Source organism: Excalfactoria chinensis, chromosome 5 (genome assembly GCF_039878825.1).
Source record: "Excalfactoria chinensis isolate bCotChi1 chromosome 5, bCotChi1.hap2, whole genome shotgun sequence".
In the NCBI taxonomy this organism is placed as follows: domain Eukaryota; kingdom Metazoa; phylum Chordata; class Aves; order Galliformes; family Phasianidae; genus Excalfactoria; species Excalfactoria chinensis.
The window spans coordinates 160,680-231,122 of NC_092829.1; the positions used below are offsets into that span (position 1 = coordinate 160,680).

A 70,443-nucleotide genomic window follows, 5' to 3' on the forward strand; every position below is an offset into this window, starting at 1 on the left:
TTCTTATTTTGTGACAGACGTACTCCCCATAGGCTGCCCCATGGCAGCCGTGAGTAGAAAATAGTTCCAAATAGGCTTTAAAATGTGCTTTCTGCCTGACTATGTGGGAGTGAATCTTCCATTGGAAACACTGCCACAGCTAAACTCAGTAATTCAAGAGTGTTCAGAAATTGCATAGTGTCTTCTTTATTAGATTTATCTCATAGCTCTTCCTTCCTCCTCTGTAGGGTCCTTTATTCAGAATTTGCTCAAATATTTTTCTTCAGAAGATTTAATATCTCAAAGTGCAAATATCCAAACTTTGTATCATTTTGTAATTTCATACTCCATGGTTCTTTCATATGCATATCACTCATTTGCTATCCCTTTGAAGAATGCAGCTTGAGTAATGGAAGTGAAAGAAAACCCATTCAGTGTTGATTTTAATTGAACAAGCTTGGAAGCTATGGGGATCCATGCCAGATTCCAGCTCCCTCTCTACTGAAGAATTATTACAAGACTTCTTTTGCCCGTGTGCCTCTGCTTTTTATTTTATTTATTTTTTTTTCCCATTGGCAAGTTCCTGACAATATTAGTTACCCCACATCTTTCCATTTCTACGTGTTTGAGATGTTTCTGCCTATGTCACTCTATCTAACTCCTTTTCCTGCCCAGTGAAATATTCCTTCTCTGGTCAGAAAATCATCAGACAGAATTAGACCTTGCCAGTACCTGTGAGTAAAATTTTGGAGTAACAACTGATTTGCTCTGATGCAACTTTGTCATTGAAGTGTGGTTACGCCAGCGATGAAATTCTGTCAGCTTTAAACTGTGACCACAAAGACTGTAAACTGAGTGATCTGAGTGATTTTTTTTAAATTATTTTTTACTTTTTAAACTTGTGTGCATAAATGGTTCTTCATCCTCCCACTCATCAGCTAATTGAGAGCCTTAAGCTGACTGGGTGGGTATAATAGATAGGACATGCAGGAGGAAGATGAAGCAAGTAGTTCAAATTACTCTTCTCCACTTAAGTCTTGGCCTAAGGTAAACACTTGAATCAACAACCGGGAGACAAGCAAACCGTTTTCAGTTCATGCTGCAAACCAGCCCTTCGCCTGGCTGCTTCAGAAGCAGCAAGCATGCTCAGGCAATTCATGCAGGCTGATGATGCTGACTTTGCTACTTTCTATAGAGATGTCACCTCCACAAGGAAGATATAAGTCACAAAAGGAAGAATGTGAATAAGAAAGCATTAAAAAAATAAAAGCAATCGAGCAAACAACAACACAGAAAGAGTGCAAGTGTTAAGGGAGCACATTAGTAACTGCCAAGGGCACACCTAAGTATTGCCAGAAGAAGGGAAAAGGAGATGGGCAAGGGAGCACATCCTTAACTCAGATGCTTGGTTTTATTTCATGAGCACAGAGGTGGCTGCAGTGCTGTGGGACAGAGGCGCTTCACTACAGCTGGGTGCAGACCGTCCCATCCTGTGCACTCCTCACCCAGCAGCTCTGCCTGCCTGAATGCAGTGGGAGTGCACTGACCCCGTTGTGAGCAGGCTGGAAAGTCAGCCAGCGCTGATGGAGGCACTTTGAGTGGTGCTCTGTGTTCCTCCCCATCCTCCCTGTCCCCCATGCAGCCTGGTGCTGGGGACACGCTGCTGTGCCAACAGGCCTTTTGCTGGTAGTGGTCTTCTGGGTGGCATTTGTAAAATAAAAAGTGCTGAGATATAAACCACCATTTTGAAAGTCAGGTGCCAATTGGTAGAAATCTTCATTCTATCACAGACGTGATTTAAAAATCAACTAAGAGGTATCAGTGCTTTGTTTTACTTCTTTCTCAGAAAGCAAGGCTGTTAAGATTGACCAGTGTAATACTGTGATCATAAACATAAATCTAAGCTGAAAAGATTTGTAAAAGATTAAAACAAAACAAAACAAAACAAAAAACCTGCAAACAAACAAACCCACAAAGAATCCCAAGGTGCACATCAGCAACCAAGCACCTATTTCACCTGGCTTAGCTTCAGCCAGGTGTCATGGTTTTGTGGTGTTGCTGTCAATATTCCACAAACAAAACCATGACACCAGGGAACCAAGCTGACCTGAGGACCAGACTGCTTCACCATCACCCAGCGGTGAAGCACATCCAGGGGCAATAAATGAGTCCGTGCTGCTGCTCATGAACACGTGTACTGTGGGCTTAACTGCAACGCCAGTCCACTTTACATAGCGTTAGAGCCATTAAAGTAAGGAAGAGGCTTATCCAACAAGCCCTTCCGTGGGCCAGGCTCACGCACAGCTCTCGCGGAGCCATCGCGGGTGATGGATCGGGTGAGCCCCGCCCGGGAGGCTCTCACCGCTGGGAACCGGGAGGAGCAGCCTGCGCGGTTCTTGTGCAATGCAACAGCTCCCCCATCTTACAGACTGCAGAACTGAAACTAAAATGATTGAAACCGTGGGAAACCAACACGGAGGAACCTGACGTACCGCGCTGCTGCCTCCGGAGAGAGCGTTCCCTGAGCCCGATAACCGATAACCGCAGTGCTCCCGTTCCCCGGGCGCCCAGGGGAGGACCCACTCCGTGCAGCGCTGCACCGACATTTCCGTCACTGCGGCACTGAGCTTCTTGTAAAAGTGAGTAAGCACCGCCGTTCCCAAACACTTCTGGATTAGCCACAACAGTTTACCATAAAAAGAAGCATTTGCTCCCTCTTGCTTAAAAGTTCCACCAGGGATGCTAAACCTTGCAGCCACCCATCCATTGCTGTTACTACCACCCTGCACTGCTGCTGGTCTCCTTTAGGGTGTGTACACAGCACATTGCACTGGCACTCAGAGGCGGTTTGGTTTGTTTTTGATTTTAAGCATTTTGCTCAATCCAGACTGTCTCCCTAATTTGTCACTTCCCCAGGCTTGCACACAACACCTTAGGAAAATATTTCTCCTGCCTTTCCCCAAGAAAAGCGCCTGCGTGCCCAGCTGCTTGGCAGCACTTCTAACTGATGGCACCTTCTCCAGCTGCAAGGCCAGCAAGGGGTTATGCTATGAAGCAGTTGAGACAAGCAGCCACTGTGCCTAGGGCTGAATGGGGCACATGGTTCTGGGGTGCAGGAAGCACTTGGGCAGCGTGACAGGTACAGCACCCAGCTGCAGCCTTCCATCTTTATTTCAGCCAAAAAAGACCAAAGTGATGTCCGTGAGCCAGTAATGTGCCCTCACAGCCCAGAAAACCAACTGTACCCTGGGCTGCACAAAAAACAGTGTGGTCAGAGATTGAGGGAGGTGATCCCACCCCTCTGCTCTGCTCTGTGAGACCTCACCTGGAGCACTGCTCCATATGTGGAGTCCTCAGTTCAGGGGAGACACAGACCTGATGGTGTGCATCCAGAGGAAAATGGTTAAATGATTTCAAACTGAAAGATGGGATATTTAAATTGGATATAAGGAAGTTTTTACAGTAATGGTGGTGTCGGCACTGCACAGTTTGCCCAAAGAGGAGGTGGTCCCCCATCCCTGCAGGCCCTCAAGGACAGGAAATGGGTTCCGAGCTCCTGACAGAGCTGTGGGTGTCTCTGTGCATTGCAGGGGAGGTGGATGGGATGGCTTTCAGTGGTTCCTTTCAACATAAGCCACTCAGTGATTCTATGAAATAATTATTGAATGATACCTACAAAGGGAGAATATAGGCTAACAAGTGGTCTTCTACCAGAAAGAAGGCATTTATCCTATTCCTGAAGGCTGCAGTAAGACAAAGCTCCCTCAAAGGCTCATGGGGAAGGGTGGGAGTGGAGGTACAGTGGCTGAGCTGTGGCACAGTGGGTGCTCCCCATGGCCACCTGCCTCTCAGCATCAACAGACTCTCTGGAAAAGAGCATTTTTCCCTGGGGATGTAACCAAAGCAGAAGGGGCATTTCAGGCCCATGCCCAGCATGAATTTTGAGCTGGCAGTAGCCCTTGCACAGCCCTGAGAGCAGAGGGTGCAGGACGTTCCTGAAGCTGTCTGTGAGGAGGCAGCTGCTGGGAGGTGCTGTCACAGTACCTGCTCAGAGGGTGATTTTGACCCAGTCCTGGTGTTTGTGTTGGATGGTAGCAAAGCAGCGCAGCCTCCAGTATGAGCCTGACTCGGAGCAAGCTTCTCCTGTCACCAAGAAAGTCATATCCAAACATTTGCTTCCTTTCCTAGCACCAGCACACAGCCGGCACCGCTGCTGTGCCAGCCCTGCTGCTCCTGGGCCAGAACGGAGTGCCAAGGCAGCAAATGCTGGGAATGAGAGGCCTGAGGAGGCTGCCTCGTGTGGCAGAGGTCAGCCAAGACTGCAGATGCATTACCACAGAGCGCCTTCCTGTCTGTCTGCTCCCTCCAGGGAGCACACTGCTAATGCTGAGCAGGGCCAAGCGTGGGACTGAGGAACACCAAACACACTCCCTCTAGTTCTAAAAGACAGCAGTGATAGAACTGAAAATTAGGGATGCACAAGAAAACCCCGGCAAAGACAACTTTCTTACATGGCTTTTCTCTTAGGGGAGCAGAGGAATCAGTCGCTCCCTTCCCTCAGCACTTGGGCTTCTCTGCCCTTGTAACAGCCTGATCCTGATCCAAGGAGCAGAAGCTGGGACTTGAAAATGGATAGAGGAGAGCTGCCCTGAGTGCCAATTCTCAGTTCCCAGCCCTAGGTAGCAGTTGCTGATAGGGCAGAGGTGGCCACTGCTCTGGGAAGGGCAATCTTTGACGGTCCACAGGCACAAGCTGCGGTGGTGATCTCAAAACAATGCTCCTTTTCCCCCTTGGAGGTTGCAAGAACTGTGTCCTGAGGCTGCACAGAGATGGGCCTGGGAGCAAAGTTGCATTCCCCTTCCTTGCTCACACCGACCCCAGGCGCTGGATCCCAGGGCAAGAAGGTCTCCAGGAGGAAGGCGTGAGGTGCAGTGCTGCAGCTCTTTTCTTCTGGGGCGGCGCTCCCCCCACGTGCGCACCCAGCACAACGCCTAGCACAAGGTATCCAAAAGCATTGCATCCACCCTGGCATGCCCAGCACAATGATGGGCTCTACCCGCATGCTCCACAGTAACCCTGGCCCCACGCTCCTCCAGCTGCAGGCAGCACGAGAGTGGGGATAGCCCCAGCCAAGCAGCAGCCCCTGCTGTCCCCACGGGAGGGTGGCCGAGGGGCCAGGGTTCATGGCCAGTGGTGCGGGGCCTCTTTCCAGGCACAGGGTTGCATGTTGGCAAGGTACAGCGGCTCCTCTCCTGGCAGGCAGCGTTTGTCGCGGTGTTCTGCTCACCGTGCTGTAACATCGCTGTCATTTTCTGAGAAAACTGGACAAAGGTTTCAAAATGTCAGAGACGCACGGTTAGGATTCCTGGAGACCGGTAACAACCTCTAAAACCCTGACGTCTCCGGAATTTATTGACCCCAGAGACAACGCAACCTCTCGTTTCCGTGTCGGGCTCATCTCCTCCACCCAACCGTGTGTCGGGGCCGGGGCCGGGCCGGCAGGAGACCGTTCCGCTCCGCGCAGCTCCGCGCTCGGCTTCCAACGCCGCCTCGAATCCGCGCGTCGCTCCTCCCGGCGCCGCAGCCGTTTCTGCCGGTGCCCTCAGTGGAAAAGCCGCTCGAAACCCGAAAGCGCTCCTGAGCGGTTGCAGCACTCCTCTCCTCTCCTCTCCTCTCCGCTCCGCTCCGCTCCTCGCGCACCCGCAGCCCGCACACCTCCCGCAGAGCTCCGCCCGACGGGGCCCGGGGTCCCGCGTCCCTCCCGCAGCCCCACCCGAGCCGCGGGGCAGCCGGGCAGCGCGTCGGTCCGGGCTCCCGCTCGGCGCTGCCCCGCCCGGCAGCGCGGGTGCCCGGCCCGCGGCACGTCTGCGCGCGGTCGGGCGGCTGCGGCTCAGCCGTGCGTGCGGCGGGGCGGGGAGCGCCCGGCTCCCGCGGCCCGCCCCGGCGCGGCGGCGCGGCGCGGGGGAGGCGACGGCCGCCTCCGTGCTGCAGCGCGCGGCGCCGCTGGCGGGGGCCGGGGCCGGGCGGCAGCGCGCGGTGCGGAGGATGGGCGCAGCGAAGGGCCGGGCCGCCGGCGCCGAGCACCCCGCCCTGCCCCACCGCATCGCGCGGCGCCGCGGCTGCTCCGCCTGAGCGCGCCCGGCGCGGAGCGGCGCGGAGCCGCATGGCCCTGCCGCCCGCCGCCCCTGCGCGCCGCGCGGCCGCCGCGCCGTAGCTGCCCCCGGGGAGGCTCCGCGCCCCCCCACTCCCCCCCCCACCCCCAGCTCCGGCGTTCCGCAGCGAAGCGCGCAGAGAGAGCGCTCGGCGACGATCCACCTGGCTCGGCTCCACCGCGAGGTCGGCGGGCGCGGAGCGGAGCGGCGCGGGCTGCCCGCGGCGGGGCGATGCGAGCGGGCTCGGAGGGCTGCGCCGCTGCGTGCCCCGCGCCCGCGCCGTCCCCCCGCCTCCCGCCCGCCCGGCGCGGTGTGTGCGTGTGTGCATGTGCGCTGCCGCTGCCCGCGCCGGAGCCGGAGCCGAGCCGCCGCGCTCCATGGGGCCGTCCGTGCGGGCTGCCCTTCCCTCCCCGGCCGCCGGCAGCCGCCACCGCGGAGCCGGTCTAGGATGCGGCTGCTGAGCGATGGCACAGGGCAGAGAGGCGGCCAGCCTGCCTGCTGCGAGACTCTGAAGCCCCGCCGGAGCCCGGCCGCGGCCGCCGCTGCAGGGGAAGCGCTCCGGACGCCGTCTTTCCCCGAGAGGCACCAGGTAATCGCGGAGCTGGCGGCCGTTGCCCGGCTCCCGCCGCATTGCAGCCACCGTTACTTATTCATGGGGGAAGGGGCGCGGGAGGGCGCCAGCGGCGGGGTCCCGCCCGGCTCCGTGCGGGGCTCGCACCGCGCCGGGACGGGGTGGCCGCCGGCAGCCTGGGACTCCCCTCCCGGGAGGGCGGCGGCCGCGGGGCTGCGCGGGGCGAGGGCGGGGTGGGCGCCACGAGTCGGGCCGGGCCGGACCGGACCGGGCCGCGCTCCCATCGCTGCCCGCGGGACGGCGCCGGCGGCCGCCCGCGGCTGGGGGTGCTGCAGGGCCGCGGATGCCGCGGCAGCCGCCGCCCCCTCCGCGCCGCGGCGCGGTGCTGCCGCCGCCTGGGGAGCGCCGGCACCGCCGGGCCGGGCCGGGGGCTGCGCGGTGCCGCCCGAGCCCTCCGCTGCCGGGGTCGCGGCCGTGCCCGCAGTCCTCCCGGGCGCTCGCTCGGGGGCATGGCAAGGCTCCTCCGGCTGCGGGCGGTTCCTGAGCTCCTCCGGAGGGAAAGGTCTGGGTGTAGAGAGATGCGGCTCCCCGGCTCCCTCCTCCCGCCTGCCCTCACCGCGGGAGGCTCTCGTCAGCCGCGCCGTCCTGCTGCCCTCGCCCGGCACACGCCTCTCTCATTGCACCTCCATCCTGGGAGGCTGTCGCTTGTCCCCAGGATCCCAGGATTTGTGTTAAGTGCTGTCCCTTCCCCTCCCCTCCTTTTTGTGTGTAGTGAGCGCTCCTCGTCTGCGGGAAAGCAAATGTAGGACACAATCAACCTTTTTTTTTTTTCTGATGGAAGGTTCCCGTTAGGGGAGACAGCACGGCAGTTGTTGAGGAGCCTGCCGAAACCTTGCAGCCATGTTGATGGCAGGAACAAACAAACCTCCCGACTGCAGGGATCAGCTGCAGCTGAGGAGGGGACCGTGGCTACACGGAGGGGCAGTTCAGTGCTGCCACACCTGGGGAGCACTGGCAGAGGTGGGCGAGAAGCTGTCACAGAGCCCTTTCTGGTGTTGCTGCTTGCTGGGCGCTGGCTTGGCATCAGCATAGCATCTGCAGATCACGGCCACTGCCCTCTGTCATTTTCTTCTGTGATACAGGGCAGCAGTATTTCCTCTCCTGTGCTGTTGTCTTCTCTCTCTAGCCTGGTCTGTCATGTCTCCAGGGCAGGCAGTTTTGTCTGCACTGAGCAACTGGAACAGGAGGGTGTGTTGGCCTTAGCTGCTGGTGTGAACATCATCTGACCAACCCCCAAGCCAAGGAGGGGAAATCTGGGAGCCTCTAGTTGGGGCTGCCCCTGCATGGTCTCTGGCTGACTCCTACAGAGCTTGACAGCCCAGGATACCTATGCCTTGCTCGTCATGTTGCTGGTTACTGATCTTTCCCATCCACGTTTACATGTCCCCAGAGTAAGGTGGTGTCTGCTCATTCCTTCTGAGAATCCTTGTCTGAATGCTGCATGTCCAGCCCTTTTCAAGTGAAGGTCGACAGACAACAAAGCAGTGGGATGGATGGATCCTCCCTGGGTTGTTAGAGCCTTTTGGTGATAGCTGTGTGTCAGAGGGTTTCTACTTCCTTGGGAGGGCTGGGCTGGTTCTGGCAGCACCCATCCTAGCTGCAGCCATTGGCAGGAACACAGTGCCCAGGGCTGTTGGGGTAGTGTGTGCCTCGTGGTGTCATAGGGCCTCTGCCTGGTTCCATCAGCTTGGAGTCATCCCCTGGAGCTGTGGGCTGTGTGCGGGTCTCCCCTTGTTGTCACCCACTGCTGTGTTTTACTGCTGGACTCTGTCCTGGTGGGGTGGAGCCGCTGTGCTCCAAAACGTGGAGCAGCGATTCCTCTCTGTTGGTCTGAGAGTCAGGTTCAATTTTGCAGGAAGAAGCATACCAGAAACTGAATGCTCTTGGTGCCCAAACACCTTTCTGATCTACATTTCTAAATATAAACTGTTCTCAAGGGATTATGCATTTGTTTAAATGCATAATAAATGCATTTTAATGCATTAAGACTGTATCAAAATGCACACCCAGGCTTGCCAGCTAGGCCTCCAGTCACAAACCTTACTAAGAAGCTTCCCATGGTATATTAGCTTGCATTTCTTCTTTCAGAAAGAGCAGTTACCAGTTTTCTCATGGCAGTGCAGTCAGTGGAAATAAACCCTGGCTGTTTGAAGCATCTCGCATGAGTTTGAAGCTGAGCTGGTCTACCAGTTTTGTGGCTTACTAAAACCTACACAAGTCCAGGAATGGACTCCTCGCACTCACCAATCTTATCTTTTGTTTATGCTCAAGGAGGTGCAGCATTATTCAGATGGTTTCTTGGGTGCTGTCTTTGAATTTTTTGTACAAATGTTTTTCCTGAAGAGAAGAGACTTCTATTTGGCTGCATCATTATGAACGTTGGTAGATGCTGACCATAAGGTAACGAAAGAAGGATAAGGTGTTGTCCAACCCAAGAATGGGACTGATGAGGTATGTGGGGCAAAAGAGGCAGGAACCCAAAAAGAAATGTATCAGAACAGCACAGAAATAGGGAAACGGAGCTTCTCCAGGCCAGTCTGTGAGCTGCTCCCCATGCAGGTGCCTTAGGGTACATTATTTTCCAAAAGGTTCAGAAGATGGGATGGTGTTCCCACTGGCGTGGTCTTGGCAAGCAAAGGTGCCTGCAAGCAGTGGGGAGATGGAGCATCCGAAGGTATCTGGAGAGCTTGTCGGTCTGATGGGGCACATGGGGATATGTCAAATGCTGAAAAGCTAATGGCTTTCCATTGTTGATCAATATTTCCTATGCTTTCAGATGTGGTAACGGGTTTAGTTTATTAGAACAATCTTTGAATATTCTCTAAGCAAGCAACCCATCCAGAAAATCATGCTAATAGCTTTGTTATTAACAGGCCTGGCAGAATTTGAGCCAAGTAGAAAAGGCTTGTCTAAGTGCTATTGCAGTGTTTGGGGCCAGGCAAATTCCATGCATTAGGAAAGATTTGTACTCCTTTGACCAGACATCACCGACTGTTGTCTATTTATATGCATCTAAATATATCCTCTGCAGACTTCAGACTCTTTGATAGTAGTAAAATTACTTTTTGATATTATGCTATTAAAATGTGCTTGCTGACACTATGCTAAGAGATATGTGTGTGTGTTTAAAATAAAAATTGTTCTTAAAGTTGTTACCTGAAATGCTTTGGAAGTAAAAGCATGTTGTTGGTGCAGATGGAGAGCAAAAAGAAATATGGTTGAACCGAAGCAGTACTGGAGACATAAGGCCAAATCCAAACAACTACAGGCTTTTGTTGCTTAAAAGTGAGCCATTCTCTCCGTAAATATATATAAAATAATTGTTTACTTTGCGATGCAATGGGAAGATTTGCTTCTGATTAGCCAGATATACCTTCTGGTACTCTGAAGTTTGAGACATCATTTTGGAAACAAACTCTGGGAGAAGCCCCTTTTTGTCTGTTGCAGGTGTGCAGCAGGCCCAGGCAGCCAGCCAGTGTTCTTCGGTGGTGCTCCTACTGGGGCCACCCCTCATCCACAGCAGCGCTAATGTGGGTATCCACCTGTACTTGGCAGCAGGGGAGCTGACAGAGAGGAGCATGAGATTCTCCTGACCAGGTTAACTGACCTGTCAGCTCCTGAGGTCTGGATGAATGGGAGCTGTGCTGTATGCTGCCCCAAAGGGACGCACCAGGAAGTAATTGCAGGTAGAGGGGCAGATCTCACTGCATGCTGTGGTGCAATAGTAATTGCTGCCCAGGTAGTGTTTTGGAACTGGCAGTACAGACCCAGGGGTAAAAGATGATACCCTAGTTTCAGGCTTTCATAAATGTTCCCAGTTAACCCTGCTGCAAAAGTTGTTGCATTGGTGATTCTGTGTCGGACTGACCCTCAGACTATGATGGAATGGTAATAATAGTAATTTTCTGTGGCATCTCTTGCTTATGGTTCTTGAGGAAGCAAGAAAACCTGTAGAGGAATTGAGAGCAATTGGTATCTGTAGGATGTTGAGGTGGGCCACAGAGAAGTTAAATGTATGGTTCTCAGAAAAGGTCTCAAGTCTGGTATTTGGTCCCCTGATGCTCAGGCACAGGTACTGTGCCATCTTCAGCCCCTTGAATCATAGAATGGTATGGGTTGGAAAGGCTCTTAGTCATCATCTAGTTCTAATGCTTACATCTTTCTCTAGACCAGGTTACCCAAAGTCCCATCCAGCCTGGCCTTAAATGGCTTCAGGGATGGGGCATCCATAGCTTCTCTGGACAGCCTGTGCAGTGGCCTTACTACAATGATAGGTGGACAATCTGAGATCCAGACTATGTTAGTCAGAGGAGTCCAGTGCCCTGCCATGAACTGGGGGCATGGATTTCAGTGACAGCTGTCCTACCTGCCAAATCATCCTGTCATTTAGAAGGGTGTAAGGAGGTCTGTGACGCCTAAAGGGAGTAAGACCTAGGGGAAGGTCTGTGTCTGAGTGCACATCGATGTAGCGCCTGGTGCAGAGGAGGGTGGCAGTGCTGGCCGCAGGGCTCCATTCCCCTGTGCCTGCCTTGCTGGCTGCCTGCTGACTGTGGCTTGGGGCTGGTGCTGTTATGCTGGCCTAAGCCAGTGTAGCAGCTCTCATGTTCTTGTGGTTTAAATCACTCTACAGATAATGTTTGTCCTGAGCAGGCTGAATAATGCAAAAGGTGATTTGTCAAATGGCTAATTCAGTGGCTAATGGGAAACCTCAGTGGAGGCCTCTTTAATTGCATAGCAGGGACTGGCAAACTGAGTGCTTGTAGCTGGTTCCTGGTGCTGCAAAACCTGTGTCTCATGCCTTATTTTTGAGGTTGCTCTTCCTGCTGAGTTTCTCAACAAGAACTCTTATAAGGTCATTTCGATGAGAACACACGATTAGCTAACTTTAAAGTTGAATGCCTTTTTTTTCCCTTGAAGTTTTGTTGTTGTTGTTCAAGTTTTTCTGTCAATATCATGTTGGATTGTTGTTTTTGTTACGTTTTGTTTTGGTTTATTATAGAGACAGATAAAACTCTTTTCATTGCCAAAGCATTGTTACGTTGCCAGGTATCTGGTATTCCAGAGTTTATCTTTATAATTCCTCATTCTGCGTAGTCTTTGTGCTGTCTGAGGGACATGGAGAGGCCAGGGGTCTGAGCTGGATGGGAGAAGCCGTGGCAGAATGTGTGACAGCTCAGTACCTGCTGCAGGAAGAAGGCCTATCACCAACAGTATAGCACTAAGGAGTAGACATACAAGTACCCAACACTGTGTTAGGAAAAGTCGGATAGATAGGAAACCCAGAAAGGTGTCAGGGCTACTAGTCCAAGATTCAGACATGGGATTTCTTTAACAACACGAAAAGTAAAGCAGAGATTTTCTGCTATGCGTGGGTGAGACGTGAATTGAGTTTCTTCCAGGCTTTAGCCAGGGTTGTGAGCTTACCAACTGCGTGAAGTCTTCACCCCAGCAAGGGAAAATACGTCCAGTCGGAGCACCGCCCGTGCTGCAGGAAGCTCCCTTGTTTTCGAGTCGCCGCGGTCGGGCCGCGGAGCTCCGGTGCGGGCCGCTGTTCGTGGTGCTGAAAGGCAGCGGAGCTGCGGAGACGCGGCGGGCCGCCCTCCTCCGGGCTGCGGAGAGCGGGTGAGGGCAGTGCCCACTGAAATTCTGTTCTGGTGTTGGTGGCCAAAGCACAGCTGTGCGATGTCCCTGCAGGCTCGGGTCAGGTGGGGCTGGGGACGTTGTGCGTGTGGATCCTTTCCTCACAATGCGTCTTGGGGGCTGCAGCGTTCAGATCCAATGGGTTATGGGGAGGTTTATATGCACAACCCAGTGCTGTGCTGCAACTCCATGACTCATCATTGTGATTTGGCTCTGTGCATGCCCTGTTAGAGTGGGCCCAGAGAAAGCCACGAGGATGTTTAGAGGTCTGGAGCACCTCTTTATGAAGACAGTTGACGGAGCTGGGGGTGTTCAGCCTGGAGAAGAGAAGGCCCTGGGGAGACCTCACTGTGGCTTTCCAGTATTTAAAGGTGGCTTACAAGCAAGTTAGAGAGGGACTCTATTAGGAGCTGTAGTGATAGGACAAGAGATAGCAGTTTTAAAATGTTTAAACCGACTAGATTTGGGTTAGATATTAAGGGGACATTATTTGCTCTGTGATTCTGCTCCTCTCAACCTGAGCTATTGTGTGATTCTGTGATTCTACTTATGGGAGAAACTTTGGGAAGGGAGTAGACTCACAGTCATGGAAAGGGCTCTTTGGGCTGCTCATCATTTGGTGCCCTGGCTGTAACAGTGATGGTTTGGGCTGCTTCAAACAAATGTCACCAAGCATGTGGCAATGGTTGCACTCTGGCAACCTGTTCTGAGGGTACAGTCTCCTTTCCAGTCAATCCTTATTCTCTTGCATGGAGCCCTCACTCTGACTCCCAGTCAATATCACTGATGCCTCACTTATGCTTCCTCATCTCTGTATCACTATGGCTGCAAGCAGCAAGAAACCCTCCTGTTATGGTCTAGTGGAAGTACACATGCAGATATGGTTATTCCTCTGAAGTGTGAGTTTGATTGTCCCAAAGAGGTTTGTGTGCTATCTATAGAAGATGTTTCAGCTCATCATTCATTGAAAGTAATGTCATGCACGTATGTGGCAACAGGTAGCTACTGTGCCCCTGCTGCTGCCCTTCCTGCAGTGAGCAGCCATCAGTAGCTCATTGTACACAGCTGTTCAGTCCAGCTCCCACAACTGTTTTTCCAATTAAAAGTTTCAGAGCAATGCTTCTGTCTTAATCTGATGTCAGAATGGAGTCTTCTATTATTTTATATTATTACTTTATTGTTGTTATTTTTCAGAAATCTTTAGCATTCTAGTTTGCAATTCTCATATTCCAGCTCCAAAAAAAACAGAATACTTCCGCTGGAACTAAGTTAGATTATGCTGATGTCAGAGCTGAGCATGGTTTCTTGTTCTGTTGCACCCTTCACTGAGGTCCACTGCCTCAGCAGCATCATCCATCTTCCAGACTGCTGTTCGTGCTTAATACAATTGGGGTAGTTAGGACTGTGCACAGGGCTGGAGAAAGCAAATGCCTAGGGAGCTGTCTGGCTCTAGGCCCCACTGGCTGCTCTTGGCCTTGTTACTACAGGGACATAAGGTCATGCTTAACTGTACTGGAGGTGCAACATTCCCTGCATGACAGTGTTTTTGTGGCAAGAAGCCTGGTGCTCTGCTGGAGTGCAGTGTGGAGCTGGCATCTCTGCCCTGGGCAGCAGCACACAGAGTTTCCTGAACCTGTTCTGCATGGAGAATCTCCTAGAAACAGTAGAAGAGTTGTGCATGCTGTGAAATATTGGTATTTAAAAATAAATCACAGTGCCATGCAGTGTGGGGTGATTTACAGTAATACACATCTCTGCAGGGGATGCCACCTTAAGAGGAGTTTTCATTTCTTCAAATGGTGGTCTTATTAAATGAGTGTTGGCCATTAGCGTAGAATCTGGAGGAGCAATAACTTATTCCTGGCGCTGTGTGGGTACAGTTACAGTGAGGGATGTGTGCAAGACAAACATGTTCCACCTGCCCTGGTGGCACTGGTGTGACTGGGGCCCTTCACCATGGCTGTGCTCGCTCTGGTCTCAGGTCCCAGGACCATGAGTGCAAGGGAAGAAAGGGGCAGTACTGTCTGCTTGCTGCCAGCTTTTCTGGGGCACCAGAGACCTCTCCTGTGGATGTCAGAGGGTGGATACTGGGATCACCTGAAGAACTCATCCCTGTCCCACTGTCAATGTGGGGCTTAGAGCCCTCCTCTCATCACAGCACCACCCAGGGCACCACCATGAGTGCAGGCCTTGTGCCACAAGGCATTTGTCCTTGTGACCCCATGCAGGGGCTTTGCTTGCTCAGCCATAGGTAAACAAGCAGAGTGCACTACAGTTTGCTTTTGTGTTCCAACTGTCTGACCTACAGATACTTTGATGCAGTTGTTGAAATGGGAGGTTGATTCCCTCTGGGCTCACATTTCTGTTGTATTCATTACTGCCCATTACTGCCCTGGGTCAGACACTTTTCCTGACTTGTTTTATTTAAGAAGCAGTCTTCAAGCAAATACCTTCTGTGTGTAGAAGCAACCCCCATGTCCTTCCTTGATTATAGAAGGGAAACATGATATATACCATAGAAAAAGGCAGAGTAGTCCAAGATGTGTAGTCATAGCTGACTGCTTGATACAAATGACAGTTGTATGAATTTCTATGGGAAGTTAGGAAAAGAGTTTCTAAATGAATGTTCCTTGGGTAGCCTTGTGAAATACATAAAAATGAGTAAAAGACAAACTGCTTAGGAAAATGTTCTTTGATTACTTACATTGATGAACCATGTGATTGTCGTTAGCTCTGTTTCAGTACCACAGCTTTGCACCATTCACATCCGTCATGCTGTTGTCTTCCATGGGAGGACACAGGCAGCTGAGCTCGACATGCTTAATTTAGCCTAAGAAACATTCAAGAAGCCTGTGTACAGACGGTGCGACTGTATTTGGTGTGCACTGGAAAGTTAAAATAATGACAAGAAAGAAATGACAGTAATTAGGAGTAAAATTCTGACTGGCAGAAAGAGCGATTCTTGGAATGCAGACACCTTCACTGCTGACTGAGATTCAGGCTGCAGATGAAATCAGATACCCAGATTGTTCCCCGATGGTCAGTAATGCTTTCCTGATTTATACTGAGAACGTGGAGGGAACTGAGGAGAGTGAAGGGCACAGGCATTACAGTTACTGCATAAATCAGAAGAATCGGGCTCTGAGGGTACGCTGTGTTTCTCCTTTGCTGCTGGACACAGAATCCAACCCAAACTGTCTCTGTTGGACAGCAGTACATTCTGTGTTGGGCTGCATCCATGCAGCTCAAAGGCCTTGTCAGCCCATGGGAACACAGCCTGCTGCTGTGGACTGCTTTCTCTTCAGCTCCTGTTGTGACCATCAGTGCAGGGATTGCAAGTAGTGTTGGATATGAAGGTGTGAAAGTAGAGTTTTTGCATTGGAGAGCTGATTCTGACCTTAGAACTGTATGAGCAGGGCACCATGAAGGAGGCTGCCCAGTGTGCTTTGAGTGTAGTCTCCCCGTGACAAGACATTGCTGCCTTGCAAAGCATGCTCAGTCTCCCTGACTCATTTTGGTTTGTGTTTACACTGTTAAGTGGTAGGGGCAACAGGAGGGCATTTCACAGGTGGCACAATGGGTGGGTAGGGATGTAATGTCCACGCTGGGTGCTTCTGGGAGATTGTGTTGGGCTAATGTTGGTAGGGCTTGATGGACAGGACTGAAGCAGGGACTGGAGCACACTGAGCGTGGCTGAGTGTGCTGCTCCTCTGCCATTCCCGGGAGCAGCTCTGGGTGCCCATGGTGGAGCAGTCCTGCAACAGGGGGTTTCTCTGGGTGGAGATAGGCTCTGCCAGAGCTGGGGGCTGCCAGAGCTGGGTGCTGTGGTGCAGGTGTGGGCTTGCTCATGTGCAGACTTAGCCCAGGCTGGGAGATGCTGTGACACTTCTTATCTCTGTAGCTCAGAAACGAAGTGCTCAGGGCATCCTGATGGATTTGTGACACTCCCTGTGGGACTTGGTGCTCATAAACCAATTAAAGGATTACATTGTTATAATGTGGAGAGTACTCTTTGTTTATTAAGTAATGGAGGTATAATTCAATTAGTGAAAGGCTGACCTGCTGATGTCAAGATGTGGATGCCAGCCAGGTCAGAGCCTTGAGCTCTGCTTTCCAGCTCAGCGACAGTCTGCCTTCCGGCTTCTGGACCAAAATGACAAAAGCTGAGGGGAATAACTGTGCCTTGCGAAAGCCTGTTGGGGGAGAGCTGGGGCAGGTGCCGCTGCAGGATGCTGCTGTGCCCTCACCATTGGGTGAGCACAGAAGGAGCTCCAGCCTGGCCCCAAGCATTTTTATCCCCTTTGCCTGCAGCTGCTCGCTCAGTGCCCTCACAGGTCAGCGCAGAGTCAGTGGGGTACATCTGACAGCACAGGAGAATCATCTTTGAGGACTGAGGAATGGCATGTAAGCCATCCCTATGTTCTGTGGCACTTACTTTCTCAGCTGCACTTTTCATGGGGTTTGCAGGGCTGCCGGTTACTCTCCACCAGAAGGAAGACTGCAGCCTGCTGGGTGTCAGAGCAGATGGCCTTGTAGCACAGGAGGCACACAGGGTGAAATAAATGGGACCCTGGCAGTGAGCCATTCCCCCGCCAGGCTAAGAACTGCAAAAGGTGCTCACTGCTAAGCCAGGATCTGCACTGCTGCCAGGACACCAAAGTCCAGCACAGGGATTTCTGCAGCTGGGAACAGTGTGTGCCTCTGTCCAGGTGCTTTGTGATGTACTATACCATAAAATCCTGCAGGAAAAAGAAAAAAGAAAAAAAAAAAAAAAAACGGCACAGGGAAAAAGCATGCACTTTTTTGGGTGAAAGGAGAGATGAATGCTGATTTTCCAGCTGCTGCAAGGCCTTTATGTGGTAACCATAGCAACCAGGCTTCAAAGACAAAGGGTTAGGGTACAGGTTTCCCAACTTTTTCATCAGCAGAGACAGAGTCCTTCCAATGTTGTCATTTCAACACCATCCTTCCAACACTGTCTTTTCCAACCTGAGCAATTCTATGATTCTGTGACTCCATTCTATGATCCTTCCAATGCCATCATTCCAATGCTGTCCTTCCAATGCCGTCCTCACTATGCCATCCTTCCAGCGCCGTTCTTCCAATGCTGTTCCCATGCGATGAGGCTGCAGGAGCTGTGAGGGCCTATGCAGCCTCAAACCACTGGGGGCTTCCTGTTCAGCCCCTACTCAGCAGCCTGGTGTTCCTGCTGTATCCACATGCTCTTGCAGTGGTTGAAATGCTGCACACCTTCCTCGGCACCACTGTTCTTACAGAAGCTCCAGCAGCTTCTACAATCCTTTCCAAAACTGTAAGATTGAGCCTGTTTGCTTGGAAGGCAGAAGTGGAAGCTTGGGCTCTGTGGTCAGTCACAGCTTAGCAGCTCTTCCCTGATGCTTAGTGTGAGTTGTCACAGGCTGGCAGTGCTCAGCTCTCTGGACACTTTTTATTTCATTGTCATGCTGCAATGTCTTATTTTCTACTTACCTGTGCCCTGTTGCTTCCCTTTAAAACTTGCAGTTAGTTAAGGCTGTAACTTGGGCATGACATTCATTCCCATAAAGTACTTTGTACGCTAATATGGTACAATCACGTTGCAGTGAGATGATATCTAAATACTTCTAAATGTCACTCGGTGTTGATGCATGGATGCTGTTTCATCAGGAAATTAATTTCAAATAGAACACCTCTGGGCATCCTGGAATAATGGTCTCTGCAGTGCTCCCTATTACCAGCCGGCACTTGCATGGGAAAGATAATGACATATGAATGAGTTAATGGCAGTTGGAGGGGCTGAGGAGAAGGAGGATACCTTTTACACATTAATGAAGGGGAAGAAAACAATGGAAGGAAAATCAGTTCCTCCGCAAATGAGGACAGGAATGGAAACTGCAACCTTCCTACAGAACAACATGATTTGAAGTCGCCTTTATCATCTTCGTAGTGTTGGCTTCGTCTGCAGAGTCAGAGCAGAAGCTCCCACCAGACCCAGCTGTGGAGCTGCATGTGCCTGGTGTCCCTGGGCACTCTGTGCCTCGTCCTGCTCTGTGCAGTTTTTCACCATGTCCTGTGGGCTGGGGCTGTCTGCATGGGTACATTCTGCCGTGGAACAACAGAGGCTTGGACAACTGTCTGTGACCCTGTGGTATGATCTGTCTGCAGGCTGATAGCAGGGAGGAGCAGCGCTGGTGCTGCTGGCCTATAACAGGCAGGGTGGAGGAGCATGCAGGCAGAGCAGTGCTGTCCGCAGGCAGTGAGCACATCTTGTGGGTGCTCAGTGTGCAGCCCAGCATGTGCGCAGTGCTGCCATTCTCAACTGAAGCTGTGGTCAGGTCATGTCTGCTGGTAGGTTCTGCTCAAGTGTTGATGCTCATTTTCCATGCAGTGTCAATTTTTCAGATTATATCAGTGGATTCTGCCTGTTATCACCGAGGAGGGAGCTGATGGCTGAGCCCTTCTGCCTCCGCTATTTCATTAGATTCGGCTGCAGAGGGACACCAGGCTTCCAAATGGAATTGCTTTGCTTTGCAAAAGGTCTTTTCCAATATATTTCCAGCTGTGCCATGGTGGGTGCATGTGCTGAGAGTGTCAGATGTCGGAAGGAAATTGCACATAAAGACAGCTCTTTACACTGAAAAGATGCAATAAGGATGGTCAGATCTCATTCAGAGATTGAGTAGAAGGCTGACGTGGTATCATGAGGAGATATTGCTCAGTGCTTTTGGGATTTGTTTGTTTGTTTGTTGTGCATATGTAAATGAGAGTTAAACTGATTGCAAATAGCAAAGCAGCTCATTTCCTAAATTTAAATGGGTAGAATAGAGTGAAGCATTGCTCTGTTCCTTCCTGGTGCTGTTGGCTGTCTCATGCTGTGGCTCCACTGCCCATCTCTATGTGAAATGCATTTCCCATACATTGTCATCTTCAGCTGATATCTGTCAGATAGGGCTGTGTGCTGCCGTGTACTGATCCCCATATCTTTAGCACATCACTGAGCTCCCCTGGCCACTGCTGTGCCATGGAGAGGGTGCATTCAGTCATGCCGTCCTGGTGTGGCTGCTTCTCACAAGCACTGCCATCAGCGCTCAGCTGAGGCCTGGATCCCAGAGAAGGCTACAGTGAGGATAGAGTCTGCAGAGGGGATCACAGTGGGGGCAGTGGTTGCACCACAGGATCCCAGGGATTTGCTGCCTTTGGATTAAAAAGAGTAATTTCTTGCCGTAAGGGCATCTTCTCCTGAGAACAGCAGGTTCCATTCCTTTACCTGGGTGATGTCCTTCCAGGTGCTGTCTCTGCTGTTTCTGACCATATTGTTTGTGGTTGCTACTTTCCCAGAAGCTTCCCCATGGTACTAGCTTGGCTGGGCAGTGCTGCTCCCCCGCCAGAACTGTCATTGCTGAGCAGGTCCTAGTGCTAAGGTATGTGGCATTGTTGGGAGGTGCTGGGTCCTGGTGGCTGCTTGTGGTGGCACCTGAGAGAGCCTGTTGTGCTGCAGCTGGTAGTTACATATCCCCATGAAGTCCCCACATCTCCAGTTGCTGTGGCCTCACAACCCTTGCAGTGCTGCTCTGGCATTGACACAGAGTGCGTGGAGTTGCCACAGTGCAGAGGAGCTGTGGTTTACAGCAGCTGTGGTGCATCAGATCCGTGTGCAGCTACAGTGCAGCAGAGCTGTGCTGCAGGAGAGCTGTGGTGCAGCAGAGCCATGGTGCAGAGCAGCCATGATGCAGTGGAACTGTGGTGCAGAGCAGGCATGGTGCAGCAGGGCTGTGATGCAGAACAGGCATGGTGCAGCGGAGCTGTGGTGTGGAGCAGACGGTGCAGCAGAGTCATGGTACAGAGCAGTTATGCCTGGCTGCTAGATGTGGGAGTGAGAGAGACCGGGGGTGGCTTCCCCTGCTGCTGCACACCAGTGCCGGTCAGCTCCCTGGGAGGTGGCATTTAAAAGCAGCACCCACATTCTGTCTGACGAGAAGAAAATCCAGGAAGTTTCTGTGCACAGAGACTCAATCACTCACAGTACAGTGGAGTGGCAGAGTCAGAGGGATGGAACCCTCTAACAGATGTGCAGTGCTGAGCTGTGGCTGGGCTGTGTCCATAGTTTGGAGACTTGAAGTCTCAAACTACTATGCTGATATAGAGCAGCAGAGGAGCACTCACACACTGGAGTCCCACCATAGCAAGTGTTGCACACAGAAGTGCTGCTCCGCAGAGCTTGCAGTCAGACACATGCAGTTGGCACATAATTAATGTCCAGATGGGAGCAGCCCTGAAGCAGCACCCAGACCTGCAGAGTACTTTGGAGTCTGTGGCAGATATAGACAACAGATATAGGTTGGTCCAGCCAGGAAAGAGCTCATCTTCCTCCCACGCTGCAGCACCCAGCCAGTAGCTGGGCAGCAGTGCAGCTGCATTGCTTACCATTAAAAGTGTCTGGTGTGCAAAATGTGCAATCCTGGCTGGACAGCCTAACTGCAATACATAGAAGGCATATATCTTTCCAAAGACATAAAAGCCCTGTTTCTGGGAGAACTGTAGCAACATACTCACAGAATCAGTACTTCTGAGTGGCAAAATAAGTTGGAAATGATTTCCAGCCATGGGAGCACTGAAGTGCAGCCATGGCCTAATGTGCCCCAGTACTGGAACTCTAAAATACTCCATTTTTCTCCATCTTTCTCCCTCTTATTTTGTAATTATAAAATGAAACAAGAAGACTAGAAAGAAGAACAAAAAGAAATGGAAAAGTGAGAACTTTGATAGCAAGACTGGAAATTAAAACAAGAAAGTTTTGGATTCTTTAAAATAAGACTTTTTATTACAAGAAAGTCAATTAGCTTCAGTTCTTTGCAGGAAAAAATTCAGTGTATGAGAAAATATTTGCATATCTTGGATCCTTCAGTGCAGTGAAGTGATAAGAACAGACCAGCAGTGTTGCTTCTGTATTTCTGTTGCTTTCTTTAGAACAGTAAAAGGAGAAAACAGCAATCAACAGTAGCAGTTGTGACACTGGCAAATGATTGCAGTACATTCATGGTAGCTATGGGGAACGATGCATTCGCACTGTTCCACAATGCAGCTTTGTGTCTGTGCCACTGCACGTGCTATGTCAGAGATGGTCACCATTGCCATGTTACATGAGGGTGGAAGCTTTCCTCTCCTGAGCATTTCTTCACATTGGTTCGGGGTCCTTACCTTTCCAAGGGCTCTTCTGTGACTGATGCTCACAGTGGCTCTCTGGCCCCCAGTGTGGGGACCTGCACACTGCCCTGTTTTGGGGACACAGCGGCACCCACATGCACCTGTCAGCTCCAAACTGAGACTTCTGCAGTGCCTCCACAGCACCCTGTGGTTGTGTGCACTGAAACCTTGCAGTGTGAGGCTGGAATGAGCAGTGCCCTCTGCTCTGGGCTCCTGCATGGGGCATGGCTGGGCTCTGCAGACAGAGCAGCCTTCAGGTCCTTGGATGAGCACAGGCACAAGCTGGGGCCGCGCTGTTTGCGAGTCTGGGTCTTACTACTGCCTTTGTGGGTAGGGCTGGCTGGAGGTGCCTTCAGGACAGGCTGGAAGAGCCAAGGACCTGCTGGAAAGGAGCTCTGTGGAGAAGAACCGTGATTTCCTAGTTGTAAGCAGGGTGACCACGAGCCAGCACTCTGTCCCGGTGGCCAAGAAGGTCATTGGTACCCTGGGGTGCATTTCACAGAGTGGCCAGCAGAGCAGGAGAGTATCTCCCATTCTCCACTCTGCTCTGCACTGAGAAAGCCACAGCTGGAGCACTGCAACCAGTTCTGGGATCCCCAGCACCAGGCAGACAGGAACTGATGGGTGAGCCCAGAGCGGGGAGCGGAGATGGTGGGAGCACCTGGAGCACCTCCCTATGAGACAGGATGAGAGCCCTGGGTCTGTGCATGTGGAGGAGAGAAGGCTGAGGGGGTCTGAGCTGCGCTGGTAGTATCTGTAGGGCAGGGTTGGGGAATGGGGTCAGGCTCTGTTCTGTGGTGCCCAGCGCCAGGACAAGGGGCACTGGGGCTGCGGAGATCCGTATGGCTTTGAAGAACTCTGTGCTGTGAGGGTGGCAGAGCCCTGGCACTGAGGTGGTGGTGTCCCCCGTGGAGAGATCCAAGCCCCACTGGACACCTTCCTGTGTCCTGCCCTGGGGAACAGCTTTAATGAGGTGCTGAACTGAGGAATCCTAAGAATTCCCTTCCAGGTTGTGGGACTCTGTGATTCTGTGATGAGGTTCAACCAGGTGAGCTCTGCAGCCTGTGTACGAGGAAATAACTTGGAAATCTTCTGATTATATTTTTTTTCTGCTGAGAAATGCCTTTTTTAAAATATATATATATATAATAATTATTATTTTTTAACACAAAGTGCCATGCTCGGTGCCTTTTCTTTAGTTTAGGCTAAATTTCTGAGTATCCCTACCCTAGGATGGTTGGTAAGTGGTGCTGTGTCACACACCTGAGCACTTCACATGAAGTGGCCAAGGAGCACTGCTGCATTTCTGCATGGCTGCATTTCTGCATGGCTGCATTTCTGCGTGGCTGCATGGCTGCATTTCTGCGTGGCTGCATGGCTGCCTTCAGTGCTGCTGGAGCTGTCAGCGCTGGTTGTCTCCTGTTGGAGACATTTGGGTTCCCCAGTAGTAATTTTGCAGAAAGCCTAAGAGAAAAAGCAGTGCATTTTTACAGACAGCCTTCTAGGGAGAACAAAGCGCTTCCCTTGATTTCTGCACATAATTTAGGGATAACTCAATTAGCTTCACTGAAGTCATGCTAATTTACCTTAGGTAAAAGTTTGAGGTTTCCTGTTTCTTCAGGTCTTTTCCTGCATAATGCTTCTCTTTCTCCTTTTGTGAAAAGGGAACGGTGTAAATTTCCTGATGTTAATTAAGACAGAAGCAGACTATACCTTCATGTATTCGGTGCAAAATAAGCAAGATTAGAACATGGCCCAAACTCCAGATTACAATCACTGGCATGGTCACCGGTTGGCACAGGCATCCGCAGCAGCTGGGATTTCTGCAGCTGGCTGATAGAACAGCATGAGGAGGAACGTGTTACGGAGGTGCTTGAGAACTGCGTGGGTTTCTTTCCATGAAAATATCAGAGATTTGGGAAAGCTTTTTTGAGGGACAGGTGCTACAGAGAGACACTGTGCCAGGACCGCGGGGAGCTGTGTGGTGGGATCACCATAGGACCATCGAAGGTTCCAAGTTGGAAGGGACCCACAGGGATCACTCAGCAACACCCAAACCTGGTGTCAGAGTGGTGTCCCAACACTCCCTGAGCTCCGGCAGCTCGGGTCTGTGCCTGCTGCCCTGGAAGCTGTGCCATGCCCACCGCCCTCTGGGGCACAGCCTTTCCTTCACCCACACCTGCCCTCCCCTGACACAGCTCCATGTGTTCCCTCAGGCCCTGTGGCTGTCACAGAGAGCAGAGCTCAGCGCTACTCCTCCACTCCCTGTGGGGAGCTGTAGGGTGCCACGTGGAGCTGTAGGGATGCCATGAGGAGCTTCAGGCTGCCATGAGGAGCTTCAGGCTGCCATGAGGACCTGCAGGTTGCCTTGAGGAGCTGTAGGCTTGCATTTTTCCAAGCTGGCAAACTGCAAGTTGCATTGCTATTCCAGCTAGTTTTGTTCACACCTGGTACAGCAAGAGAGTTTGCCTTTTACCTTCAGCCTAGAGCCCACTGTGCTGTTTCTGGAAGCAGTGAAGACACAGTTGGAGGGCCACGGGGGCAGGCAGGTAGCTGTGAGAAAAGGTTTCCTAATCCCTATGCTGGATGCTTCTGGTGGCTGTGAGCAGATGAGCCTCGCCTTGATAGGCTGATGGATTTGAGTCTGGGGGGTTGTAGGTGGCTGTCTATTAAGTGGTCGTTTTGTAGAGTCCTACAGAAATCTTGCAGCAGAAGCATGGCTGATCAATTTTTGAAACAGCAATTAAAATCTGAATTTCTTGCCAAAGCTTTGTCTGTTATCTAAAATGCTCAGACACATTGCTGAGTTAAGAACATTAAGACCAAGAGACCCATTAAATTATCTGGCGCAGAAGAGATAGCTTGAAACCTGCGAATTTACTTGATCTCATGCTGCAGATTTGATGGTATCTTCTTTATGCACTAAGATGCAGAAAAGAAGGGAAAAGACTTTTTAGAACAATTCCTCTGGGCTAGAAGCCCTGAAAGCAAGCTAAGAATTTTTTCCCCTTTTTTCAATAATCTTTGTAAAATATTTTTGAATTTGTCCAACTGAAAGGAAATCTGCTTTGTTTTCTTTTTTGTTATTATTATTCTTTTCCATCCTACAATATGTTGTATCTGTCTTCTGGGAAAAGACAAAAGGATTCAGCACTGTTCTGTAAGCCATTCCCAGATTAATTAAAATGATCTGTGATAATTAGATTCAGAAACTGTTCAAAACCGAAACTCAGAGATGAAGGTCACAAAAATAATCGCTGTACAGCTTCTCTGTGTTTCAGTGATGCTATTAATCCCTAATCTTGTTTCTCTTTAAGTTCTAAGTTGGGGGTTATTAGAAGAAGCAGCCTTGATTTAAGTTGTAGGCTTTATTTGTTAACTAATATTCAGGAAGCATTTGTGCGCGTACAATCCTGACTAGCCTGAACAGTGGGCCTTATTAATGTGAAGCTATATGGGATGCTGCGATAGAAAACAATCATAGAGTCACTGTAGGAATGGACACTTAAAGGCCATCTGGTCCAACTCCCCTGCAATGAACAGGGACACCCACAGCTCCATCAGATGCTCAACCTGACCTTGAGGGGCATCCACCATCTCCATGGACAAGACAGCCAATTAACTTGTGAAATAACGAGGCGATCCCGTCGGCACCTGCCTGCGAGTGGCTGTGTTGGGAGTAGTGGAGCTCCCCTACCCCAAGCAGCCCTGGGGCACAGCCCAGTCCTTGCTTCAGGCTCTGCTCCAGGCTCTGCCCTTTCCACTGCTGTTCTGGGAGCTGCATTTCTGTGAGATCACATTTCCATGGCTTGGTCCTATCCCAGAAAACTTTCTGCTAACTGAGGGTTTGGGTTTTTTTTGTTGGTTTTTTTTGGTGCATGAGTATAGATGTGCTTTCTGAGGTCAGAGGAAGTGCTTTAATTAAAATATTAAATCTCCCTGGGTCGGGTACCAGGTGCAGAAAGAGATTTACATTTAGAAGCCAATAAAAGCCTGTCATAGGACTGGGCCCGACTCTTGGCAAAGGCAGAAATTGACAGAAGAGACAAAGATTCTCAATGGCGATGCAGAAAAGAAAGGACTTTTCAGTAATTACTTCTGTTTGCCATTTGCCAAGAAGCAAAAAAAATGCAAACTCACAGTGACAATGAGATATTTTCTGCTTCTGTGGGAACTAAGAAAAAGGTTAAAAAGTGACAGTTTAAGGAAGGCATTTAAAAGTGGCAGAGCTGGATAACTGGTACCCAAGAGTATTAAAATAATTGGCCAAGTAGCTCCCCGAGACAGCAAAGGTTTATTTTTAACAGATCCTGGAACACTGTTGACAATCCAGTGGAATGGGAAAGGGCTAATGAAAACTGATACAAAATGACACTTGATTGGGTCTGGGTCTGCAGGTTTGTCTGGTGAGCAGCTCTTGCTGTTTCTTTCTCCTTCTCCTCCCCTCCTCTTCCTCTCCCCTTCTCTTTCCCTTTCCCATCCCCTTCCCCTGCCCCCTTTCCCTTTCCTTTTTTTTCTGAATACAGTTAGATTTTACTGTATTTTTACAGACTTAGGAAGGAGATTTGCAGCTGCCAGCAGAAAATCCCATTGGATAGAAGGACACCCAGCCTGAGCTCTGGGCCAGCAGTGGGAAGTGGAGCATCTCCAAACCTCCTGGCCTTTTACAGCAGGCCCTTCCTTAGCTGCCACAGTTCTGTTCTAAACAGTTTCACATCTGATTGACTGACAGTTGCTTAATGATGACATCTGGGTCCCTGTGATGGATGTTGGAGCCCATGATCCCTGCAGAGACTGCAACCTGTTGGAGGCCTGAGCTGCTGCACGCACTGTTTTGTAAGGCCATGCAGTGCTGCAAGCGCAGAGCGTTGATCAAGGCTTTTCCATGTCCCAGAGTGTTGAGGGCCTTTTGGGCAGTTCTCAGCTGCCCTGGTCTCTGTTCACAGGCCCTTTCTAAAGGGGAAATTTTCTGTTTCAGAACTTCAGTATTTTTTCTATCTGCATCCTGTCTGACACAGCTGTCCCTATACGTTTTCCTGTACCCTGTGACCTCATATGTTGTCTGAGGTATGCCAGGTTTTTAAGCCCTTCGGCATCATTATTCCAGTGGCTCTAAAAAGCGTGCCAGCAATTTCAGGAAGAACTGATAGGGTGAGCTTCCACTGTAGTCTCCTGATTTTACTACCGAGATAGGCGTAATGACTTGAAGGAGGGTGCCGTGTCCTCTGCAGATTTGTTCCTCACTGTTTCTGAGGGTGTCAGTTCCTTCCGTTGTGAACCCAGTGGCCACGTGCTGTTCTTTACTGAGTTGCCTACTTGCTCTACCTGAGCAGTCCCTCTATTTCTGCCTTTCCCCTAAGTCTGTCAGTGATCCTAATTTTGCTAATATCCCCTGCTGCTCATCTTTGCTTTCTTCTGTTGCTTTTCCCTATATCGAGAAACCAGAAGTCTGTATTTCAGAGCCATCAGTTTTGTCAAACACGCGGAGTACCGCCTCCCAAAAAAATCCCAGCAGCAGGTTTGGAGCCAGAGGGAAGTCTGCAAAAATAGTTTCTCCCTTATGGCACATTGAAAGTTTCTCTTTTGGGCAAAATTTCCCCAACCTGGCAGATGTATCTGAAGTTTTAAAAAATATTGGTCCCAGTATTTCACAGAAACTGTCATCCTTGGTAGATAAAGGAAAATGCTCTTTTTAGTGTGCCCATTGATTTCCATTGGATTTAGGTACAAAGGCCCACCCATTCTGTGCTTGCTGTCATGGTTGATTTGTGCTGTGCTCCACAGCCGGGCAGTGCCTTGCTCCATGGTCGGGCTCACTCCTTTGCCCTGCTCCTGGGGCTGTGTCCTCTTTCAATGCTCCCATGAGCTGCTGGGAGATTTGGGCACCAGCGTTTTGTGGTTGCATTAGTCTAAGCATATAGTATGCATGTGCCTTGTATCAGAACTGGGAAAGGCTTGATTGAAGCCAAGCATCAGCTCTTTGGAACCAAATTCCCTCAGTTTCTCTCCTGCTCTCCATTGCCTCCAGTGGAGGCAGACACCACTGCTCGCCTCACCCCATCTCTCAGGGTACCCTCTGGAGCACTGCAGTGAAGCACCCAGCTGCATGGAGAGGTTGAGTTGGGGTGCAGGCTGTGTCCTGTGTCCCACACTGCTGTGCAGAGCTGTTGCGCAGTGGGTGCCTGGGGGCCGCTGGCTGACTTTGCTCAATTCTGGCCCAGTTTGTAGTTGTGAACAGTGGTTTGAGGCAAGTGGGGGACAATTGTTTTGGTTGCCTTGAAGATCAGGGCATGCATCACGGGCTGATTCAGATGGGGTTTGGCTCTCATTGCTAGATCCCAGCAGCCAGGGAGTCACATGGAGCTCTCAACACTTGCTCTTTGAATTGATCTAAGCCCTACGGCCATCTCAGCTTTGAACTACATTTGGATTGATTTTACCTCCAGGACGTGGAGCTATTTCGGAACCAGAGAGAGGTGCCTGCAGCATGTCCCATTGTTCATGAGCAGAGCCCGACTCTGCTCCCACAGCTGCTCTGCATGGGGAAGGCTCTGCTGGGGCTGCTGCTGTGATTTCGTGATTCCTGGGAAGGGGAATTGCTTGGACTTCCAGGCAAGATAACGCAGTGGATTAATTAGATAGTTAAGTGCTAATAGCACTTGAGAAGAGATACACTCGCTGTATGCCCCTAAGTTTGAATTTATTAAAACTCCTTTCTGTATGGCCTATTAATTTTTGATGACTTTAGATAAATTGTGCACAGCCTGAAAATAAATTAAAATAAGTGCATATAAATCATTTACTATTCTTGGCTTCTGGAAAACAAATTTCCATTTCAGCTCTTGTTGTCCTTTTTTATTACATGTAGTCTGCCTGAGCACATCATTCTTTATGGTGATAAAAATGTTTTATCTCCACGAGATTCCCTGGTTTTGTCTTTGAAGTTTCAGGACTGCTGTAGACATGGCACATCCTGTATCATGTCAGCAGCTAATTTGACCATATCCGTTTTGGTATACTAGCTAACACAGACCTAAATCCTGAATAGACATTCTTTCAGAGATCTGCAGTTTGCAACTGGTATCAGTTAATGTTAAGTTAAACTTTGGTACTTAAATTCCAGCTTATGTGTTATGGCTTGCATCCTTAAGTGACATAGAGGCATGTGTAGAGTCAGCCCTAATAAATGCTCATCTGTTTGAGGCTCATTTAACTTATTCTATATTCATCTAAGAGTACAGTGACTAAGAAAAGAGTTGGCCTGAGTTAATCCTGAAACGATTGAGAGATATTATTACTGAGATAATAAGCATCCATCTGGAGTAAATCATTGTTAGTTTATTTTTCATTTAGTTTGGTAGTTTACACGTAAGTGAGGTGGTGGAAGAACTGAGTTATTTTTACAGCACTTAATATAACCCACAGGCTGCTTAGGCTTGGAAATCCAATTATGATTAACCCACCCCCCCAGTTTTGCTTTGCTGCACCACACTAATGACCTCCTTCTTTGGCAGTGCTGCTTTGTCTGCCCTGGGTCATGTATTGTCCTGGTGAACTCTGCTCCTACTCCATCCTACCCAGCATGAGTGGCAGCCAGCATTGGGGTGGCCTGATGGCAGCCCTTGTGTTTGTAGGTGCCCTGACCTGGGGACGGGTGTGCTGCAGTGCTTGCACCCTCCTTGGCTAGAGCATGGGGGATAGGTCACTTCTGGCTCTTCTGTGTCTATGGTGCCACACTCCTGTGAGGCACAGCCGGTGTAGGTGAGTGATCAGACTGAGGTGTGCAGTGGAGCTGAGCTGTGAGTTGGAGCAGGGGCGTGAACTGGGACGTGGTTACATGGTGGGGTCGGGGTGTGCACTGGGATGTGGTTATGTGATGGATTATGTTTCCATTGGAGCCGGCTGCCCAGCTGAGCTCCCATGCGTGATGGAGGACAGGTCCATGGCAGAGCTCGGCTGGGTGTGCAGCAGAGCTGCAGCATGTAGCTTGGGTGTTCAAAGCTGAAGGCACTGTGGAGGGAGCACTCTCCTGCCCAGTCGCAGGTAGGACAGCTCACACACTCCAGGTGCTTGGAATCCTTTGATTTCTTCTCACTGCTGCTGAACACTCCAAGCCTCTGTTGCATGCTCAGACCTCTTCTCAAGGCATAGGAACTAACTTTCTCATGAGTCCTTTCATTCTCCTATTGACAGATATAATTGACAGGGTTTCTTTTTTTCTTTTTCATTTAGCAGTGTAGCACATACAGAATGCATTCTGATTAATCAAAGCTGATTATCAATACTGGCCAAATTTTTCAATAGGCAGCATGCGGTGAGTTCTCAGCATGTGTTTCTGTGGCTGCCTCGACCTGCCCAGGTGCAGGTGTGAAGCCTGGTAGGGTGTTGCCTGTTACTCCATCTGCCCGTCTGTCTACCTGGCTGCTTCTCTGCCTGTGTTATCTGTCTGCCTGTATGTCTGTCCATCTGTCCATCTTGTCTGTCTGCCCATCTGTCTGCCTGCTGCCAATTGCAGCGCAGCCCAGAGCACTAGCACTGGATGATGAGGACAAGAGGCAGCTCTGCTGCCTGGGAGCTGATGCCAGGCAGGGACAGGGGGCAGCAGTCAGGACATGCCTGGAGATGAAGATGGTATGAAGATGGCTTGGGCTGCTGCTGTGGGAGCGCATTGTGCTTTTGGTACACAAAGTGAACCCCGTGACTTCAGGGCAGCTGTTGAGCACTGCTGAAGGACACCGTTACCCTTCTGCCCTGGGAGCCATCCCCACAGTGGTGCAGGCTGCTCACACATCGGGTGCATTACAGAAGTAACAAAGCACGAAATTTCCCCAGGACATCAGTTGCCAACACATGGACTGTTGGTGCCAAGCAGAGTGCTGCCTCTCACAGCAATTGGAAGCAGTGCATAACTGTGTGCAGCATGCAGTGCAGTGCTGGGAGTGCTGCACTGAGACACCTAAATAGGTGTCTGGGATTCTACCTTCCTTGGGCAGACAAAGTGTGCCAGGGGAGCTTGACAGCATGAAATACTCAATTGGTGTCAAAACATGCTGAAACCAATCCTCTGGTTTTGTTTTTCTGAATGGCAAGTCAGGTCTATATATATATATATATATATAAAATGAGATTTCCCTCATGGGAAAATTTGATTTGGGGGAGGATGCTTGCTGTCAGCTGCTGAGGTGAGAAATGGTCAAACTGGGCCTGCTTGGTCTGAGAGACAGCAGTCTCATGGCCCAGGACTTGGCAGTAGGCTTCTTTTCTAAAATGGAAAAAAACACAGAAAATCAGAGTCATTTATTTTGATGCTTTGGGGTTAAATTTACTTCTGAAATTTGTAACCTGAAATTAAAGTTGTAGCAGAACTGGTCTGCAGTGTTGACAAAAGTCTTTGGTCTCTCAAGAACAGTTTTGAATGCCTTGTAATACAGAAATGCCTCATGACTGTTTTTAGAGTTATCGGTCATTCCCAGATGTTATACTTACTTTCATCAGTTTATAATAATTTTACACCTTAAATGTCTGGGCCGTGTTTGGGCTGAGGCATTCCCTATGGATAGCCTACCTCTGGCTAGTGAAGGGCCTGCTGAAGGTGTGTGTTCTGGGACAGCCCCGGGGTTTTTACTATGAGCTGGTGCCAGGAGGATATCAGGAAAAAATTCTTCTCTAAAAGAGTGATCAGATATTGAAACAGGCTGCCCAGAGATGTGTTGGAGTGTTGGAGTCACCATCCCTAAAGGTGTTCAAAGAAACATGGCAACGTGGCATTCAGGGACATGGTCTAGTGGACATGGTGGTGATGGTCTGACAATTGGACTTTGTGATCTTTTTCTAACCCCCGGTCTTCCACCATTCGGATCCTCTGCATTCGGGTGGGTTTCGTGGCTCCCTGCCTTGGGCACAGTGTGCCTGGGGCAGCCGGGCAAGTCCTGAGTCTGGGGGAGCCCCAGGGTGGGGTAGCCCTGCTGTGAGCCCCTGGGGCCGCACAGGGTGCTCGTGCCATTGAGACAGTGCAGGCAGAAGGAAATGTGGGGCAGAATTCTGCACAACAGCACTGCCTTCGGAACACTGCATGGCAGGGCACCGATTTGGCAAACTGTGGCAGAGGAGCATCAGAGGAAATCCCTTCACCGTTCTGTTGTGCTTTGATGTTGCAAAAACTCTTAGTTTTGAAAATGCCGCCATAGTCCAATTCAATAAAAACGTTATGATAAGATAAAAGCTGTTTTGTTTAAGCAATTATTCACTGTATTCACTTAGGCTTCTTCACATTTTTCAGCTGCACAATTAATGCAGATATTGCAGTTGGCATTTAGCATATTTATGTAGCATTTTGTACAGTGGCACCTCAGCAGCTGAGGAATGGAGTCACTCGGTGTTCCTGATTGAAGCACTGACGTTCTGCAGTGCTCGCTCCGTGGCTCCCCAAGCTGTCCTGGACAGAACCTGTGGCTCTGGAGTGGCAGAAGTGGGTCTACAGCCTCATCTGCAGGCACAGGCAATTCCCATACAGTTTGGGGTCTGTTAAGGGAAATGTACTTCCTTGCCCTTCTCCACCTAACGGATAGGAACTTCCTCTGAGTACAATGTATTATTATAACAGTCATAAAAGAAACCATGCTCTGCCTCATGCCTTTGTGTACTGCCACATGAATAATTACTGCTGGCTCAAGGAAAATAAAGGTTTTGTAATAGGTACTGTACAGACATGGGGGAGAGGAGTGCTGTGCCTGCTGTGTCTGCAGACCTCTGCTGCTTGCCATCAATCCATGCACACTGCTTCTAGCAAGTGTAGAAAGGCAAACCCAGGAAGGAGCAATGGGCAGTTCAGGTGGGATGTGTTGCCTGCAGGAAGCTACTCCTGTACACCTGCTTAGACTTGCCTCAGAAAGTCAGTGGTTCCCTGGGAGCACCGCTGCTGCATGTGTTATTGATGCTTATATTCCAAGGACAAGGAAGAAATGTGAAGGGAAGAGTTCTCAGCTGTGCCTGCTGCAACCTATGGAACAACACTGCCCCGAGCAGCTCATGGGGCTGCATGCTGCACAAGACAGGAGTACAAATGTACCCTTTGCTTTTTATCAGGATGAATGAAACCAAGTGGCCATTTTCTCTTCAGGTTGAGCACCTCAGGCCAGAAGCTGTGTTGGGAGGGATGGAGTACAGGAGGGACGCTGGCACTTGGCTGGGTGTTCCTCAGCTGGAGGAATTAGTACAGCAGGATGGCCTCACATTGATTAACCTGCACAAAACTGGGCCTAGCAGCAGACTTGTACTGAAGAAACCTCATGGGATGCCGTGGCATCTTGCAGTAGGGTGCCAAGGCTCAAGGCAACTGTTCTTAATTGGCAGCAGCAACACGGCCCCACTGGAGCTATGCTGGGCTGAGGGGTGCTGCCCTATGCCCAGGCTGTGGGCAGCACCTCATGCCACCATGCTTCTTGCTCTCCCTGTGCCCTTGGGAACTGTCCCTTCTGTGGGCACCTGGAGAGCCCTGCAGGCAGGGGTGCTGCGAGTGGGGCCCCTAAACCATTGCTGTGGTGCTCAGCAGCGCCTTGCCCAGCAGCAGGCCATGCTATGTGCACTGTTTAAATGCCCATCTCCTTGGGCTGGTCACAGAGCTGTGAGAAACGCTTCCGGAGCCTGAAGTGCTCAGGAGCCCGAGGGTGGCTGCCTTGCCAGATTTTCTTACGGCAGAGCTATTAATAACTGACATAGCTGCAGCCTTGTTCCTACACCACTGTGTTGAGTCATGCCATGTATCACTCTCGGCTCCTTCTCTGTGCTACAAATGCCTAATGAGCTGCCTCACTTCAGCGCATTGTTCCTGAGTTTTCCTTCCTGTATGAGTCGCTCAGCACTGAATTTATTGAATTTCAGATGCATGAATTTTAGGCTGGGATCACAGTGCCAGAGCAGTGCTCTGTGCATGGCCGTGGTCTTGGAGCTGCACAAGCAGCAGTGGCACAGAGCTGTGCAGCCTGTGGTGCGACCATGTGGCTTCCATGCAGAGCCACCACGGTGACAGTTCTTGTCAGCTCTGTTAGTGAGTTGGCAGCAGCTGGTGGCAGCAGCTCTGCTCACGGATGTTTTCAGATCAGTTTGTTGGGAAATGTGTGCAAGGGGGAGAGCGAGCAAGTGGTGGGGAACAGAACAGAAGGGAAAGCAAACCAGGTTCTGTGCCTTGCTTCAGGTGCTCCCATCCTGGTGTCACCTACATGCATATGGCATGGGGCCTCTGCTGCACTCAGCCCTGATGTGTTCAGCCCTGTATTGTTATCCTGCAGTGCCGGTGGGCTCCAGTAGTCCCTACATCCCATCCTCCTCACCTGGCAAAACACTGGGACAGCTGCAGGAACTATGGGGCTTCACTGGATCCTTCAGGAATGAGCTGTGTTGGCAGCAGGAGGAGCTCAGTGCCCCAAAGTGTCCGTTTTTTCCTGGCTGCTGTTGGCAGTTCTTTATCGACCATCAGGGAATCACTCTTTGCGTCACTTCCCATTATCTCCCAAGTAAGCCTGAGCACCAGTGGTGACGCAGGGAGATTTCCTGCCCAGAACTGTGATACAACCTGCACAAAGAGGTCAGTGACCAGCAAGAGGCTGGGAATTAAGGCATGATGAGCAATTTTAAAATCATTAGTGGCACTGCAGGCTGAGATAATCGCATCCCACGCAGCAGAGAATGAGGGCTGAGTTAAGAGCGTACAGAAAGCGTGGCTCTGTCCTGAGGGGTGGGGGCATGCATGATGCCAGTGCTTGCTTTGGGCTGCCTGCAGGGATCCCACAGCCCCATTCAGCAGCCAGGGGCAGAGGGTGCTCCCAGGGGACAGCCGGCACAGGGATCACAGGGTGCTGGCAAGGGTGAGATCACACATTGCATTGGCATCATTGATGCATCCTCTGCCTGTTTTACACTGATGAGGTCATGGAACAAAGTATTATATCAGAACACTCTAATCTCGTGGGTTGTAATAAAATAAGTGGGCAAAATAACTGAAAATAACCACTTGCAAATTATCTTCAAATTACAAACAATTTAAGGAAGTTAGAGTTGTTCATGAAACAGATGAACTGTGGGGAATAGAAAGCCAAACTGCTGTAATACCTCAGTCCTCTGCAGGCACATGACCACTTTTTACTGCTTGGCTGTCTCCATATCGGAGTGCCAACTGAGAAACGTGTGAAATCAACATTAATAATGGATTCAGCTCCCTTTAATGCTGTCCCAGACACAGCCCCTCTCTGCAGCAGCTGAATGCAGGGCTCTAGGAGAAGATGGGTGGGCAGTGTGCATAGTGGGCATGGTGCTGGGAGCAGGACCCTGCAGTGCTGCTCTCATCACCCCACCATCACCAAGCTTTCGTTTCTGCTCAGCTCATAGCAGAGGGGTTGGACCCATCTGTGGAAGTCTGTGCTGGTTGGGCTGTGATCTGAGCAAACACCACTGTCCCTGAAAGTCATGAGAAAATAAATGGAGGGTTCAGTTGGGAGAACTAGTGAGGGGTTGTAGTTCTGTGTGTGTGTGTGTATAATTGGCAACACTTGGCCAACTCCCTGTGGAAATGCTTGTTGCATGAATGGCGTGAGATTTTCTAGAAGTTTTCTGAACCACGTTTAATTGGAAACTGTAAAAATAAAATGTAGTGCCATGTGTTTGCCACGTGGCAGATGCAGGCACAGGAAGTAGGGTAATGCAGGGCATCCCACATCACTCATGACCAGGAATGCTGACCAAAGACCTAATGCTGAGCTGGAGAGTGGCTTGTGCCCAATGCTGTTGTCTGTCTTCAGTCATTGAGCAAATGCGCTTAAAAGAAGAGTTTCTGGGCAGAGTGGCCCAACAGAGAGAAAACCAGGGACTGACAGCACAGGTACTCTCCGTCTTGGCCATGGCTGTTGCCAGGGGCATGGGGAGTGCCCAGTGCTCTGTCTCTGCTCTGACTGCCATGTGAGAGGGGCAGAGAAATGAAAATCCCCTTCTAAGTGTGCCTCAGCTGCCCTTGCCCTGGGAATGGGGTGAGGCAGAGCTATATTGGACATGAGCCTTCCTCCGAACCTTTCCTGTTTCTGCTTTTCTGCTGTACTGTTCCTGAGCCCCTGGCTCACAAGCTGAGGGTCTGCTGGGGCCAGGGGCTGGTGGCCACACTCAGTTCCCATCCCAAGGCTTATGTCCATGCTCACCTCCATGCCCGAGGTCAATGGCTGTGCTCACCTTCCAGCCTTAGGGCAGTCTCTCTGCTTGGCTCCATGCCTTGAGTTCTGCTTATGGAGACAGTGAGTGCTGTGCTCACGGGCGTGCCATTCAGTGTGTGTCTTACAAATACTGGTCCTGCTTTCCTTAGAAATCTTTTAGAACAGGCATTACTTTTCACTTCAATCTTGCAGGTTTAGACTTCATTACGGGGAGAAAATCTGCCTCCTGGAATGCATTACCTCGAGTGTATATTGTTTAAGGCTTAAGGCTGGAGAAAACGAGGAAGGCTTAGCAAGTGGGTGTGCAGGAGGAGCCCTGGCTGCTGCCCACTGTGCGGTGCCCTCACGGGGTGCAGGTGGTGGGCAGTGCAGAGCAGGCAGTGGGCACCACCTATGTGCAGTGTGTCTGTGGTCCTGCAGTGCTGTGCAGACCTGGGGTTCCCCAGGGATGGTGTGTTGGTCTGAGTGTGTTTTGTTTTTAGGTGCTGTGTTTCTGTTTCAGAAAAGCACTCAGACATGTTTACAAACCATTGACCTTTGTGAAATTGAAGCTCTGCATTTTCCGCTTAAGTATATGCCCATATTAGCATGGCTGCCAGATGCCTTTCGAGGCTCATGCCAGCTATTTCCCCATCCTTCATCTGCAGCAGGTGAATTCAGACAGCTTCTGGATGTTTTTTCCCCACCATGAAATTGCATTTGCAAAAACCTTGAGAATCACAGCTTCTCCATGGGCCGGGGGGGTAGGAAATGTAGTCAGCAGGCTTTGCCATGACCTTAGTGGTGACGGATTACGTGTGAGGCAGGCACTGCATTAGCAGTGGCTTCAGCTCTCCAGTGCTGTGCTGTGCTCAGGTTCCCCACACACTCACTGTGTGCAGCACCTACAATCCAAACAAGATTGGATACAGCAGAAATGCTTTGCTAATAATTTACTGCATCCTATATCCTGCTGCTTCCCTTTGTCACATAGTTCTCAATATGAAATGAATCTTTATAGCATTGGACAAATAGGCAAAATGGTGCACGAAATATCTTAAAGTGTATTGCTGCTCCCAGTGAAGATGAGGGGAAAAAAAACAAAACAGTAAGCCACACATAGGAAATGGGAAGCAATTTCAATGCAGCAGTGCTGTCACTTCGTTCCTGTGTCCCCTCATTCAATTCCAGGTAGACATTTCAAATTCACTGGATCTATTCATGCCCTCAAGTGTGTGCATGAGCTGATGGGCACTCACCTATTTTCGTAGCATGCTGATGGAGGCCTTTGATTCAAGCATGGGAGCTGCTGGCACCTGAGCCCCAGCTGTATGGGACAGGGAGAGTGTGACAGTCCCAGGTGTGGGGCTGTTGTGACCATTCCTGGGGTACAAAGCCCACAGTGCTAAATGGGAGGCTTGAAGGCTTCCAGCATGGGCTTTATCAGTGGGAGAAACCTGTCTGTAGCTGGAAAAAATGATTAAAGGTAAGGACTTCTCTGCTCTGAAATAGTAGCATTTCAGGTCATTAAGAGGGAAGCAGTGGTACTGTGGCATGTCCTGGGGAGAGCAGTGAGCTGGAGGCTGATAGGGCTGTTCACTCCTGGGAGACACTGTTGTAGCATCTACACAGCAGTGAGTTCTGGAGCCGACCGTAACTCACAGTTTATTTTGGTAGGCGCTGAATAACTCAAAAAATGCAACAGAACTAATCTAAAACTTCATTTCTGAGAGCCTTTACTTGAATCACACATATCACATGAGGAGCCTGATGATCCCCATCTCTTTGAGAACACCAAGCGCTAAATGAAGGCACTCCACACCTTTGTAGGAAATTTTCATTTACCCCTTTGTTTTCATTTCCTTTTTTTTGATGCTTTAAGCAAGCAGTGAGATTTAGGCAGTGCTTTGTGAACCAGGTGAGCTGCTCAGTGCTGGGAGCGCACAGAAGGCAGCTCGGGCTATGAACTGTAATGCCATGTGCAGGTTGGCTGTTCTTATTAAGTGAAATAAATATCCTGTGCTGTGCTTCAGTGGCAAATACCAGTACGTCTTTGCAAGATACAGCTTTTAGAGCACTTGTGAGCACTTGTACAAACACATAGCTTTATTTTAAGCTTTCCTCGCATTTATATTGCAACTTACTTAACACTTAAAAAAAAAGCCAACAAAAACTGAGAATGATAGGGAACAATATAACAGGAATAGTTGGGTACTTGGCAACAGCAGGATCCTGCAGCACCTCTGGGTCTCACTGGGCCATCTGAGCATGGGTCAGACCTCTCATGGGTGCCATGCTTGGAGGGGAGCCATGCACCCACCTTTCTCTGCTCCCTTCATTCTCTCCAGCACCTGCCAACAGCATTTCTCAAGCTGCAGCGTGGGAGAGCTGATAGACCTGGCAGGATGCTAAATGATCATATTGGTGCTAGTTCAGCCCTGGTTAGAGTCATAGACTCATAGAATCCTTAAGAGTTGGAAGGGACCTCTGAAGGCCATCTGGTCCAGCTCCCCTGCAATGCACAGGGACACCACAGCTCCATCAGGTTGTCCAGGGCCTGATCCAGCCTTGCTTGAAAAGTCTTCAGGGATGGGGCATCAACCACACCATGGGGCACCCTGTGCCAGTGCCTCGCCACCCTCACTGTCAAAGACTTTTTTTCCTAATATCTAACCTAAATCTATCCTCCCCGAGCTTGAAGCCATTACCTCTTGTTGGTTAGTGGGTGTGGTGGGTGTGAGGTGGGGTTGTTTGGTGATCTTAGAGGTCTTTTCCAACCTTAATGATTCCATAGTGGTATGAACTGTGAGGGCAACATGAGATGTAGGTTGCTCCTTGCCCAGACCTGTTTGCCTGGGGTGCAGGGTGCAGGGAGCTGGCACTGGGTGCTGCTCTGCTACTATGCTGTGCTGTGCTATGATGTATCCTGCTGCACCGTGCTGTGCTGTGCTGCAATGTGCTGCCTGCTGCTCTGTGCAAGATGGGACACACTGTGTTCTCTGTGCTTCCTTCGCTGGTCCCTGGGAGTACAAAAGAAGGAAGCAGTCCCCAGTGTTGCTCTGTGGTCTGGTGTTCCCCTCCACCAGTGCCAGCCACTTGTGGCGCTTGCAGCTGCCTCTCTGACCAGGTGGCCCCATCAGGAGGATTCTATCACAGCTCACTGGTGCTTCTCTGCTTTGTCTGAGGTCACCCTTCCTGCCTGCATCAGGTTTTAACTGTGGGAAATTCTGGTCTCAGCTGCAGCTGCGGGACGAGACAGTTCCCTGAGGGAGCACCACAGTCCCTGTACCAGCTCCGCAGAGTGGCAGAGGGGGCTGCAGCCTTGCTCCAGCACTGAGTCACTAAGGGTAAAAAACCTTTGGTAGGAAGGGTCTGTGCCTGCTTCCATGACAGGCATGGGAGACAGCATTCTATTTGCATTTTCATGTGCACCAGGAGTGATGGAGGGCCGCCGGCACAGCGTGTCCCACTAACTCAGATGGAGAGTTGTGTGCTACTGAATCTGCTTTACAGAGGATGGAAGTGAGAGGGTGGGGGGTGTGGGCTGCCCAGGTGCTGGGGAGGATGAGGAGCGTTCCTGTTGTCTGCCCAGCAGCAGCTATGAGGTCGCTGTGTGCAGGCTGTGAATTTGTGTCTGCTTCTGCCACTTTATCAGCTGAGTCTTACAGAATTGTCTGAAGCCTTGCCCTCTACAGAGCTGAAATGCACCTTGCTGACTCTGTTTTAATTTTGCCTACTTCTAAAAACAGCCTTGGCTGAATCTGAGAAGTGCTGAGCACATTTCCTTAATCACAGCTACAAATCTAAATTAACGGTATTGCATTAGCAAATCCAAGTGAGGATGGTGTTCCCAAACCAGGACAGCCATGGCCCTTGGTGGTCCAGCTATGAATGTTGCTGAGCTGTGAAGTCTGTTTTGAGCTGGTGTAAACCAAATGTATGGGGAGGTAGAAAATCCCATCTGGAACAGTGGCAGCTGCTTGGGGAAGTGGCTCCTGGGGGTCCCAGCAGGCTCTGGGGATGTGTGGGGCAGGCTACTTCTACAGGGCTCTGTTAGCCTCTGGTCACTGTCAGGACTGTCCTGTTTGCACCTGCAGAACCACATCCATGTACAATGCTGACACGGGAAGTGTGAAATGTAACCCTGCAAATGTATGTAAATGCAACCCAGGAGGTTTGCTTTCTGCTGCAATTAATGCAAAAAATTGTCCCCAGCAGAGGTGCAAAAGGTTTCGTTCTAAAACTTTACAGCTCCTGACAAGAGCGGGCTGCCTCCCGTGAGGATAACAGGGAAGGGAACCAATTTAATTGGTGCATTTACAGCCCAAGAATGGCCAGTTTTCGCTGAAGGAGTCCCATATAAATTGATGCCGTGTTGGATTGTATAGCACACAAATTGCACTCTCAGCTGGCTTTAAAAAGGAAATTTGTTTTTATATCCTTTTCCAGTTGTCAGATAAATACGGATCGTCTTCAGCAAATGTTGCTGGCATGTGACAGATGTGGGGTGGATGCTGGGAGCTGGATCCCCATCCAGGTACTGCCATCTCCCTGGGGAGGAGCCCCACGTGGCACTACGCCCTGTCCTGCTGTGCAGTGCTGGTGGGGCAGTAGGGCCACAGGAGTGCAATGCCTGCAGCCTGCAGCACGTTAACATGGATGGATTGACTCATCAGGAAGCCATATGTTCTGAGATTTCACCAGGGGCTTTGGGATGGTTCCCAAAACTACAGGAATGGCTGTGCCCTCAGTGCTGTACGTAGTCATTACTTAAGTTAAACATGATGGTTGAAGACTTCTTTTTTATGTTATTTTATTATTGTTTAAATGAGGGTTTACTGGTTAGGATCAGTAGTCATGAAAAGTATTAGCAAAAGAAAAAAAATAGTAGTGCTGAAAGGCAAGTTTTAGGGGCTGGTATTTTAACAACAATTTTCTGCAACTGCTTTTTCATGGCAGCGTAGATGGATTATGAATGGGATGGACAACAGGAGAAATAATTACTGTTTTGACATTGAATATCCATGAAGATTCACGATTCCAACCCAAACCATTCTGTGATTCTGTGGTGTTTCTCTTGTATACAGACACCATTCTGTGGTGTCTGTATTCTGTATACAAACAGTTCTATCAGTTCCAAAGGGAGCTGACTGTTTCACTTCCATTGTGCATCCCTGCTGCAGCCAGGTGTTTCCTGCTGCACAGGTTTTCTCCTAGAACTCAACACGTGTTGCTCAGCTCCTGCCCACGTCTCACTTTTTGGAAAAGAGGCAGCTGTGGGCTACACCTTTGTTTCCATTCACTGTTGTGTGCTGCAGGGAGAAAAGGGCTGTGCAGCTCTCGTGGAGTTCTTAACAGAGTTGCTGGTAGACGATTGCATTTAACTTCTCTGGGTATGGCTGTTATCTTCCTTGTGTTTGTACTCTGTGAAGTTCCTGGATCTAGCAATGTAAAAGATAAGGCTAATTGAACTGTCAGAGTTTCTGGGATAGCAGTGTGATACTGCTGTGCCATCAGGGAAGCAGCAATGCTCTAAAATTAGCCTATATTCCACTTCTGTTGAGGTGTCTGTTTTCAGGAGTTTTCTTGATACTTTTTTTTTTTTTTTTCCTTATGCATATTATTGTTTTTTCAAAGACATAAAATTAGCCCCTTCTGGGTTTATTCCAAAAATAGCATTAAAAGCTTAAATGTTCAGTAGAAATGGTTATAAACCTATTGAGTGATTTAGAGGTCACTGAGGGTTTCAGCTCAGCAAGTAAAGTGCAATGAAACATCCCTTTTCCCAGTATATAAATGGCATTATCATAAAGTAACTCCAGATCATGAGGTCAAAGCATCAGTTTGAAAGCTCAGTGATGGGGATGGCAGTGCTGTATGAGCCTGGGGAAGAGCTCGAGCAGGAGGGGCTCCGAAGGCACCATTGCTGCAATGTACAGAGCCAGCAGGTGCTTCCAAACCACGCTGTTACTTGCACATCGATGCGTATATGTGTGCAGATGCGTGTGTGTGCATACATACAAAAATCCCAGTTGTCCTTCTGGAAGATACTGTAAGCACTCTTGTTAGGATATGGAGAGCTATAATGCATTTGGTGATAGGATGGGAAAGAAACAATGTTCTGTGAACCCGTTCCGTGATTTAACCTTGGACGGTTTTCCTTTGCTTTTGTTATGATTTCTGTTATATTTCCTAATCTTGCAGGCATTAATGGACATTTATTCTTCATTACAGGCTCGTGAACCTAATCTACAATGGAAAAACTGCTTTTGTTTCTGCTGTTCATTGGCATAGCAGTGAGAGCTCAGATCTGCCCGAAGCGCTGTGTTTGTCAGATTTTGTCTCCAAACCTTGCGACCCTTTGTGCCAAGAAAGGGCTCTTATTTGTTCCACCAAACATTGACAGGAGGACTGTGGAATTACGGCTGGCAGACAACTTTGTTACAAATATCAAAAGGAAAGACTTTGCCAATATGACCAGCCTTGTGGACCTGACGCTGTCCAGGAATACAATAAGTTTTATCACACCTCATGCGTTTGCTGACTTGCGCAATTTGCGGGCTTTGCATTTGAACAGCAACCGATTGACTAAGATCACCAATGACATGTTCAGTGGGCTCTCCAACCTTCATCACTTGATACTTAACAACAACCAGCTGACTCTTATTTCTTCCACAGCTTTTGATGATGTTTTAGCTCTTGAGGAATTGGATTTGTCTTACAACAACCTGGAAACCATCCCCTGGGATGCTGTGGAAAAGATGGTTAGCTTGCACACTCTCAGCCTGGACCACAATATGATTGATCATATTCCTAAGGGGACCTTCTCCCACCTCCACAAGATGACCAGGTTAGACGTCACGTCTAACAAACTGCAGAAGCTACCACCTGATCCTCTCTTTCAGCGAGCTCAGGTACTGGCAACCTCAGGAATTATCAGCCCCTCTACTTTTGCGTTAAGCTTTGGTGGAAACCCTTTGCATTGCAACTGTGAGCTCTTGTGGCTGAGGCGTCTCTCCAGAGAAGATGACCTGGAGACATGTGCCTCTCCCCAGCTGCTGTCGGGCCGGTACTTCTGGTCAATCCCTGAGGAGGAGTTCCTGTGCGAACCTCCTCTCATTACCAGGCACACTCACGAGCTGAGGGTGCTGGAGGGCCAAAGGGCGGCGCTGAGGTGCAAGGCCCGGGGGGATCCGGAACCAGCAATTCATTGGATTTCACCTGAGGGCAAACTTATTTCTAATGCAACAAGGTCTGTGGTGTATGACAATGGTACACTCGACATTCTCATAACAACAGTGAAGGACACGGGCTCTTTCACTTGCATCGCTTCCAATCCAGCAGGGGAAGCCACACAGACGGTGGACCTGCACATAATCAAACTCCCTCACTTGCTGAACAGCACTAACCACATCCACGAGCCTGACCCTGGCTCCTCGGATATCTCAACGTCCACCAAGTCGGGATCCAATGCAAGCAGTAGCAATGGGGATACAAAAGTCAGCCAAGACAAGAAGGTGGTTGTTGCTGAAGCGACGTCATCTACTGCTCTGCTGAAATTCAATTTTCAAAGAAACATACCTGGAATACGCATGTTCCAGATCCAGTACAATGGCACTTATGATGACTCTCTGGTGTACAGGTATGGCACAGCCAGCCCAGCCCAGCCCCTCCCTGTTGCTCCACACTGGTTGCTGGTGCAAGTTCATTGCTGCCTAATCCTTGGGGGGCTGTCAGCCCGCACCACCTGGCCACAGACCGGCTCTTGGCTGGGTAGAGGGGTAATGAAGATTGGGAGATGGCTCTGGTTTGGGTTATTTCTAGAGAATCCAAAACAGACCTCTGATCCTCTTCGGTAATCTGATTAGCAGAAGGATTGTGAAGTTAGATGAGTTAAGTGGATCTTGATGTGCTCAGTTTAATGAAGGCACGGGGACAGTGCTGCCTGCAAACATGCTCCTGCAAGCACACCCAGCTGGCATGGCAGTGATGCTCAGGAGAAGTGAACATGCATGTACTGTGCGCTGGGTGGCTTTGTTCTGAGTCTGGGCTGTAACTGTCACACCTTCCAGAACTACTGTTTTCTTAATTTCACCTACAGTTGCTCTCAGGAGGGGCTCTGCCTAGACAAGCTGTGTGGGGGGATTGTGGTGCTGCCAGGCCAGGGCCAGGGCTGTGCTACCAGGGGAGGGCTCCAGTAGTGGGCTGGGAGGGGGCTGTGACAACACAGGTTTGTTAATATCGATGTCCTCGCCCCCAGGATGATACCTCCCACAAGCAAAACTTTCCTGGTGAACAACCTGGCTGCTGGGACCATGTATGACCTGTGTGTCTTGGCCATCTACGACGATGGAATCACTTCGCTGACTGCCACCAGGGTGGTGGGCTGCACGCAGTTCACCACCGAGCAGGACTACGTGCGCTGCCACTTCATGCAGTCCCAGTTCCTGGGCGGAACCATGATTATCATCATTGGTGGGATCATCGTGGCCTCGGTGCTTGTGTTCATCATCATCCTTATGATCCGGTACAAGGTGTGCAACAACAACGGGCAGCACAAGGCCACCAAGGTCAGCAATGTTTACTCGCAGACGAACGGGGCCCAGGTGCAGGGCTGCGGCGGGGTGCTGTCCCAGTCTGCCTCCAAGCAGGCGGTGGGGCACGAGGAGGCCGCCCAGTGCTGCCGGGCCGCCAGCGACGGTGCCGGACCCTCGCCGGAGCTCAGCCCTGGCCCAGAGGCCACCGCCACCACTACCTCGCCCTCTCCTCACGCCTGGGCTGCCGGCACCTCCGCTGCCCAGAAGCCGAAGCGGAAGCCGGGGCCAAAACCCAGCAGCGAGCCACAGAGCGAAGCTGCCATGAGTATCGAGTCCCAAAACACTAACAGAAATAACTCCACTGCTCTGCAGCTAGCTAGCCGTCCCCCCGACTCTGACAAAGGGGTCCCCACGTACAAAAGAGCACAATCCAAGCCAAGTAAGTTCCTCACCTTGCCGGCCACCACGTCCAGAGCCAAGCGCAGGCTGTCACTGGGCGGCGAGCTGCTGCTGTGCCACTGCCAGCAGGACGTGGGGCTGTGCTCCCGGCGCAGCCTCTCCATGAATGGGATGCTGGCGCAGGCGGGCCGCTCCAGCGCAGAGGGCGGAACAGCGACGTTCTCGAGCTCTGAGTGGATATTGGAAAGCACTGTGTGACCTGCCTTTGGGGTTTTTTTGTTTACTTTTTATTTCTGTGACAAACAAAATGCCAAACGTTATGTGAAGTTCCCTCTCCCGGGGAATCGGATTTGGAAGTCCACTGTTGTCTCACTGAGTGATGGTTTGTCCATGCGGGGTTCTCTATAAGCCACCCAGTGCACACAGGGTTTTGTTTATCTTCCATTTGGTTTTCTTTAGTATCCAAACAGAAGGCAACATTCAGAGTTTAAAAAAAAAGGGAAAAAAAAAAACAAAGGTTAAGGGGTGAAAAAAGCATGAAACAGCACCAGTGCCTTCCCTGCTCTAGGACTGGCTTCCTGGTTCTGCAGTAGCAGAAAACACAAGAGAGAGTTTTCACAGAAAAAGCCTTTTATAAAGGAAATGAAGTTTCCTCCAAGCTAACAAATAACCACTTCTGGATCAATCAGTAAAATGATATTTTTTAAAATGGTCAGACTGTATATTTCTTTTCCGTGATAATGGTGTTGCCTTTGTTTTTAGGCAGATGCTGTACAGAAACAACAACGCTGTGTTGTTCTCTTGTGTAAAATAAAATACTCACTCGGTACACCCAGCCAGCCTCGCGGTGACTGCCCGGGGCGCCCAGCAGTGCGCAGGGGATGCTGGGCTGAGGGTCCCCTCCTGTCCCGCGCCACAGTGTCAGTGCCACGGCTGGGAACACCGCTGCCTTCCAACAGGATCGGTTGCTCCCTGCTTTGCGATGCAGAGATGGAACGTGTTGAGCTCCTGTGTGTATGCCAGCATCTTGAGACAGTGCAGAGTGTGGAGCAGCAGAGGGCAGAGGCAAGAGCAGTGGTGGGGACAGTAACCTCAGTGGTTCCAGGCTTTTAGGGGTCTATCTCCTGTAAGCACTGTGGTTTGCATCTGCAGTCCCTGCGCACAATGGAGTGACTGGGAGATGTTCACACCTTTACAGTGATGTGCTGCTTGATTGCCATGCCCTTGGGATGCTGTCAGGCCAGGATGTCAGCCTTGAGCACATGGCAGTAGGAGGTAGCAGCTCAAACCAATATACCAAATGTGCTTCTGCTGCTCTGCTCATTCTAAAGAAAATTTGAAAATTAATACTAATTAAACTCATATGGTCATTATGTTTAAAGCAAAGACAGCTTAACTGAGACATCTCGGTGCATTCTCCGATGCTAAACGCTGGTTTTAATATGGGCTTCGTGACCACTAAAGTGATAGAACAGTTAAATTTTACACTCTGCATGCTTGTGCTTGAGGGAAGCACAGCCCAGCAGCTGTGTGCAGGTGCTCTGGCTCTCAGGCACACACACATACAGTGCTGGGCCCCGGGGCCGGTGTGGGAGAGTGTCTCCTGCATCCCCGGGGCACCGCGCTTAGGGCTGGCTGTGCAGAGCCTGTGAGTCGTGGTTGTGCTCTGCTGGGAACTGGAGGTGGTGCTGGAAAGCACAGGGAAGGAAGAGGTAGTTTGCTTTTTTTAAGAAAGCCTTTTTTCTTCCCTTTGGAAGTACAGAGACCAGATAGGAAATTAAGCACCAAAATCAGAATACTCGTTTCCTGCCAGAAAAGCTACAAAAACAAACAAACAAACAAAAAAACCCTCCAGATTTCTCTGGAAGACCAAAATCTTTTAGCGGGGGGCATACGGACAGAAATAAGCTCTTAACATAGCGCACCATCAGAGCTAGCGATACAGATAAAGATATGGAAGGTTGAAAACGAAGGCGTGGCAAACCTGGGCAAAGGGGGGTAATGGCCCACGGAGGAGCTGGATCTCTGCAGCCGGTCCCTTCGCCTTACAGTGGGTAAGGAGGCACCTTTCCATGTGCTCTGCTGAGGTACCTGTCCTAATCGTGCGTTTTACAAGCATCAAATGGAAATGCTTTGTGTGTTGTCTAAAACTGGGTGTGTCTGTGTTTTGTGAAAGTGATGAACTATCGATAGCTTCTGGGGGGCTTTATTTTTATATTTTTCATTTTTTACTCAAAGGAATCGATTTTCTAAATGCTGAAGCTGAGTGTTTTATCTGCAGTACATTTGTATAAGCAGCTTAGAAGGACCATATGTCACCGTGTTTTGTTTAACTCTGCACTAACATTGTAGACCTGGGTGGCTTTAGGGCTCTGCTCACATCGGAGAGGAGCATCCTCTGGGTGTGCACAGGGTGTTAATTCTGTGCCATTGCCACAAGGGTGAACATACAGCTGGATGTTCCATCTTGTTCAGACTTGGTTCATTCCAAGCGTGGGAAGCCCTGGGAAGGGGGAAACCTTCTGTCCTTTCTGTTCTGCAAAAGCAGAGCTGTAGCAGATAGACGCAGAAAAAGTGCCAAGATATCCCATGATCAGAAGAATGACATGGAAACATTTGTTCAGTTTTGTGCTGGAAACTTTAATTCTTTGGAAACCAAAACACTCACGTAGGAATCCCAGATGTGGCTTTACCCCATCGTGGTCATGCAGTGCTGCCATGCAGGGAAGCCCTGGGGGCGAGGAGTGGGCAGCCAGGAGCTGCTGTCCCTGAGATGAGCCCCCTCGGGCTGTATGAGTGAGTGTGCAGCACCCTGATGGAGTGTGCAGCACCCCAAGGCACTGTGCGGCACCCTGGCTGGGACCTTGATGTTTGCACTCCATGAGAACAGTCACCAACACTTTGCTTGTGGGAGGTCTCTGTGTTTCACAAGAACCAGGAAAGGAGGAAAAAATTCAGAAGTCTGTGCTAAGATTTCTGACACGCGCTTTCTCTTACATATTTCTTAAATCCACTCCTAACTCCTTTTCCAAAGCACACTCCTTCTGTCAAAGAGGGCTGCTTCAAGTCATGTTTGGATGGAGAAGCAGGGTTTTGTTGGGTGAAAAGCTGGTTATGTTAGTTCTCTGTGCTGCCTTTCTGCTGATGTTCTGGGCATGTTCTTGATAGTGAATATATGGTACTGTTCAGTTCTGGGTGCATCGTGGCTTTATTTCTGCCAGTGTGCTCTGGTTTGCTGGAAAACTCCCCAGGCACCAGTGCAGATCTGCAGCAATGAGCAAAAGAGGCATTGGGGCACGGGGATGTGTGTGGGGCAGGCGATGCCCCAATGCTGCAGAGCAGTGCTGTCCCATGGGGGCTTTGCTGTGCATCACCATAGGGGCACATCCCACAGGGCCCTGCAGGAACAGTGGGACATGATGGCAGGGCCCATTCCTATTATCCTGCAGTGAAGCCCCTCCAGCAGTTGTGTGCCCTGTGTAGCATGGTGCCAGCAATGGGCCCAGTGGTCTCCTGCAGGCATCACTGCACCCTGTGGAGCTGCTGGGGGCTGAGCTCTGCTCTGTGCAGCACGTAGATGTTCTCATTTCTCAGAGTACACCAGAGCTGGTCACCACCCTGTGCCTGCATGTTGCGGTTCTGAGCAAAGTCAGCCCAAGCTGTGATAGATGGCAGTTCTGCCACAGCTGTCTGTCCCTGTGTCTGTGTGTCCTGCAGCTGCCTGTCCCCGTGTCCCACTGCTGTCAGCACACACATGTCCTTGAAGAAGTGCAGTGTGGCTCTTCCTGCACCATCTGCAGATGCACCCCAAGCTGGAGCAGGCACTATGCAGAGAGAGGCACTGGGTGTTTATCCCAGCGATTGACCCAACAAGCAGAAGCAGTGGTCACAGCTGCTGTCATTTACTACTCCTTCTCACTAATTGGGAGAAACTGGAGCCTTGGAGGTACTGCTTGCGGAGTGGCAGCATTTGTCAGCCTTTCAATATCTCAAGAAAATGTACTGTCCTGTTCCTTTAAGGTGCTGTTGTAACAAGTGATGTGCACTTGCCCTCTGAAAGGAACAACAGCAGCAGTAACAGAATAACACAATGCCTCTCCCATGGTAATTTAGGAAGTAATTTTAAGGTAGGTCAAAGTTCTGGCTTGAAAAAAAAAAAAAAACAAACAAATCACAGCAAAATCAATAGGATCCTGCTTACTGAAACCATGCATCCAATGCGTTCCCTTTGCAGACATTTTTCTGCATGCCTTTTAGTTCAGTGCTGGCTGTGACACAGATATGAGGGTTGCACTGAGCTGCCCCTGCATTTGCTGAGTGCTGCAGCAGCATCTCCCACCTTCTGTGCAGATGCGCAAGCATGCTCTTTTGTCACAGTGTGATGCACGTGGCTGCTTACCATCATTCTAAGGGAAGATGGTCTTACTGTATGTAGAAACCCTTTTCCTGTATGCAACCAATGTTAACAGCCAGAGCATCCATGCTTTGCTAAAAGAGCATCAGCACCCTGATTCTTCACCTGCTTCTTCACCTGCACAGGGTGCCTGGACCCACAGTGGCTGCCCCAGATAACTGTAGCACCACAGCACTGTCACCACTGGCACATCCCCAGGGCACACAAGAACAGCAGCACTGCAGGGCAGGCGGGGACAGTGGCCCTTGTTCTGCTACCAAGCTGTGCTTGTGCTGCAGTGTGCATGCATGTTGAGTGTTGGGCAAAGGCAGCACTGTAAATAAGAACAGATGTGCCATATTCTGACTGTCTGCTTGGAAGTGGCCGTGGCATTGTTTTCATGGCAGCATGGATGGAACACAAGTGTGCAGGATAGGGGGTCTGGAATGGGTTAAAGCACCCACACCTTGCATCAGTAATGTGAGACCAAAAGGCAGCGCTTTCTGATCTTGCTGATAGTAAGTGCTAATGCCATTGATTTATTCACAAGAGCCAGGCATGAAGGCTGCTGCTGTAGCAAGAAGGAAGCTTAGCTTGCAAGGAAAGAATCTAAAAAAGAAAAAAGCAAATATGGCAAATTGTTGGCTGCAGAGACAAGATTGAAGCTTTGTCTGTATGAAAATAAACAGAATGAGCTCTACTGCCTCTATCTTGCTGGGAACAAGCCACATCTGCCAGGTCATTTGAAGTTGTTACTCAGTTGGTATCAGCCTCCAGGTTGCTGACAGCTGTTATCAGTTGTTATGGATTGTTACCAGCCTGCAGGCAGGGACAGGTCAGTACTAGCCCAATGGTGTCCCCAGGACTTCCAGGGTTTGGGAAGGGCTGGTGGTACCTCTCGGTCCCTCTGGCCTGCAGATCCCCTCGGGAGTGGTGCTGAGATGGAAAGTGGTGACATTCCCTTGCCTTTGTTAGTTGGTGACATTCCCTTGCCAGAATGAGGCAGGCAAGGAATATGTTCCCATCACTGTGCATGGGGTGCACACACCTGCTGGGAGCTGCTGGGGCTATTGGTGATGTGGAGATGCTGCTGCAGCATGTCCTGAACACCGTGGAGCCACACAGGCAACTGCTGATTGCAGAGCCTTGCCATGGGGCTGTGTCCTGGGCACACAGCAGCACTGCAGCCCAGGAGAACATGGGGCCTGGAGCTGCCTGGGTCTCTCTGCATCATGGGGATGTGTGTGCATGCCTGTCTTTCACAGGAATTCAATTTGGACAGGAAAATGAGAAAAAGATTCATGGTTCCAGCACAGCTCCCTTCTCCCCATGCTCACTTGGGCAGTGGGTGGTGGGAAGGGAGTGCTGCAGGCCCCAGTGCATGGCTGCAAACAGCTGGAGAGCTGTGTCCTGCAGCAAGCCATGGATGCACTGGGAAGGGGGCCTGGTTTGTGTCTGGGGCTGAGAGGTAAGTGGGGCTGCAGGGTCAGCAGCAGCAAGGTGCAGGGCTGCAGTCACTCTGGAGCTGCAGGTCCCCACTGAGACAAGACCAATGGTGTGGCTGCTCAGGGACTGATGGGCACATGCTACACGTTCTCTGCATGGTGACTTTTCACTTGCATGTAAGCCTGGCAAGGACCAATGCTGGGCTCGTGCGCATCCACTGCTTCATGTTTTTGTTTCACTTCTGTGCACACTTCCAATACTGCACAAAGAGGTGAAATCACTGTAGTAGAAAAGGGCTTTGCCTGCAGGGAGTCAGAAGCGAATCTAGAGAGTGAGGTGTTTTCTAATTCTGGAGAAGTGAATGTTCCCATTCCTTGCCATGGGTGTTGCTGTCCCTCTGTCTGTCCGTCTGTGTCAGTCAGTCTGTCTGGTGGCTGCAGCACAGCACTGGGCACTGCAGGCTACCCTCACTGTCTCTGTTCTCTCTTTGCACAGAAGCTGGGGCTGGCCTGAAGGACACCCACACTGCTCCACTCCCTGAAAGCAGTTGCCCCAGTGTGGTTGCGTGGCAGAAAACGAAGCGCTCCCAGTGCACCAAGGATTGATGGCACACGGCGTTCACACTGCCGAGACAATGTCTTCAAGTCACAGCTGAGGCCAGGAGGCCGTGGAGGTCGGCAGTGTTGGACAAACATTCCTTCCCAGCTCACAGATCCCCCATCTCCCATCTGCCACATTCAGCCTAAATACCTTTTTTTTTTTTTTTTTTTTTTTTTTTTTTTTCTGGTGTCTGAGGTTTTTATAAAACTAACGATGAAAACTTGGGTGGCAACAGCTGCGGTACCACTTGTGTCAAACGTTGCCAGTGGTGAGTTCACAAACTGTAACCATGGTAGCTTACATCACTGTAACAAATAAATGTTTTACTACAATGGAGCTGACACTGGGCTGATTCGGGGCAGCGATGCCTGCTGTGGTGGGGTGTTGGCACCACACTCTCCTGCAGTGCCGGACATACCCTGTATTGTGGGGTTGGAATATGGGCGCAGCCAGGGGCTGAGCAGAGAGCTGCAGCCCTCCCACAGCACCCCAGCCCCTGCCAGTCCTGTGCAGCGCTGCTGGGTTCTCCCATCACATCTCGCTTCTCAAACGGGATCGAGAGCTTTGCTTTCCTTCCCTGTCACTAAGAGTTCTGTATGGCTTCTAGATGTCATTGTCACTTCTGCAAACACCACAACTCATCAGCCAGCTTCAGCATCACTTCTACAGGATAGCTGGTCTGTGTGTGTGTGTTGTCAGTGGGGCCACTGATGTTGCTGCCCGTGTTCTGCTGTCCTGTCATACCTCCCAAGGCTCACAACAGGAACTAGTCACAGCAGCTGGCACACAGGGACAACTACATCTCCCCAGTTTGCTCCAAGCTGCCCCCAGAACACCATGGGCGCTGTGTGAGGCTGTCTGGGGGAGGTTGAAGGCCGCCAGCTGGGCTGTGGAGGTGCCAGGCTGAGCAGTGGGCAGACCCTGGGGCTGGGGGCGTGCAGGAGAACCTATGTCTGGCCTACAGACCTGGTTGGGGTGGGACCCTGCAGGAAGGCAGTGTGGGTATGCCAAGGGGACACACAGCAGCATGGTCAGGAATTGGACTTGTGGCTTTAGTTGTCTGAGGTGTTTCTGGCACTGCACACAGCCTGAATTGACATGGATTACCATCACAGCAGGTGACTGTGATGCACAGAGCAGTTGGATTTTCTGGAAAAGGATGAGCCCAAAACAAACCAGTTTTCAAAAATATGTTTGATAAAAACAGTTCACAGACTGCACACACCTTGAAGATACAGGTGTCTCCTCAGCCTTGTAGCACCACTGCCCTTTCCCTCAGGAAGCAGATGGCAGCCCGGGCTGCAGGACAGCCCAGCAGTGTGCAGTGTGATTCAGGGAAGGAATGAGAGGTGCTTTCCTCCTTTGGACATTTTGCATCGGGCTACAGAGCCATTTAAGCCCTTATAAGCCAACAAGCTCAACATTCTTCCTGCAAAGACTGTGTCAGGTCTCAGAATTTTGTTTCCCATTAATACTGTGTTACTACTCTCATTTGGTGACTTCAATTTCAAGTTTTCATGAACGTAGCGGAGCTGCTTTTCCCTTGATGATTCTTTTTTATGTCCTTTTAATTAACTGTCAAGGTAAGTTCCACCTGTCAGCTCAGTGTTAGTTAGAAATCAGTGTGTCACTGTGGTCAGATTCACTGAAACTGTGAATCAGGTTTTGCAAAAATACCTGCAATGTCCACGGAGCAGAGTGTGCCAGTTGCACGCCGTCATCAGCAGCCTGCTGCTAGGCCAGCAACAGGGGACAACTTCAGCCAGGATGGCTTAATGGCATTCCATCTGTACAGTAAGAGAGTAGATGAATAGCATCATACCAACGAGCAAAGATGGCCTGATGAAGAAAAAGAGAATTTGGATACTTACTAAAGCATCACACCAATGTTGGCTGCTGAGAAAGCCCGAAGTAACTGGGTCAACAGCAGCATTGCCTTCACCCCAACTAGCGCTGCCCTGGCCAATGCTGCCTGTATCTGTGCTGTTGTGCAAGTGGGTGAGTGGGACATGGGCTGAGGCACTCCTGATGTCCCCCACGGCTGGGCAGTGCTCACAGCCACCCCTGTGCCCAGCAAAGCAGGGAGTGCATCAGTAGTAGTACATGCTGAGGGCAATGCATCTGCAGACACCAAGGAGAGAAAAAGGAAACCCTTGAGCAGCTCAGGACTGTCTGTGGGCAGCCCAGGCTGGAGCAGATCTGCAGCAGGGATTCCTATCTGCATTGCCCATATTCCATGTGCGCATCATTTGCTGAAGCCTCGAGCTGCACCCACACATGGGCAAAGGCCATCCTTTCTGCTCCCAGAAGCAGAGAACTGCTGCACCATGTATGTGCTGCAGACAAGGGAGTGGTGGGTGCAGCTCTGCTCGCCATGGTGTGACCCTGGCTGCTCACAGTTGGGCTGCAGCACAGGGCCAGGAGTGCCCCTGGGATCATTGCGCTGTGAGTCTTCTGCTCGTTATGCTCCTCCTTGTAAGCCTCTGTCCTGATGCATCCATGACAGCGTCATCTTCACAAAAAACAAACAAACAAACAAAAATATCCAACTTTATCTGTGAATAAAGCCAAGCAGACATGGAGAATTCCCAGCAGGGTTTGCAGCTCCCAGTCATGGACAGCATGCAGGGGAGGTGGCCCAGAGCTCTTCTGAAGGAAGCTGCGAGCACCATGGAGTGTGGCTCCTGGGGTGCAGGTCAGCGGGCACTGCCAGCTGTGTGCCTGTGGTCCCACCCAGCAGCAGTGCTCAGCAGTGCTGGGGCAGTGGGAAGCCTTCAACCCTTGGGCACCTTCTAAGGTGCCACACACTTTCCAGAAGTGTTCTGTAAATCCTCATGTGCACATGCTATCTGAGGTGGATTGGTCCAGCTTCGACAAAAGACAACGATAGATGTCAAAAAACTCCCAGAGAGGCTACAGAAATGTGTGAGATAAGGAGGAACGCAGCATGCTGCTGGCAGCGGCCTGATGTACACATCTCATAGCAGACCTTGTAGCCCCCTATTTTTCAGTTATATTAGAAATAACGTCCTTTCAGGCTATGATATCCACTGCTATATCTGTGCACAAACTTTCAAACGACAGTAATGATACAGCTCTGAAACCTTGATTCTTTCCTCAGTCTGGAGTTTTCATCCCTAAAAGAAATCTGACCTTTAAAGTCACAGAACCTGAAGGAATTTCAAAACTCCTTGAATTCCATCACAGTTCCAGCCCCACCTGCCCCTGTGTTTGCCTCTCTGCTGCTTCATCAGGAACAGTGCAGAACATGTTTACCCCTCCTCCTGTTTCGGTCACTCCATCATCACACTGTATTTCAGTTTCAGCAGCTTAGCAGTTTCCTGGAAGGACGAGCACACTGCTGGAGGTGTCCCAAGCCATCACATCACCATGCCCAGCAGTGACATTGCTCTGCAGCCTTTGTGGTTACCATATGCAGCCCATGCACATGGTGTGCTCTGAGGAGCGAGCCAAGGGGCTGTGGCTACCTCAGAACATCTGTACCAGGAGGTCCTGGGAGCTGGGCTGGCACAGCCAGCAGAAACGTCAGTGAAATCCCTTCTTAAAGTGCTGCCATACAGGTTGTTCCAAACTCCTTCTCCTCTCCCCCCCCCCAAGTAGGAAGGCAAACCATATCGTCAAGAGGGGAGAAGACAACAACCTCCATAACCAGACATCTCAAGTACAGTTTCTATTATAGGCTTGGGCAATGAACTGCAATGAGCCCAGTGCCAGCCAACGAGCAGCACCTGCTGCAGCCAGAGAAATAAAGATAAAAGAAGGCAGCTACCCCTCCTCTTAGCATGATGCAAAGTCAGCGTGGCTGCGTGGGGGTGCTCATGAGGTTGTGCTGGGAGCTGGGCTGCAGGGGCTGCCTAGGACCATCCCTAACTCCAAAAGGTGCGTGTGTCCATCTCTGTTCCTCTGAGAGGAAAGGACAGGCTGCAAAGAGGAGACTTGGTCCCTGGGCAGCCTCCTGTGAGGCAGGTGGCTGAGTGCTGCACGTGTCCAGGCTAGGGAAGAGACCTCAGAGCTGAGGAGCTCCTGCTGGTGCTGCTCTGTGAGGAAAGACAGGAAGACAAATACAGATTTAGTGCTGATGCTTTGCATGGCTTCTGCAAACAGCTTTTTGTGACATTGTCTCTTATCTCCTTAGAAGACAACTACTGATAGTAGAGCTCCTTACAATAATGCAACTCAGCTCTTGGTTTTTAGGGAATTAATGGACTGTGGGAAGACAGAGTTCCACTGCAGTGTGGTTTTGTGCATTGGTGTGAAGGATGCACTTAAGCTTCTGATGATTCACAGAGCTGAAAACCGCTGTAGGAGGACAGCTCAACCTTCCCACATCCTGCTTTCATGTTGGTATGTTGTTCCCCTGCCCTGCAGGAGGACCTACATCTGCTGAGGTTTTGGTTCTGGTTTGCACAGCTCTGGAACAGCAGCCTTAATCCTTTTGCTTCCCTCAGCCAACCCAGTGCTGTTTCACTTGCTCAGCTCTTATTTCTTTGTCAGGAGCAGGTGGGATGAGGGGTTTTCTCTTGTGCCCCCTGCTGGGTTTTACTCCTTGATCTTATTGCTTCTCCATTTTGAGGGGGAAGAGGCCTGGCAGATCCAGGGCAGTCTCTAGGCAGAACTTTTATTTCTCCTGCATTAGCTTCTGTGTGAACCCCTAAGAGAATGTTAATTTTGTAACTAAACAAACAAAACAACAACAGAAACAAAAGAAAAACACTTGCAGCTTTCTCAGAACACTCCAGCTCTGACCCAGCTGAGCCCTCCCAGCGGCTCAGACCTGCATGTCGTGCTGGCTGCACACTGAGAAACTTTTGCAGTCATTAAATAGGGACTGTATGCGACACACCTCAGATATGGGGTCCTCTCTTGTGAGTAACTGTGCTGCAAAACACTGCTGCGCAGGGTGCTAGTGTGGAATATGCAGTGTTGCTGTTCCTGTTACGTGCTGCTGCTAAGATGATGTGGAACTGTGTTGGATTTTGTTTTAAATGATGTTGAAGGTTGGATGTTAGGGGGAAGTTCTTTATTGGGAGAGTGGTGAGGTCCTGGAACAGGCTGCCCAGGGAGGTTGAGGATGCCCCATCCCTGGAGGCGTTCAATGCCAGGTTGGATGGGGCCCTGGGCAACCTGATCTAGTAAACGTGGAAGTTTGGTGGCCCTGCCAGGCAGGAGGGTTGGAGCTTCATGATCCTTGAGATTCCTTCCAACCCGGGTCATTCTGTGATTCTGTGAAATGCATTTATTTCTTTTTTTATTTGTCTCACGTAAGAGACAGATGTAGTGTCCCATTTCTTCTCCCCCATTACTCCGCAGTGCTATGTGGAGCCAGGAGCTGGATCTGATGGTCCCTTCTAACCCAGAGCACTGTGATTATCATTCCAAGGTCTGTGAAATGCAATGGCACGCAAGTCCCTGTGCCTTGTGCTCTGAGCCCTGAAAACTGCGTGCCTGGCCAGGCTGCTGGGATAGCACAGCGGGAAATGGCAAAAGCTGATATGTACACGGCCATCAACTCTGCAGGTGCAGCAGCTGGCAGGCTCTATGCAGACAGCAGCTCAGGCTTTCTTGCCTCTGCCCAAACAGCAGAGAGGTCCCAACTTTCTGCTGAGAGGGGCAAAAGGACAGGGACAGCCATTCTGCCTGCTGCTGTCCTGGTACAGCTGGCACAAATTTTGCTAGGCATCACATGCTTGGTTCTGCTTTGCTCCTGCTGCATTTTTACTTCATGACTACCCATCCAGCTGTTGTGTATTTCTGCCTTCACCCCTCCAAATAAACAACAACAGGAGCTAATATTGCATGATGGCAGATAGAGCCTAGGAAGTGCTGTCTCTGCTCAGTATTTGCATGGTACAGAACAAGCTGCCAGCAGTTACTGATCTTTGGAGACAGTGGTGCCAGCTCCTCGTCGACTGGATTGCTGCTGTACCTCTGCCATGAGGAGGCTCATGCAGCACCACACCCAACAGTGCATGAGGGGATACTGTCTGCTTTGCATTTTGATACAGTGCTGTCTGCTTTGCATTTTGTGCCACAGCAAATGCTGCACTGAGTAGTAGCAAGGAAGACTCTGGCTGCTCACCTACATCTGACTGCCAGGGGAGAAGTGGTCTCAGCTCAAGGGATGGGGACTGTGGCAGAGCCTGCAGGGGTCCTGCTGGTTTCCCCCATCCCTGAGGTTCAGGTACTGCCCCATCCCCCCAGTGCCAGGGCAGCAGTATTGCTGGCACTGGTTTGGCAGACTGAGCAGAAACGCAGTGCCATTTTTAAGCTTTTTAGAACACAGTTCTTCCCCTTTTCCCTATTCTGTTTTGCTTTACAAGCCCCCAATGGCCCAGATTAGTGTCCTGCTGTGGTTTGGGGGCCTGGTGGTGGGGCTGATCCCAGTGAAGCTGTCAGCACTGCTTACCCCAGAGCCCCTCTGTGGAATGCAGAGAAACAGCAGTGAGGGATCGCAGTGTGATTTTTTACTCCTTGTTTGCCTTTGGTGACAATGCAGGTGCTGGCTTGGATGGGGGCGTTCACACAGCTCCACCCACATCGAGGTATTTCTGTGCAAGGGGAATATGTGGGCTCCCCCAGAGCACTGCTGATGTCTGGCACAGCTCAGCCCTCTGCTCAGGGCACAACTCTGCAGGGGAAACCCCACTGCTCCTGTAGGGACTGGGTATGTCCTGGCTGTGCTTTGCTGTGCTGCATCAATGCCTGTGTTTGTGCCCTGCAGTGGGTGAGCAGTCAGGGATGGCATGGGCTGGAGGTGTTCATACATCCTGTGTCTGAAACAGTGAGCCCCAACTGCTGGCGTTGGCAATGCTTTGATGTTCCTTGCCAATACCAGTATCATTTCTTATCATAACCAGAGCAGTGATAAGGAACAGGAGGGCTGATGGATTTCTGCAGTTGTTTGTGAGCACTCTGCCTCATTCCTTGGTGATGTCTCTGATCCAGACAGGGCTGTAGATCCAAAGAAAATTGAGTGAAGGGTGTGAATTTTGCCACTGCTGGGGATGATGGGATGTGTCTGCTGTGGCCTTGTAGAGAACAGGTGGGTTCCCAGAGCCCCCCACAGCTGGTCCCACTGCACACCTGCCTGGGGAACAGTGTGATCTGTGGCAGACGAGTGTCCCAATTAAGAGTGAGAGAGTTCATGTTTGGGTGGCACATCTAAGAAGTGGCACTTTGGGACGGAGGGCTTTAAAATATGGTCACACTCCTTATGTGTGTTTAAAAAGGAAAACTGGGGGTGGAATGTGTGAATCAGAGGAAAGGAATTACCTGCACTGTGCCCAAGATAGAAGTGGAAACAAAGTGTGGGTGTAGGGAGCAGAGCAGGGAGCTGTCTGGGGCAATGGCCTTGTGGCAGGGACTCCAGTGAGAACAAACACCTCTCTAAGCAGGAATCCAATTCTGGAAGGAAGTATGATCAAGGGCCTCTTGCTCTTTTGCCTTGAGCCTGTTGCTCCTGCCTCTGCTGCTTTGAAGTAGCTTTTATATGGCTTGCAGAGTGAGCAATGAGTCAGTGGATGCAGTCTTCTAGCCCAGTGTGCCACCTACAAAGCTCCTGGAGGTGGCTCTGAGAGAAAAATGTCTTGAATCACACCAGCAGTCCCTTCCGTGGTAATGCATGGAAAAGGAGTTCAGCCACAGAGGGAACGAGCAGTTTGTATAGAAGACAAATATATATGGGTGGGCACTGACAGAACAGTAACCTGAGCCAGCCCTCTCCAGCCATTTTTTTACTGCACACAGTGCTTGGTGAGGGGCTTTCCTTGATATCTGTCATGGTTCCAGCCCCACTATGTCATTTTGGGCACATTTGAAAGATGCTGATGGTGACATAAGGGAACAGTTTAGAAGGACAAAGTATGAGTTCTGGGGGCCCTCTTTAGACATAACTGAACCACAGCAATGATAATGTGGGAACCAGTGATGCTGCAGTTGAACACCTTGGGAGACGAATCCTGGTCAACACAGGTCCCAGACTGTGCAGCCTCTCTGGTTCAGATGCTGCTGGGTCTCAGCTCCTAACAGCAGGCTGAACAGTTTCCTAGTGGAGCAGTAGGACAGCACTTAGCTGAGCAGCCCAGAGCCTCGTGTGGCCCATGCCTTAGTGTGCAGTGTCTGCTGAGCTGGTGTCCACTCACGTGCTTCTCTGCTCCACAACTGCTGTTCAGCATGTGGCTGTTCCACCTGGGGAATAGTTGTTGTAGTCTTAATCATTCTTCCTATTTGGCTCTTATGTCAACAGTGACTGAGGAGCAAAATTAAGTACCCTTAATGGGCCCTTGTGGGGATCTTATCAAAAGGCATTTACAACTCTTCACTTTCCTTCTGCTTTAGATAAAGAGCAGCTGTAGCACCAAACAAGGGACTGTCACAAAGCTGAATGCAACTCCCATTGTGAGAAATGCCTCAGAGGATTTTTTGGAGACCAGAACTCTTGTGAAGAAGTTATAATTCGTGATTGCAGTGATGGGTGTGCTGCAAGCAGGAGAACCTGCTGCGAGAAAAATCAGCTCTTCTATCTCCTAGTTCTCACTGCTGAGTCCCACTCCTGCTGCCTGGTTCACATTCTTGGTGCACACTTTCCCCAGGCATAGTTGACAAAGTCCATCTCTCTTTGTTTCTCCAAGTAAGCAGAATCCACATATGGGTTGCGGAGCAGTTGTCTCCTGCCATATATCTGCCGGAGCAGTTTGTTTCTGCTTATGCAGTTCTGGATGCAGATGTTTGTCTTACAGCCTGTACTTTTGGTTGCCCACCCTCCCTCCAGTACTCTCCTCCCCTGGGGAGATCACACAAATTAACACCCAACCAGAGACTCCTCGCTCAAAAATATGCATTACTCCATTCTTTACCCACAAAGACCTATTTTCTATCATGGGTCCCGAGGTGTGTCCCTTTGGTACAACGTTCCATTATTTATGCAAAAACAATATGTTACCTCCCACACCATGGTGCTGTCTGCTGAATAGCCGGGATTGTGGCGGGGGTGTCGGTCAGGGTGGTGTCCCTCCATCATACTTCTCCATGGGAGCCAAACCCTGCGGTGCCTTCCAAAAGGTAACATCATTGTCACGGAGAGAACAGAATGGGTCTGACTGGAGGTGGCGGAAGATTCTATGCTGGGGTTTTTGGCGAGGAGAAACTAGTGATGGAGGGATGGAGTAAGTTTGTTTCTGGTGGATCATGGTGCGTGGTGATACAGCCGGGTCGTTCCTTCCCGGAGTCGGGCAAAAGCATTCCTGGCCGAGGGGCGACCCGTGCAGCCCCATCGGTGCCGCAGCGCAGCCCGAACTCCGCGGGCCGTCCCCAGGGGTGAATCGGGGCAGCAGATACGTCTGCCCGGCCCCAGCCTGCAGGCCCAGCCAGCGCGGCTCTCTCGGTTCTTTGTTCGCCAATAATTGCAGTTAAATGGGCTGCTGCTCATCCCGCTGTTACTCGCTTCGCCTCTCTTCCCTCTCCCCAGCTGTGAACCTGTGTTTGAAGCAATAACTGTATTTAAGAAATAATAGAGTAAGTGGGAGGAACCGGCGCTTCTTTCTGCTTTTCCAGATCATCTGTGCTTGATGTGAAAAAGAAAACTGTCGTCTTTAACGGCTCTCCATTCCCCGGTCATTTAGTTCCTCTTTCTTGGGATAGCTCCCTTTGCTTTAAGTGCGTCGCAGCATTACTCATCCTCACTCCCTATTCAGAATCAATGAGGCGGGGGAGAAAAGGGAGATTTACATGAGAAGTAGTTTGTGTATTTTCGCGCAGTTCCTTGGAGCGTCCCCAGACGATGATGGGGCTGTTTCACAACAGGGTACCCAGCCCGTCTGAGTTTTCTTTTAGATGAATCTGCCTTTTTCCTCTCCCCGTTCTGACCTCGCGTTCGGCTCCCTGAGGTTTCCCACTGCTGTGCTCGCTGATACCGCAGTCACTGCGAACGCTTTTTCCATCGAAATGCGTTAGGCAAATAATTCACCACTGTGGTGCTTTTTCACGTGTGGGCTTCTGTCTTACACGGCTTCGCTGAGATGAAGTGAAACATCCCCCAGTGCAGCCTGTGCTACCTGAGGACCAGAGCCTGGCAGCTGCGGGTGTGGATGTGAGAGTCGAAGTGCTCCGGCTGTGAAACTCAACCCACCGGTGTCTGGAGCAAAGCTTCTATGGGAGCCAGCTCTGTTGGGATACTTTCGTACTTTGTTACGTTCAAAAACCTTCGACGCTAACGCTGCTAATCAGATACTATATTGTAAAAGGCAGTTTTGAATCTCCAAATCCCGGCAGGATTGGAGAACTGAAAACACAGAGACAGGCAAAAGGATCTCTGTGGTGTTACAGAAAGTCGCAAATCCAAGCTGGAATGAAAGGCAATTGTAATCCCTTTGGAGCTATTTTAAACGAGAGAACACATACAGACTTTCAAATGTACATCTAAGTGCTCTGAGTTGTTGTCCCTGGTGGTGCTTGAGAGCTGCAGAGTTGTGGTACTGGGGGGACATAGTGGGTGTAGGGGAACCTTTAGGTCAGGGCTTGAACTGGTGATGGAGCACCTGGTGAAGGGGTGCAGCGCTGGCCCAGGGAGCGCAGGCACATTGTTTGCAACTGTGCTCCCTACCTGAGCAGAAGGGCTGGACCCTCGAGTGGATGGAGCCTCCATGGGCTCATATAAAGGTCAGCCACTAAGGAAAGAGCATCTCTTGGGCCTGGGCTGCTTTTTTTGGGGGGGGAGGGGGAGGGGGAGGGGGAGGGGGAGGGGGAGGGGGAGGGGGAGGGGAAAGGGAAAGGGAAAGGGAAAGGGGGGGGGAAGTGCTGTGTAGCCAGAGTCGTGGTGACGTTAGGTGAGTGCAACTCTTTTTTTCTCTTTGTGTATATGGCTGTTGATCTACCTGTGAATGTTTTGCTTCACGTTTCCAAGAACCTGGCAGAAGCAATTTTGCTTCTTTGTGAGTAGAAGGGTAGGTGTAGTGTGGGTGGGTTGAGGTTGGACTTGGTGCTCTTAGAGGTCGTTTCCAACTTCATTGATTCTGCAATGCCAACGGCGCTATACCATTCACTCCTTTTAGAAGGATGAGTATTTACATTTATACTGTGAATCTGTATGTAGCTCTGGGTGAGTTTGTAGTTAGGATCAGGGCTCGGGTGTGCTCCTCCACACCACTGCTCCAAAGGCTTTCCTCAGGATGAGGTGAGCCTGTGTGTTCTCTGATGTGCTGCTACCACTGTGGTTGGGTCAAGGCTAGGAGCGTGCTGTGATTAAAAGATTAATAAATCAAAGGAAACTCCTAATAGGTGCAAGAAAGAGCCATGTTTGTAAGATGTAACACTGCATCCTGACGTGCCAGTGTGAGCTTTTTGAGTTCCTCTTTGCCCATCTTAATGCCACCTGCCTACTTTTTGAGCGGTGTAGTTTTAATGGTGAATAAATCTGACTGAGCACAGCTCTGGCTGTTGCTCTCGAGATGCAGGTTCCTCCTGGTCCTTTTATTCATGCTGTGTTCTTTACCCATTGGTGATGGAGAGTGAGGGTAGTGCTAGGGGCTGAGCTTGTGCTGTAAGCAGCAGTAGCACTTGGTGGTGGTTTCTGCACCCCCCCGGGCCAGTTGTTACTTAGGAATAACAGCAGCACAAACAGTGATGCAGGTGGCTGCACTGTGGGGCTGCATCTCCTGTTCATGTGGAATTGCTTTGGAGGGAATGGGTGCATTCTGGCTCCCTGCTACTTCCTCCTGTAGCTGTTTCCTCCTTCCCTGGGCCCTGCTCCTGAGTAACTTACGGTGCCTTCTGATATTCTTCTCCATACAATTAACTGCCAAGTATCACGTTAACTTTAAATGTGCTATTGCTGGGTAATGCTGTGGGCTTTGTACCAACAATGCAACAGTGTCCAGCCTTGCTGGGCTTTTGGTGGTGCAGGTGACGAGCTCGTGTTATCTAGGACAGCAACCACTCCGTGGCTCAGTGCTGGCTTCCTGAACGTCCTTTTACTTCAGCTGGGCTGCTCCTTTTTGTTAATTACTTGCCAGTGCTGTCAGGAAGGGCTGCTGGCTCTACAGGGTGCCCCTGCCCATGGGTTGGTGCTGGAGGGAGTGCAATGCTGTGGAGCCCCAGCTGGCAGGGCTGGCTGTGCTTTTAACGATTTATTTAAAATAAGGACTGGATAATTTGGGATCTAGGTGTTAGTGCTATTGTAACCGGACTAATAACAACTGGCTCTTGTATTTTGATTAAGCCAGTAAAACATTAATTATGAGAGCAATAATTTCTTGACACCTTGGATGCGTGCTCCCATTTGCCTGTAACAAGATTTTGAGTTTAACAAATGAAGCAGATATGCTTTTATGGGAAGCCATAACACTTACTCTGAGGCTTCACAGGATGATTCCAGCTAATTGTCCTTGAATCCTAGAGAAAACTCTCAGCTGTTACATGAAGAGAGAGAGTTTCAGGCATGGAACGTGGCTGTTCAGTGGAGATAACCAGCCAGAATTTCTGCAAATTTCTCTTTAATATTTTGACGTTCCTCCGTTGTTTCTGCTAATGCCAGGCTATGGTTATCATTACTGTGTCGTCTGCCTGGAGTGGGGCCTGTCTCCTCACTTCTTGGTACAGAAGCAAATCCTAATTTCCTAATTGCTGGATTAGTGTTTTGAGCTGGGAAGTTAAACAGAGGCAGAACGTGGCAGCCGTGTGGAGCCAGGCACAATGGGACAGCTGCAGAGCAGCAGTGCACTGCCAAGGGAGAGGCAGCATCGGCTGGGTTGCCAATTATGAGGGATCCTCAGTAGCTTTGGTTCATAATTTGCGATCCATTCACTGGGATTATTTTACAAACACATAAAAGCAATCACGTTGATGCGATTATTAGCACACATAGAATACATAAACATAGGAAATGAGATTTATGGATCTCAGTGTGACAACTCTGCTTTCTGTGCTTACTGAAGCCCCTCTACTTTTTTTTTTTTCCTTTTTGGTGTTTCAGTGAAGACAGATTTTAAGACTTCGGGATGTGAATAATCATCCTCCCAGTCTGCTTTCTATTACCTTCTGTGAAGAGCTTACAGAGCTTATCTTGCTGCTGAAGTTTTCTTGTACTCTGTTTTTGTTGGAGGGCTTTTTGTGAGGAAAGCAGATGCAAAGCAGGGAACAAATGCAGTCACAGAACTGATGTTTTGCAAATCCTTTAATGTTTTCCACTCATGCTGATGTAAAAGCCGTGATCAGACTGTCAGACTGCTGACATATGGATCTGTGCAGTTTGTCAGGAGCAGGGGGAGTTGGGACAGTCAGCCAAACACAATGGGATCTGGTGGAGGAGCAAGAGCTGAGACATGGAAATGGGGACACTTAGATACTCAGCCTGCACCTTGCTCCCCTGCTTTATCCTATGATGTCAGGATGGCACTTAGCTGCAGGGAGCCCCTGCACTGTGTTTGGAGCTCCTTGTTGGTCCCCAGGAGTCGTTTCAGTGCTGACATCTAGCACGACCTCTACAGGTGCTGAACCTGAAGTTGTAGCATGCTAAATTTGTTCAAAATCTCACAGTTGTTCAGGTAAGGTATATGAAAGAAGTTATCAGACGTCTGAAAGAAGTGCAGTTATCGCACACCTTGTGCCAAAGTCCTGTTGCTATTAGCACAGGAAAGCAAACCTATGTGCAGGGCAAAGCTTGTGGCCTGTTCTTATTGCTGTGGATATAGGGTTGTGAATAGTGGAGAGAAGCATGCAGGAACTCTGCATGGAGAGTAAGGTTTAGGCTGAGAGCATCCTGAGGATCTGGGTGACCCTGGCTCTCTGTGTGGCTGTGGGGGATTTGTGGCACCTCCTGCTGGGGTGTGCAGCCCTGGGGCAGTTCCAGAACTGCTGATGCTGCCGGTGGGGTGAACAGATGCTGACAACAAAAGTTCTTAAGTTTATTGTGTGCTGACTGCAAAGTTCCAATAGCCACACGGTTCTGTCAGGAACAGAAATGGTTTAGTGAGCTAAGATACCTCATTGTGGGAAATCTCACGGTGTTCTTATTATTTAATTCCTTGAGAGAAATGTTACAAATTCATATAAATTTGTTATTTTATGGCCTTCTCGTCTCCTTGCAGTGTCTATGTGTGGCCCCAGGGCAGGCAGTGTGCCTTAGCTGACAGCTGATGCGCTCGCTCTTGTTAACTTGCGGATGCCACAGGAGAGACTCATTAATTGCATTGAGGACTGATAGGCAGCAGCTGAAACATGTTATGATTATCTAGAAATGGTGCTATACAAGCTGACATGAGATTTAAAAAAAAAAAAAGAGCTGGTCCTGGCAGTTGTCCTTTGTGCACATATTGAACCTGGCTCTGCTCAATGTGTGCTGCCAACTGGTGTGGGATGCAGCAACAGCTCAATGTGCGTTACTGCTGTGTGTGTTCTCATGCTGGAGCATGAGATGGTACTTTAGCATTGTACATCTGAGTACAGCTCAGCTGAAGCTTAGGGAGGGACTGAGGTGAGCTGCTGGGGGCCATGTGTATGCTGGGCTCCTGGCCCATACGTGGTGGGAGAACTGGTTGTGCACTGATGGATTTTATTTCTTTAGAAGTGAGTTTATAATGCTTATAGCTGTGGTAAAATTAAAATACAGGAAGCAGATGTTGCCCTGTGGGTGCCTCTGGGTGTACAGAGAATAGAGCAAAAGAAAATGATTTTCAGTTATAATTTAAAAGAATCTTTGCTAATTTTGGGAAGTATTAGCCAAAGCACGGGTGAAAGAATAATAAACATTTTCTACATTACTGTGATTTGTGTCCTTCTGCCAGGACTGGCACACAGCTCAGTGCTAAGGCCATGCAATAGGCTCACACCAGAGTAATACTTAGGAAAGTGTGATTTCTGCATTCTTGGAAGCAAAGCAAAGGATCAATTCGTGCTTTTTTATCAGAGTAGTAGGAAACAGCAAGTGCAAAAAAGAATAGGAAAGCAAACAAAACCACCTAATGCAGTGCTATTACAAAGCAGTAGTCTCTGAGCTCGGTGTCTATGCACAGGGATCTGGTCTCCAGCTGACTTCTGTTAAGTGAGGCACTCTCTGCAGTGAATGCGCTTCCAGAGGGAGCCCGGTGTTGGATTCTTTTATATAAATGCTTCAGCAGAGGAGACCCTGGAGTGCTGATCTGGGGCCATGGCTTGCATTTCAAGTGTTCTTACAGAGTAATGTCTTTCCTTTGTGGAAAAGCATCCAGACAAAACTTACCACAATGATGCTGCATAGCTGTTGTTCTGCAGACAGCCAGACCAGAGCGTTCCTTAAAAATAATTGGATTTCTGGTATCTTGGCATAGTTTGTTGCACAGATAGGGGAGGGAATTGCTGCCTGGCCATGTGCCCCGTTCTGGAGGGCCTTGCTAACCCCTGCTGACATGGACAGGTTTTGGCATTGTTACTGAAAACTAGTTAAGAAAATTCTCAAAATCAAGTGATAGTTCAGGAAGCTGACATGAATTTATTGCAGAGCTGTGTGCATAGGGGACTTCTCCTGGCATACGTACCAAGGGACAAAAACACGCTTGTATATACATATTTTTTTCTAATGTATATAAGGATTTCCAAGAATTGCCCATCAGCTTCCAGGGAATTTGATAATCTACATAGCAATGTTTACCAAACTGCCTCTGCATAAGGTACTGAAATGGGGGAAGGGTCTCTGGTGGTCCCTTGATTTGCCTATGTATGGTACTGATGCTGAGGAACATCCTGTTGTGCTTTCTTGGCACATGTATTGCTCTTTAACAAGTAGGTTTATTTATTTGCCTGAAGGCCCCTTCTCCCCCATCCCACACACACAGGGGCCTGACCTCACTTTGTCTGGAGCACAGAGGGATCTGTTGTTTGAATACTAACTAAAATGTTTAAGCCTTTGGCATCAGTTTTGTTCTTATGAATCTTCACAACAAGAAAGCAAATACATCTTTAGCAAAGTAATGGTGTAGATAAATCACAGAGGAACTGAAGGGTCTTCCAAAGCCCTGCAAAGAGCTCTGCACCTGTATTTTGCTGTGCTGCCCTGCAACATTTCACAGTCCCCAGCACTGAGGATGGTGGGATGTAGGGCAACGTGTTGTTATGCTCTGAAGCAGAGGAAGAATACTGGGCTCCCTGGACAAATGTTATTTCCTTGCGTTTCCCATTCCCACCTATGAATAGAAAAGCTAAGGAGCTTGTCTGTCACATTTTATTTTTTTTAAGTTTTAATTACAGCATGTTGTGGGCAGACCATGTGATCTGCATGTATTTTTTGCGCTGTATCCGCTGTAGAGGAGCCCAGCTCATGCCAGAAGTCATTGGAATGTGAATTTCTTGATCCCAGTCCAAGCACTCCCTGTGTTTGTCTCTGAAACCTGTGCAGGGTTTCTGTTGCGAACTTTCCCTTTACCTGCTCAGCTGCTTACAGGTTTCTGCCTGTTGGTCTCAGCTGTATTTTCTGCACTGTATTTTAATAACATGCCTTGAATTATAACAGGAATGTGAAAATGACACAAGGCCTGCTTTAATGACTATTAAATCCAAAGAAAGCCATACATAGCATTGGGTATAACATCTAGGAGAAAAAACCATGCAGATCTCAGCTGGAAGCATGAAGTGCGCCACAAAGTCAACTGCTTCTTGTAGGATGTGTGGTGCTGCTGGCACCCAGTGGGAACAGAGCAAGAGGAATGTCCTCTGTCCTGACCTTGGTGCATGCTGGAAATCGCATCACCCTTTGTATGAGAGCCCATGTTTAATCATTGGTGTAGATAGAGCAGGTGGAGTTGAGATTTCCGAGAGCCTGATGAATAGCTTTATGTCATTGTGACATTACCTACTTACATACTGTATTCACGATAGGCAACTTGCCAAGCTAAGAGACTTAGCATGATTTGTGCCAAACCCTCGTGTATCCTCTGAATGGATGAAGTGCAGCCCAAATGGCTCTTAGGCAGGCTCAGGGCTCCCAGCACCCCACTCTCAGCCAACGAGAGGAACATGAGGACTGCACTGCTTGCACATGAGCCACTCATCAACTGGGCTCCATTCCCTCATTTAAGTTGTTGATGAATATACTGAACAGCACTGGTCCCAGTACTAATTCCTGTACTGGAACAGGACATAACTAGGAGAAAAAAGGCCTCACAGTTATCTCTTGAACCTCCTTGTGGGTTCAAGAACAAGACTGGGGAAAAAAAATTAATAGAAAGCAAAGAAATAAGAGGAATTAAGAGCAAGAAAGGCACTTAAAGGCGTTTGTATGCATTCTTCCATATACAGGTAGGAAAGAGAGACCTCATTGCTCTCTAAAAATCCCTGACAGGAGATCAGGGTGAGGTGGGGGTCAACTTCTGCCCACAGGTAACAGCGGTGTGCCATGCAGTGTGAACTGAGCTGGAGTCATCTCCACCTGCAGCTTTACTGCAGTTGTTTCCAACTGCTCAGCCACTAAGTTCTATTTTAGTAATTCCTTCAAAGGCATTTTGCTTGCACAGGTGTCACTAAAGATTAAGGTGAGAGTATGAGGTGTATTATTTGGAACTTGTACTTCCCCCACCCCCAGGAAGAAATGTGGCCTAACTGTCAAAGATTTGCAGAGCTGGCAGCTAGGAATAAAAACACGTTTTAACAGCTCTTTTAATCTAGCAGAAAGTCTGGTGGAAGCCAGACAGTAGAAGTTAAAACCCAGAAAACTCAGACTAGAAAGAAGAATCAGGTGTTTAAAATGGACTGCGATTAACCAAGGTTACAGTTTGTTCTGGGGTGCAGCTTCTGCTTGGGATCTTCACACCAAAACCTCTGGGGCTGTTGGGTTGATCTGTGGAAGAGGCAGCCCTGAAGTTGGGGGGGGGGGCGGGTTGCTGCATTCCCCTGTTGTTTCCCCTGGTGAGCAGGGGCCTCTGCAGCCACAGATGGGAAATAGCTTCATTTTGGTGGGGTTTAGAACTGCTGCGTCACAGCAGCAGCAGAGAAATTGGTCCCTTGGCCTTTTGTTTCTTTGGGTTTAGTGATCCAGCAACATAATAACCAATAATTGCTATGAAAATGGCTGAGATTTACAATAGGGTCGTTACTCATTTATCTCTTACAAACTTTATTGAGTGACAAACTGGGCTAGTGGATTAATAGTAGATGCAATGTATCTAATAGCAAGTGATGCTGCAGAGCTGAATCCTCAGAGTTCAACCAATAGGCATGTTGGGTGGTGAGTGGAGATACCAGCTGGTTATTTCTTCCTTGGCAGGTTGCACACAGAAGTAGTTCCAGCACTGTTTTCCACTCTGAGCTTCCTCAGCCTTGACTTTAAAGCTGAGCCCAGTGCTTTTTTCCCGGCCTCTATTCTTACCTTCTGAGATATGTGACAACTGACAACTTTGGACATGACAAAACTGCTCCTCCTTATGCTTATGCAAGGTAGCAGGGTTTTTTTTTTGTTTTGTTTGTTTATTAAATATTTTTGTGAAGTACTATGGGGAAAAAGGTCAGATATTCTAAGGGGTTACTAAATGCACAGTCTTTCAAATCAGTACATGAATTACAAGCTGATATGTTGCATTGCTGTCTACCTGATATGGGTTAGATGGTGAGCAATCCAGAGTAGGAGTGGTCTTTCCCTGAGCATAGTCAGTGCTCAGTGCAGTTTCCTTAATGTAAATGAAGGACCTAGCTTCTTCCATGTGTGTTGTTAATGCTGTCTATGAAAAGTAGTCCCTGAAGTAGGTACAGATTGAATTGTCGCTTCTAAATCAATCTCTGAGGATTATATGAAGTTTTGTAAGAATAAAGCCTTAGGAATAACGCTTCAAGGCTTAAAATTCTCCATAAAGTAAGTTGAAAACCCCTTAATCCTCCTAAAACTGTTTGTGGTGTTGACTGAATTGAACATTGGCAGATGTGCTGAATGTACCACTGCGAAGTCCCAGTTGTGGAGCTGGGTTGGTGGGGTGGCAGAGCCCTCTGCACTCCTGATGACACCCAGGGAGCCACTCTGGGTGTCAGCGAAGCAGTGTGCTGCTGATAGCAAAGCATTGCTCAGCAAAAGAAAACAAGCTGAAGGCTGACTTCATTAGCAGAGTGCCCCATATCCCCTGACATATCTATGAGATCAAGGCTGCAATGGTTCTTCTGGCTGTGTCACAGCTTTCCCAGAGAATGCAACTTTTGCATCTCATTCCAGTAATACAGCAAAAGAGGCATTCCCTTGGAAGAAGCCACAGTGCGATTTTGGTAGGTAGCAGTGTAGAAAAGCAGCTTCCCTGGAGGGCTGGGCAAACCTTCACTGCCTGTG

The 70,443-nt window shown here is 49.8% G+C and overlaps 1 protein-coding gene across 4 annotated transcripts; it reads left to right on the plus strand.

The window, feature by feature from the left end:
• The first annotated feature begins 6,393 nt into the window (after positions 1 to 6,393).
• LRFN5 (leucine rich repeat and fibronectin type III domain containing 5) lies at positions 6,394 to 51,462 on the plus strand. 4 transcript variants are annotated; one of them, XM_072338494.1, is made up of 4 exons: positions 6,394 to 6,720; positions 42,012 to 43,419; positions 44,038 to 44,753; positions 51,051 to 51,456. In XM_072338494.1, the coding sequence occupies exons 2-4, from the start codon at positions 42,032 to 42,034 to the stop codon at positions 51,155 to 51,157; spliced, it is 2,211 nt and encodes a 736-aa protein (XP_072194595.1). In that variant the 5' UTR covers positions 6,394 to 6,720; positions 42,012 to 42,031; the 3' UTR covers positions 51,158 to 51,456. The 4 variants fall into 4 exon arrangements, 2 of the variants coding, with proteins under 2 accessions (XP_072194595.1, XP_072194593.1); XM_072338492.1 differs by having other exon boundaries at positions 51,048 to 51,455; XR_011903769.1 differs by having other exon boundaries at positions 6,396 to 6,720; positions 44,038 to 46,767; positions 51,048 to 51,462.
• Positions 51,463 to 70,443: the final 18,981 nt, after the last annotated feature.

Excerpts from the sequence above, each read along its gene's own strand:
- LRFN5 (XM_072338492.1), top strand. The coding sequence starts at position 42,032 with ATGGAAAAACTGCTTTTGTTTCTGCTGTTCATTGGCATAGCAGTGAGA. Across the intron at positions 43,420-44,037 it reads GATGACTCTCTGGTGTACAG|GATGATACCTCCCACAAGCA; the intron begins GTATGGCACAGC and ends CCTCGCCCCCAG. Across the intron at positions 44,754-51,047 it reads AAGAGCACAATCCAAGCCAA|AAGCTGGGGCTGGCCTGAAG; the intron begins GTAAGTTCCTCA and ends CTCTTTGCACAG.